General features: G+C 34.3%; 3 protein-coding genes and 1 long non-coding RNA gene across 4 annotated transcripts in view; 2 read left to right on the top strand and 2 right to left on the bottom strand.

Annotated features, from left to right (window-relative positions):
* Positions 1-8702: 8702 nt before the first annotated feature.
* On the bottom strand, positions 8703-16679 carry LOC104909081 (putative transcription factor bHLH041). Its single transcript, XM_019247179.3, has 8 exons — positions 16068-16679; positions 15744-15866; positions 15516-15621; positions 15380-15394; positions 15203-15265; positions 14166-14882; positions 13254-13652; positions 8703-9125 (listed from the first exon to the last, which is right to left on the bottom strand). The coding sequence occupies exons 1-8, from the start codon at positions 16178-16180 to the stop codon at positions 9057-9059; spliced, it is 1605 nt and encodes a 534-aa protein (XP_019102724.1). The 5' UTR covers positions 16181-16679; the 3' UTR covers positions 8703-9056.
* Positions 16680-26280: 9601 nt separating this feature from the next.
* LOC104909034 (hypothetical protein) lies at positions 26281-41207 on the top strand. Its single transcript, XM_019247172.3, has 8 exons — positions 26281-26444; positions 26534-26602; positions 26689-26776; positions 27176-27674; positions 28914-29057; positions 36348-36588; positions 38177-38677; positions 40546-41207. Exons 4-8 carry the CDS (start codon positions 27186-27188, stop codon positions 40983-40985), a joined length of 1815 nt encoding a protein of 604 aa, XP_019102717.1. The 5' UTR covers positions 26281-26444; positions 26534-26602; positions 26689-26776; positions 27176-27185; the 3' UTR covers positions 40986-41207.
* An 11563-nt stretch (positions 41208-52770) lies between these two features.
* On the bottom strand, positions 52771-53916 carry LOC109133624 (uncharacterized). The gene is made up of 3 exons (XR_002038766.3): positions 53740-53916; positions 53608-53653; positions 52771-53016 (listed from the first exon to the last, which is right to left on the bottom strand). It is a non-coding gene; the product is annotated as an uncharacterized LOC109133624 (long non-coding RNA).
* A 5033-nt stretch (positions 53917-58949) lies between these two features.
* The window catches only part of LOC104909033 (hypothetical protein), a 9739-nt gene continuing 8356 nt past the window's right edge, over positions 58950-60332 (top strand). Inside the window, exons 1-2 of the mRNA XM_010698210.3 lie at positions 58950-59151; positions 59953-60071. Of these exons, the coding sequence (XP_010696512.1) occupies positions 58974-59151; positions 59953-60071 (297 nt within the window). The 5' untranslated portion in view covers positions 58950-58973. The remainder of the gene's footprint in view (positions 59152-59952; positions 60072-60332) is intronic.

Genomic DNA, 60332 nt, shown 5'->3' with positions numbered 1-60332 from the left:
CATAAAGATTGAGGGGGTGTATTGGATAATATTATATGTAAAAGGATAATATTATATTGTAAAGGGTAGAATGATACTTTACTAGTCATAGGTCTGTATTGTAAACATTATATCTCTATTATATAATGGAAGGGGGAGCAACGGTGTCCTCTTTTGAAATGCCTATTTTACCCCCCTTTCCTTTCTAAATTACAAAAGGAATGTTAAAACTACAACCTATGAATAAGTTGACTTGAAATCAAAGTGTCAACTTTATTTACAATTTATAAAGTACCGTACTTAGTTCAAAAATCAACTAAAAAATTACAATATTAGAAATCATAAATGAATTCAATAAAATTTCTATTTTGTTCATAGAATTTAACTTTGAAAAGTAAAAAAAACAAACAAAAAGAATGGTGAGAGACTTAAGTGACATAAACTAAACCAATCAAATTTTGCAACTAAAAACAATTATACTTCGTATGTTTAATGTTCAAATTTTAACTCTTATGCCAAAGAAAATCGAGTTTCTGTTTCGAAAAAAATTCAAGCACGCATCGCGTGCAAAAAATTCTAGTATATTGAATGTCAGGTTAACCTACAACAGGTTAACACAATTATTTCCCACACTTGTACAGTTTGATTCAACTTATTTTTTCTTATAAGAATCTTATATGATCTTATATGATTTGATCTTATCTTATAAGATCTATTATTATATGTGTCTAACATTTTATTTTATCTTATCTAATTTTATAAAATCTTATTTTTTCTGAAATAAGTTAAGGTAGTGTTTGGAAACTTGTATTTCATTTCAAATAATGGAATTGAAATTTGGAAGTTAAAGTTTGTATTTCAATTCCTAATCATTATTTTGTAAAGGGAGTTTGATAGAGGAGATAAAAATGGGGGTTTGATGGAGGAGAGAGAAAAAGTATGGGTTTAGTAAAGGAGAGAGAAATGAGTAAAGTTGGGATATAGATACTCATATAGTTGGATATGTATGAGGAGAGAATTTCAAATGATAAGGTAATAGCTTAAATTTCAAATTCTACTAATATAGGCTTTTGATAAGAATTTGGACAAATTCCATAATTTCAAATTCCATGCCATCCAAACAATAGATTTCATCCAAATCCAAAATTTGAAATGAAATCTTGCTATCCAAACATAGCATAAAATAAATTGAACAGAATAGAGTTTTAATGGGTAATCCATTAGAAATAGACATAAATATTTAGTTGAGTATAATTCAACGGAGTTAATTATTTTTTACTTCTCTATCTTTTATGGATAATCTACCCAATGAATATGGATAGATGTATCAATTTCCTCATACTATCTACAGATTAACAGATACATATATTATTATATTAACGATGTGACTTAGTTTAATAGCTGACTAGGCTAAATTGGAAATTAATTGGCTTGTCTTCGAAGTTGGTAAGTTTTATGCCAAAAGTACTATCAATTACGTTGGGCTCTAAAAATGTACCTTGTCTGAGGCCAGGAAGTATTATCATTGTGTAATTTGGGTTCGTGTAGTAGTTTTGTCGTATTTTAGGTGGTAACTTTAAAGGGTTGTACGTCATACATAGGGTTTGAATGAGCTGAATTAGAGATTTATTATCATCTTTTACAATTCAAAGATACATATCTACTATTATTTAATATAGTGACAGTTTTTCTCATACAGTCACTTTTCTTATAATTGTTTATTATAATCAAAGTTACACTTTATAGTTTAAACAAAGAATAGGTGTTTACCTTAATAAGTCACTTGTATATACGTAAAAGTGATCCATTTAGGACAAAAAGTTACTCAGGTCTAAAGGGTAACATTTTATATTAAAAAGATCGGTCCTATATAAGTTTATAAATGTCTATATATTTAAGATCAATAGTTACCCGCGCACGAACTCATATCATACAATGGACCAGTCCTTCAAATTAGTTGATACAATATGGCAAAGTTTATAATATCATTCTTCAAGTCATAAAGACACATTCCATTTTCGTTCCTACCTATAATTAATTGAAATTAACTACAATATAATTTTCACAAAATTCTCCTTCGGATGGGTAGTATTATTGTGTCTTTTTATTTTGTAAAAGGCTAAGTATAAATTAAGGGTTGGTGAGTCCATTAGAGATTTTTATAATGCAGATAAAGTTGATTTAATATTTTATCATCACTATTATGGTAAACAAAAACTTGATAGGTAATATAACTTTTAACACAAGGATATATTAATATATTACTCATTTACTCATCTATAATGTAGGAGTTGAATTTGTTTGTCAATTAAAGAAACATAATTACTTGCACTTACAATAGATAATCGATATAACCTTGTAGATTAGTTGGTTAGTGTATTTGTATCTCAAAGGAGAGGTTGTATGTTTGAGTCTTAACACACACACATTTTTATTGTTTAATTGTGTCAATTGTTTGGGAGGGGGGGAGAACATGTGGCAGCATGACATTTGTTTGCTTTGGGTTTTAGATAAATATATAGATTAACCCAATCAATATTGATGAATTTAGCATAGTAAGTTTATGCGAACATATCTCTACATGAACTGACTCAAATAGCTTTAAACCAACTCAAATGACTAAGGGTATGTTCTCTTCGACATAAAACAAACGAACTGAACTGAAATGAATTAAATTATAACTAATAGTAATGATAACAATTTATCTATTATTAATTAATAAATATTAATAAATAAATAATAGTAATAACAATATTTATATAATATAATATAATACAATATAATATAACATAACATAACATAGCATAACATAATTGATGATAATAATAGTTTTTAATAATATAATATGTTAATATCTACTAATAATTATAATAATAAAAATATTATTTAATTACTAATAAATTCATGATAATAAGTCATTAAATAAAATAATAATAAGTTAATAATAATAAATTATTAGATGAATAAATTAAAATCAGAACTGAACTGATTGCAACTGAACTTAATTAGACTGAACTGAACTGATTGCAATTGAACTGAACTGAAAATAAATTGGGTAAAATAGGCCATAACTATACAAATGAGCTCACATTAAATTGGCCTGGAATTTCAAATAGCACCTCTTAGGAATACTAGTATATTTAAAATTTTTAAAAAAAATCAAAAATGAGGAAGCTTCAATATTTACAAAAATAATTCATGTAAAACCTAAACAAGAAGTGTGCAAAAAGGTTAAAAGGACAGAATGTTGAAGATCCAGGTCACCAATGAGTTGGTGGATAAGAAAATTCTTTGTCGAGGTTGTTCACTTGTTTGGTCTTCATGATACCCAAGTCAGGTTTAAACCTCTTTGAATTGACTCAATTTCTTCATTGGTTTGTGATTACCCCACGGAATACTAGTCCTCTTAATCCAAGTGCCTCTAGTCAATATTTGCAACAGCTCTATCTCATTCAACAGGACCATCTTTCAGGACCATTATACAATTTTTTATAGTATAAAATTTAGGAAAATTTAACAAAAATAAAACTTTAAAAAGTTTAGTTTTGCAAAAAAAAAAACCTTTTAAAGTATTGTTTGTAAAAAAAAAAACCACAAACTTAATTTTTTTTGCAAGATGAAACATATCCCCATTTTCCGACGTTGGCCATCTCAATTATGGCGTTGACCACTTCTATCTTGCAAGAGTGTGTCTATGTTAGGAGATCCACGTCACATGGATTGAATTCTGTAGATTTTTACGAGAAATAGGGCAAAGAAGTTTATATGTGGAGAGCTTAAAAGAGTATACATGTAATTTGTTTGATAAGGAGGTAATTGACAATTATCAAACAATTCTAGACCTAAACTTAATCTAGCCCGTGACCGAATCTAAACTATATCATCTAAACAAAATTGATTTGTATCCAGCTCAAACAAGATATTTAATTTATTTTACCACATTCACTTTGAAGTGAGGGTAAATGTGACTTCTCACATTAATATTCAGCTTTTACTTGTTGGAAATTAGTAAAACATATAGACCAAAATACAAATTAAATTTTGTTCTTTTTAGCAAAGTTACAAAAAGATGTAGGACTAAATACAAATTAGAAAATTACTATTTTAAGTGCTTTTATGTAAATTAAAAGCTAAATGTGACTAAGCCTTTAAAGCGCATCCAACAGATTCAAAGCAAAGATGTGAGTATAGTGATGATAAAAGTTAAATACGAAAGGCTCTCGAACTTTTGTTATGCTTGTGGATTACTAAGACACACTAAGAGAGATTGTTTGAGAATTTCGGAGGAGGAGAGGGATGGAGAGAAGCATCGGGGATCATGGTCGAGAGCCTCACCTCGTCGAGGCCGAATCAAGATGGAGGAAAGACCAAGGCTTTTAAGAGTTGTGTCTGAAACCTCCAATTCTCGTCACAAGCCACTGCTGGCCTCAGCGAGAGCGTGATGATTGTGGCTGCTAAACAACCCCTACCCACCATGTTGAACGAGAAAAGTGCACCTGGGAAGCATGTGTGCAGAATGTTGAATGAGAAAAGTGCACCTGGGAAGCATGTGTGCAGAATGTTGAAGCAGGCAACAACTCTCAAGCTGTTAACATGGTTTTAACACCACGGGATGTGAGTACCCCCCCCTATAATTTTCTTAACTGGTATTACTTCACCTAAAATGGGTCGAAGAATAAAAGTTAATGCCCATAAATAAACTTGTTGATAAGAAAATACCTGTGCGGGTGGAAGGATGTTGTTTGAACAAGAGGACATTAATAACAACACAGGGATGAAAATGAAGCAAGCTGATGACATAAAAATTGATGATGAGATTGATCTAAATGTGTGTCAGAAGAAAACTAAAGCTAATGATTATTATGATGAAAGTACTGAGAATTCTGTCGAGACGAAAGTTGTAAGCACCAACCTCCCCAATATTTTGAATCTACTATGTTGGAACTGTAGGGTATGGGAAAACCCTATTCAGTTTGGAGGCTTCGGAGTTGGAGTGTTATTTTTACCCCTGATTTAGTTTTTGTCTCTGAAACTATGATCAATAGAACTGCGGCAAAGAAGGTGAAGGATCGTATTGGCTATTCAAGTTCTGTTGGAGTAGCAAACATGCAGGGAGGTCAGGCAGTTGTGTTTATATTGGCAGGAGATAGAGTGCAGTTTGATCTTGTATCTTTTTCCAGCCATCATATATGTGGAGATGCTAAAAGGAGGTTTGACATGACGTTTTGTTGGTGTATATGGGTTGGTGCCCTTGGCGTATTCGGGGAATAAGTACCGTACTTGGGACTTCATTCATCAACTTTAATTTGTGAAGGAGTTACTATTCCAGTATTATTGGGGGTGATTTCAATAAGATTTTAGCTCATGAAGAACAAAATGGAGGCTCGAATAGAGAGAGACGAGAAGTGAAGAATTTCAAGGGGAGGATGAATAGGTGGGCTCTGCGTGATATTGGTTATGTGGGGCAATGGTGGATGTGGGAAAGAGGTAAAACAATTGACACTCGAGTTCGAGAATGGCTTGACATGTACATTGCTTCTCCTTCTTGGTCTAACCTTTACCTTTATGCCTCGATGGAGCATTTTCTAAGGTACAATTCGGATCATTCTCCCATATTGGTCAAGGTTCAACAAGGGCCGAATAGAGCAAAGCAGAAAGATATAGCCTTCAAGTTCGAGACGGCATGGTTGTTCGACAAAACTTGTGAACAAGTTGTACGTGAAGCTTGGGGTGAGTGTGCTGGTGATTCTATTGTTAACAAGTGCGAAGAGTTGGAAGGCAATGATCTAAACCGAAAACATGAGGCATATTGGTGGCTTAGGTCCCGAGTACTTGGGGTCAAAGATGGTGATAGGAATACAAGCTACTTCTATCACAAAGTTTCTCAACGCAAGCACTGCAATAGAATTGAGGGTATTTATGATGATGAGGGGGTTTGGCAGGAAGAAGCAGAATGCGGGTTGTGCTTGAGAAGTATTATAATAATCTTTTTTACTTTTATGAACCCATCTCACATCTCATTTGCAGTTTCGGGATGTGCTAGACCATGTAACTTGTTCGATCACTTCGGATTTCAATGGAAGTCTCCTAAAGTTGTACACCAAGGAGGAGATTCATGCTGCTTTACTTCAGATACTCGTGCAAGGCCCTAGGGGCCAGATGGTATGCATGCAATTTTTTATCAAAGATTTGGGCATATGTAGGGGGTGATGTAACTCTTTACATTAGTGATATTTTACATGGTCTAATCTATCCAGATTATGTTAATATAACTAATATTGCCTCATTTCGAAAGTGAAATCCTCGACTTCTATACTATGAGGAAATGCAATAAGGGGCGCAGAGATACTATTGCATTGAAACTTTGCCATGAGTAAGGCATATGACATAGTGGAATGAGGTTTTCTTCCAAAGTTGTTGCTTACTATGGGGTTAGATGGGTCAACCTGGTGATGGCATGTGTTTTGTCTATGTCATACTCTTTTAGTTTGAATGGTAGAGTATATGGAGATGTGACTCCGTCCCGGGGTCTTAGACAAGGGACACACTTACACACTCTCTCTCTTTACCTGTTTATTCTAGTGGCTAATGCTTTCTCTGACATGTTACAGAAAAAAGTGCAGGAGAGTTAGTTACATGGAGATAAGGTAAGTCACAAATGGCTTAGAATTTCTCATCTTCTTTTTGTAGATGAAAGTCTTCTTTTTGCTAGAGCTAACCGAGAATAATGTAGAATTATAGTTGATATTCTCAAACAGTATGAACAAGCATCCGGGCAAAAAATTAGTTATGAAAAGTCGAAGGTGTTTTTTAGCTAGCAAAGGAGTTAGTACCGAAAAGCAATAAGAGTTTATGGAAGTTTTGAACGTGCGCCAAGTTGACAAACACAACAAATACTTGGGTTTACCTACTGTAGTGGTCGGGTAGATACAAAAAGGTAATGATTGAAGCTCTTATGGATAGAATATAGAATAAGTTACAGGGATGAAAAGAGAAACTTTTGTCTAGAGCTGGAAAAGAAATACTTCCCAAATCAATTATACAAGCTATTCCGACATTTTTGATAGGTGTGTATAAGTTGTCGTCTTTGATTATTGACAAGATTAGCTTGGCAACAACAAGCTAGGGTTCTTTTGGGGACAAAGTGGGTCGAGTTGGAAGATCCACTCGAAAAGATGGAATCTACACGCCTAAATTTTTGGATGGAATGTGATTCAAGGTTTTGAGAGTGTTTAATGATATATTACTTAGTAGGCAAGATTGGAGATTAGTTCGGCGTCCTGACTCTGTTATGTGATCTCTCTCATTAGAATGGCGTGAAATTAAATCAGAATTCCATTCCATCATAGTCTTATTAATGAGATCACATACCTTCGTAATACCTTCCACTCGCGGGCTTGTTATAAATCTCCATTATTCTAATGTGCCCGCGAGTGGAAGGTATTACAAAGGTATGTGATCTCATTAACATGACTATGATGGAATGTAATTCTGATTAAATTTCACGCCATTCTAATGTGAAAGATCAACAACATATCCTTTCTATTCCTCTAAGTTTGAGAGCCCTTGATAATTCTCTAACTTGGGCGTTCTCAGAGGATGGTCTTAGATCACAAAAATAACTTATATGCTTGGAAATGGAGGGGATTTAGATGCTTTTCATGTGGCTTGGATGGATATTTTGGATATAGAGGTCTCTCCAAAGGTTAAGCACTTTTGGCTGAAATTATGTTCAAATAGCCTTAATTCAAACTCGTGCCCTTCTTAGGCACCGACACATACTTGACGATGCAACATGCCCATGGTGTGCTGTTGCGGATAAGACGAGCATCCACGGCCTCGTGCGTTGTCCGCGTGTGCTGGAGTTGTGGGAGGAGAACGGGTGCAAGAGTTTGGTGGAGCTTGCTGGGGAGAGTTGGTGTGATTTAGTTTTGGAGTGGAAGAAAGGAGATGTGCAACTAAGGCAAAGAGCAGCCGTTCTCCTGTGAAGCATATGGATGGAGGAAAACAATAAAGTTTTTGAAGACAAGACGATACCAAGTGGGGGTGATTTCGCTCGCATGGCTCACTTAGCTCTTGAACATAATACTTACACACATCAAGTTTATACAATTCAAGCATCCCGACTCCAATGAGTGAGAACGATTGGATCTCTCCACCTGCTAGCATGGTGGTGAAGATCAATTCAGATGCCTATTTGATAACAAAAAGATGGATAGGTATCGGTGTTGTGGTGAGGGATGGAAAGAGAGATGTTCTCTTTGCAGCAACTCGTCGAGTACGAGCTTGGTGGTCTTCAGAAATTGCGAAAAGTAAAGTCCTTCTTCTAGCTATCAAGCTTGCCAAGCGCCATGGTTATGACAATTAACTTCATTTTGGAATCTGATAGTTAAGTGCTTGTTAATTCTCTGTCTTGAGCTGTAGTTTATTATTCAGAATTTGATAGTGTGTTAGAGGATATTTTGTTGTTTAGTTGTCACTTTAATTCCATAGTTTGGTCTCACGTCAAGAGAGGCGGGAGTTTTGTCGCCCACCACCTTGCTAAGTTAGTTTCTTTTAGAGTAGAGCAGGATCGGAAAAATCATTATCTTTTAGAGATTTCCCTCTAAGTACTCTTGGATATTTTTTTTCTCTTGATTAATGATTTATGGTTGTCTCCCCTCAAAAAAAGAGAATGTAAAAGCTAAATGTAATAATTTATCAATTACTAAGAAAAATTACTTACAAAAGATTTTCTAATAATCCTGTTTGTTAGGCATGAAAGCCCTCAAGAGGTACAAAAATGTTGTATACGTAATGAGTTAATTAGTAGCACTATCCCAAAAATTACAATTTCTCTATCATGGTTATCATTATAACAAAGTAATCACAATCACATTTGTATGTACCATTTTAAACTCACTTTACTTTGTGCAAAAATTGTGATGTGATAATTGATTCACCAAAAAATGTACTGGAGTATCAACTAATCAACCCCCTCCCACCCCAACAAAAATGGTATAAATTTGCTGATATCTGATTGTTGATTGTTGTCACTGGCCATGGTCATACCATTCCACGAGTAATTGTCACTGACATTAAGGGGCCAAGTCAGCAAGTAGTCTCCGAAGTGCTTCAGTGAAATTAGATTCGTCCCATTCGGTCCCCTACAACAAGTATGCATAGTGTTAGTTGTAGATATTATATACTACTATATGCTATGAAATAACTATAGTATTATTATTTATCAAATATGAATATGCAAGTAGTAAAACATTGTTGCCAAAAAAAGTGGTGAAACATTACATGCATCATTAATTAGATTGGAAATATTAGTGTATAATTTTCTGAATTTCTGGTCACTATTGGCGGGAAGCAAAAGAACCATATACTTTCTTCGCTCTGTTTTAAATGGAACATTGAGTGAAATTATGTTATTTATTGATCAATTTTAACTCCAATTTATTGCCATTATATAAAGATAAATATAGTCAAATGGGATCTTGTTAGATTCGTCTCAACGCATACTATCAAATTATAACTTTGTTTTATTTTTTACGTGTGCACAACTAAAGATATTAATGATTAAAGAAACGTGTTGGGTTGCATGAAAAAGAAAACGTTTCATTTAAAACAAAACGAAGGAAATATACTATTACTATCGTCCCTATCGTGAAATCAACATCCAAAAAAACCAATGTTGTTGCTATCAATAGAAAACGAAGGATGCATGTTCGTGTCAAAATATGGTTAAAATTCATTTTACATAAATCGGTTTGAATTAGGAATATATAAATAAATATAGTTCATTAATAATTGATAGATATAAATTAAACTCTTAATAAAGGAGTGATAAAAAAATTAATGTACTTCATTCTATTACTTCGTTCATTTGTATTTATTAGTACCTACTTGTATGAAGAGAAATGATATGCCCATATCTGATATGGGGCCAATATCATGGCATTTATGTAATTTTTATGACAAAAATAATGTTAAAAAATTATAATTTTTTGTTTTTTTTTTTTTGAGCTTGTTAGTTGAAATCTTATATCATATCAGCTAGCTATTAAATCATATCTGAACTACATCTAATCATATCAAGATCCGATATGTACAAAGTGTGCACATATCGGATATGGGCAAATACTTTCTCCTTGTATGAAGGGGTGTTTTTTCTAAGAAGCTACAATAACATGTTGTTGATGAAAATGGAAGTGGAACACTATGATGTCAACTTGTAATTTGTAAAGACATTCTTTTACACAAAATTACAGAAAAATGGCATATGCAGTTTTAATAGGAAGGTATAAAGTTGATATATTAAGCATAAACTGAGTACTAATTACGTCTATTATTGATAAGTGATTTTGTCATATATTATCCCCATATAATACTATTTTTTAATATAAATGTTATTATTGCTAACTCTTAGGATTGCATCTACTCCCCCGTTTTTTATATCTTTCCTTTACTATTTGCACAGTCCTTGATGTACAACTTTGACTATGAACATCTCTAACTATACATTAGTCCAAATTATTAAAAGTCGATATTTTAAAAATATACATTGAAATGAATCTAGTAAAATTATAGAAAATCATATTTTTTTCTTATACGGTGATTATTGTGTTTAAAGTTAGAACATTTTGATCATAAAAGTAAGAGAGGGGAGAATAAAGAGAAGGATGGGTGTAATAATGAAACGACAACTAAATGCATACAATGCTGTGATCGATCACTTATTCTTTTTTGAAACATTTTATTCAATAACTCTGAAATCTTCTTCCTAAAAGTGGTGACGAAATCAATGGATTTTAGGAATCCACTCAGTAATTAACTAATTTCAGGCGCATGCATGGGAGTCGCCTCATATCGTAGGCGTGTAGTCACTACGAGCCTGTTCTCCCCAATTTATTTTCAGTTCAGTTCAATTCAATTCAATTCACTTCAGCTCTCGACAATACTTTTACTCTCAAATATCACTATTCATTTCAGTTCAGTTCAGTTCAATTCAGTTCAGCTATTTTATGCCGAAGAGAACAAGTCTTACATGCATAAAATACTGTGATCAGATAACGACTATATATTTTATATGGAATGATATAAACAGTAGTTATATATATTTTTTAATGCTAAGAAGAATTACTCTAGGCTGCTCTCGCATAAGGCTCCCACCCAAAGGCCCATTACAAGTAGGACACTCTCAATCTCTCTCTTCCCTTAAATCCCAAGCAAATGCTTGGGATAGGAATTAAACCCTAGATTTTGCTAGAGAAGATGGGAAAGCTCACCGCTTGAGCCAACCCCAATTCCTAACTGTAGTTATATACTAGTTCACCTACCCTTTTAGACAAAAGATGTAACATTGTCTTTTTCTTTAACCCAAAATTCTGAAAATATTACATTAGCATAAAGGCTGCAAACAGTTACAACAGTCAAAGTTCTCAAAATACAACCAACTAAAAACATTAAAAAGATGAAAGTGTCAAATTAAAGTGGATGTTTTTTTTTTCTTTTTCTTCTTGTAGGGGGGAACTTATTGAACTTGTATTGCGTGCTTAGCATTCTCCAATTTTCATCTCTTATTGCATAAGAGATGTTAATTTGTAGTGTATAAGACTTAGCCAAAGGTTTATAGAAAGGCCGAGTATGATAAGTTTCAACTCAAATTACTATACAACTATTATGCAACGACATGACAATACAACTGACCTCTAACAACCCTCCGAATATTGGAGGAATTTGTGAAAATTTAAATAAATCACGTAATTGTTAAGTATGTGATTGGTTGCGCCTAGGGTTATCGAGCGAGCCGAGCCCGAACAGCGATGGGCTCGGCTCGAGATCGTGATTAGAGTTTGCGGCTCGATCTCGGCTCGTGAGCTCGTTAGGCTAAGGCTCGGCTTGTGAGCTCGTTTAGGCTCAGGCTCGGCTAGTGAGCTCGATTAGGCTCAGGCTCAGCTCGTGAGCTCGATTAGGCTCAGGCTCGATTCGTGAGCTCGTTTAGGCTCGGCTCTCGATTATGGGCTCGAGTTCCTTTGGAAAATTTATTTTTTAATATATATAAATAATTTTTTAATATATAAATAATTTTTTAATATAAAATACTTTAATATAAAATATTTTTGTAATATAAAATATTATTTTTAGTATAAAATAATAATCGAGTTGTTTACGAGCTTTGCCTAGCTCGGCTCGGCTCGTTTAAGTCTCGAGTCGAGCCTGAGCGCGAGCCGAGGTTCAACGAGCCGAGCTTTAATCAAGTCGAGCCCAAGCTGCTCGCAAGCTTGTCAGGCTCATTATTACCCCTAGTTTCTACGTATGATGTATAAAGATCACATAAAATATATTCTGTAGGTAACAATCCAACTCTTTTTTTTAATAAGACCACATATGCAGGACGATTTATGTTGCTAGATTTTATCTAAAAATCAAGTGTTTCTTTTTAATACTATAATAAGCTAATATACTATTATTCCCTTCAAATACTCAGTCCAGGCAACTTGACCTCCCCCGCCTCCCCTAAAGACCAAGTCATTTGGAAAAAGACATGTTCAACCATATAAGTTGCCATACATTAAAAAAAAAAAACTAACTTATTTTAGGCTAAACAAACAACCCACAATCAACTACCACCTGGGGCCAAGATACTGTCATAGAGATTATATCAATAGGATGGAACAAAATATAATAAGGGTGTTCAAACGGTTCACAAAGCTATGTCTATATATGTGGAAGAACTATTTTAGACTTCTGGAAACATTCAAACTACATATACTACAAATGTAAAAGTGTAGTTTGTATTATATTGCCAACTTGATGCTTCAACATACCTCTATTTTGTACTCATTCTTACTCTAATCTTAGATACTAATACAATAATCTAAGGTGTTCATATTGGAGGTGTTTCGCAATTAGAATTTTAATTATTGTTTACTTGACTGTATTAATTATGCAACTATCTTAGATTTACTAGAAATATTCAAATTAGCTATAAAGTGCTCTTTAACCATCTATACAAATATATACTAAGACCTCAAGTACATATACTAAAATCTTAACAACTAGGCTAAGTTGTATTTAGTGTTATTATCATAAAGTATTATATTAATAAATAAAATATTTTCTTACCCGGGACATAGTCCGATCCTAATAACTAGTTATAATAATAAGTTGAATATTCTCCATGCAACAATAATATCACTTCATTGCATGCATGCAGATAATAAAAAAAAATGTAGCTATACTATACTACATGCTAGTATTATTTACAACTACATACACATACGTACCTCAATTCTGAGCCTAAATGCTACGAAATTTGTATGAATATGAACTCCTGCTGTTTCTTGATGCGTTTGAGCTTCCATTGACACAATACTTGCTTCTTTAACTTGTTTTAAAAATTCTAATACTCTAATTACCAAATCTGGAACTGAAGTTTCTCTTCTCAATATTACTTGCAAATCCACCATTCTTTCTCCTGATGTTGATTCAGAGACTGGCGTAACATTAACAGCTAGATTTCGGTTCGTCGCAACATCTAATTGTGTGGTTATTGTAGCCTCTGATGTTCTCTTTTTTAAGAGTTGTGCTTCCAAAAGTTGGCTTCTTTTGCTAAGCTCTGAGAGTTGAGCTTTTAAAGAGCTTAAGTACTCCTTTGTAGTTCTTAATACTGATGCTTTGTCTTTCTGCAATATCAAAATATAAATCATTACTATATGTACAATGTACTACGTAGCATAAGATTGTTAAATTATTGAACACTTTTTATTTAATGCTCCTAAGTGTAACAAGCTAAATTAGAACTTAAGAAGAAGCACAAAGCTAGTTTCACATATGATATTCTCTTTGTCCCATAATCTTTATACGTATTATTTTAAAGAATGTTATAAAATAGAGAGAAAAAGTGGTTGACTATAGGCCGGAATGTTGTAGAAAAAGCACATTTTTTAGTTTCTAGAGTCTATTTCTTAGGCCAAGGATGTCTTGGCCTAGTGATTAAGATTGAGGTGCTGTGAACAATAGGTTATAGGTTCGAATCCTCCTCCCATTCTTTGTACTTTGTACTGCCTTCGTGGCTCATATGGATAAAAAAGAGTCTATTTCTTCGAAAAAGTTCATCGAAAGAAGAATGAAAACAGATATCATGAAAAAACAAAATAGAGCAATAATTTTTTGGAACAGAAAAGATAATTATATACCTTGGTGCCTTGAGGGAGCAAGGATCTTAGAGCTTGGAAGCTTTCATTGATTTTCTCTCTTCTCTTCCTCTCAGATATCATGTGGTGCAACTGAGTGCTAGTAGGGCGGCCTGGCTCTTGCATCCTGCTAAGATTAAGCCCTCTATAAAAGGCAATGGCACGTTTCATCAAAGTTTGCCTCCTAAGATTTTGGTTAGAACATTGTCTTAAACTCGAATGATGATAGCTCTTGAAAGCACTAGCCCTTTGCCTTACTTTGTGACTATCAGGAAAACAACCTTGCTCGCCGCCTCTCGAAGACAAAGAAGGAGAAGACAAGATTGCCAAATAGGCCTTGGTTAGGGCAGCATCCGTGCTTTCTGGTGTAGGAAAAGGAATGTTTTGTAATAAGGGGTGATGGTGAAGATGATTGGAAACACCAATAATCGTAGCAGTAGTAGTAGCAGTAGTAGCAGCAGTAGTTGTCATTGTAGTAAAAGGGATTATTGATTGCATATTTGATGTCACTTGCTGATCAATTATGTTGGAAGGACTTTCCTTAAGAAATTGTTGTTGTTGAAGATGGAAGTTTGAAGAAATCGGATAATTGTACAAGTATGGGAGGTATTCAGGACTGTCCATGGATTGAGAAGATGAAGATGATGGCTTGTTATGTTGATCTTTTGATATTGGAATGTCCGTCATTTGGAATAGGCTTTGCATCTTCAACTTCAAGTTCTTCAATAAAATAAAATCAACATTAATTAGAAACCATGCACATATCACATTCCTCCCAATATTTCAAAAGCTAAGTTTATCGTACAACTGTTATGCAATGGGGAAATGTAAGCGTGTGTTACGTTTGTAACACTGCACGAAATTAATAATTCTATGTAGTACAAATATATATTCCCTCGACCTCAGCCAAGATAACATTTAAGAACTTATAAAATAGATTTTATGTCGTCGAGCAACCAATTACGAATTACCCATTAACCAATCAAACACTTTTGTAATTTTTTATCCAAAAAGTAGCTTTTAATTTGACGGGTACTTACTTGTGGAATATTGGACATGCCAAGTTCAATCTCACCTCTTTCACAACCTAAGAATACTGCAATCTGCATTACATCAAAGTTTCCTCATTAAACCAGTAATTAAATGTATAAGGATAACACAAGTTGAGAATAAGCATATATATATATGGAGTACGTATAAATCTTGAGACAACAAACCTTTATCTTTGCTTCCTGTAAAACATGTACAAAGAAAAAAATAACAATTAGTTACTAATCAATTCTTATATAATAAATTTGCATGCAGCTAATTAGACTAATTATCATAACAAAATGAAGGAAATCTCCTCATTACCAAGTAAAATTGACGTTGTAATTCAATTGATGCTAGCCTATGAAGATCTAACTCCTGCAACTCTAAGTAAGGATTCTTGTTCTTGAATGCAAATCCTGGAACAAGACTGTACATATACACACAAATTACACATACGATATTAATCCCGAACACATATAAAATAGACGGTCTCACAATAACTTATTGTACAACGGAAATAAATGGAAATAGCAATTAGTTGTATCATACTCGTTGCCGATAGTATAAACAGATTGTTTGTACTCGTTAAAGAGCCCTCTAGAAATCGTAACTCCAGATGACGACGAAGAACTCGCCTCTTCTTGGAAATGGCCTTCTTCACAATACAAACAACTGCCACATACAAGAAAATTTACTATTACTCTATTAGCATATATACATGATATGAAGATCAAAGAAACCTAATTTAATAGTAGTACTTTCTCTGTCTGAACTAAATGAAACGTTTCTCTCATAAAAAAGCTCGCATATGAAGTAGAGAAGCGTTTCATTTATTTCAGAACAGATCGAATGAATGAAGTATAATATACGTACTTGAGATGTTGTGAGTAGGTCCAAAGACAAATGTAAGAGGCAGAAAAGGAGTGCATTAGATTAAGGAGGCAGCTAACTCGGTCTCCATTACTGAGTTGGAAGACCGAGTCCATCCGATTTGGTGTTTTTGCATTATGGAGAAAATTTTGTCAGCAGAGTTGTTATAAACTAAGGAATAACACATAGACTCCTCTTACTAGTAGTACATAATTAAAGTGGGTGATTTTTGTAATAATGAACATTCGTATGTACGAAAATTATAAGGCTTGAAAAGTAGTCGTGATTATCTATAACCACATAAATCGAGTCTAGACTATTAAAAAAAACAAATTTCGAGTCGAAATTAAATAAGACAAGGAAATTAATATATAGGAAAATTATGAGTGTCTATAACAAATGATTTGTTTATATATATTTATGTCTGAGAAAAGGTGGCTTGAAAATTATTTGTAGTGATATTAATATATAGGTGGAAATGGAAAAGGAGGGAGTTAGTAGAGAATATTAGGAAGGAAAATTTGAACGTTGTGAATGGTGGGGAAAGATTGTCAAGATGAGATTGAAATAAAGAGGAGAAAACTGGAGGAAAAAAGATTAGCTGGATTTGAGAGAGAAAGAGAGAGAGAGAGAGAGAGAAAGAGAAGGCAGCCAAACGAAGAAGAATATTAAAGGGTGTTCGAAAAGTAAGTGGTCAAAGTCTGCGGTTTGAGAGAAAATATTGAAATGGGTCAAGGTAGGGAGGCATACCAATTACTATCATTTTCTGACGATCTATGCAATTTGGCAAACTCTATTTTTTTATTTTTGGAGTTTTTTTTATTTATTTTCGGTTTTATTTGTTTTTATACTATCGCGTTCTCACTAGTCTGTTTATCTATTTATTAATCCCTTTTGTTACTATATACTCCTAACTCCTGCTTCTGTTTACTTTTGTTCTTTCTGATTTGAATTTATTTTTCTCTAAAAATGATTCCAAAAAGAATAGTATCGAGAATGAAATTAAAGGAGTAATAAAGTAGGAAGAAGAGATGATATGTGTCGCTTTACCCTGAAAAATTATCTCACCTAAGAATTAGTTTGGTTTGATGGAATATGGTGTTTTAAGGAAAATATTAGTTTTTCTTTATTTGGTTTGATGCAAATCTCTTGAGCTAATTAAGAAAGGGAAAAGTGGAGAAAAATTATTTTCTTTCAAATTTGGAGGAAAATGTTTACAAAAAGATGAAAAACTCTTTTCCACCTTGATTTTCCTTTGTAAATCCTTGTCCAACCAAACAACGGAAAATGAAAAAATCTTTTTCTAGAAAACATTTTCCTCCAATATAACCAAGCCCAAATCATTTTCTAGTTGGAGAACAAAATCTTTTACTACCTCTATTTCTCAATAAAAGCATCATAGACAAATAGGAAATATCAAAGAATGTAGAGAGAGAAAGTTGGGACCATAGTAGAGTAGGGTGATTCAAGTTGTGATACAAAAAAAAAAAGTAGTGGTCCTATTTTGCTTTTTAGTGGCAAATTTGTAATTATATTTTTTACCATTTTGAGTTCACAAACTTTTGTATAAGGCAGGCCACACCTTGAACAAATGGTGTGGCCAGCTAATAAAAGGCCCAAGCTAGGCTTTATAATGAAGTCTGCGTCCCCTAAAAAAAGCCCAAGCGTAAAATTCATTTTTTCGGAGGGGTTACTTTTCGTAAAATCATTTACTTTTGAATTTTTTTTTTCTTCTAATTTTTAGGTGTTACTTTTAGTGAAACTAAGGGTTATTTTTTCGAATGCTAAGCGGTTACTTTACTGAAACCAGAGATTACTTTTTGTAATGATAAGGGGTTACTTTTACGGAAAGTATGGGTTACATTTTGTAATTATAAGGGGTACTTCTACGATAAATAGAGGTTACTTTTACTAAAACTATGGGTTACTTTTTCAAATGCTAAGGGTTGCTTTTTTGTAATATTAAGGGTTACTTTTTAGTGAAAGTATGGGTTACTTTTTGCATTATAAGGGTTACTTTATACAAACACCAAACCATTTCTCAATCTCCCTCCCCTTTCTTTGATCAAACCATGGAACCACCACGTCCTCCTCCTCCTCATCACCACCACAGCACCATCGAAACCACCGACTCAAATAACCAACCACCATCATTGGCCTCTCAACTCCTCCATCAAACTATTTCAAATACAGGCCTTCACTTCCATAACCCCACCACCATCATTAGATCGCGAACGAGGTTCATATGGCCTCATCAACTAGCAAAAAGGCGGCACCAAAATTGTCGAATACCTCTCTTCAATCGCCGCCGAAGTTTTCCATCACCTGCAATCTTCAGTCTTTGGGGAAATCACCATTCGCGAACTCAAAGAACATCGTGAATCTTGCCGAAGATCTTCTCCATCAACGACGATTACTCGTGGTGCTCCTCTTCGTGGTTCGCCATTACAGCTTTAATGGCAGAAGAAATCGAGGAGAGAGAAAATGGAAAATGGTGAGAGAGAGAGAGAGAGAGAAGGGAGTAGGATTTTTGTTGGGAAGAGGAGAGAGAAAATGACAAATGTGAGGAGAAGATGAATTAGGGCGGGGAAGGAGGAAGAGGTACGGTAAAACAGTTGGAGATTTGAGGAAGGAAGGAGAAGGAGGATGGGAATTGTTTGGCCGCACGGTTTGTTTGTGTGTGGCCTGTTTTACCAAAAACGGATTGTTTTGAGTTTGGTTGCACTTATTATGACTATTCTATACAAGGAAAGTAATGCACTTATTGAGAAATAAAGCAAGTATTTTTTTTGAAAGAGAAATTTCATTGATTGAAAGTCAAATGATATCTACAATAAGTATTAAAAAGCAAGACACAATCGGACAAGATTAAATCAAATTCGTTTTCGAGAAGAGTACAATGAACCAGATCGAGCAATACATCGTATCCCCCTACCTTGTATTTGATGAATCAAGCAACTATTGATGGGAAGGTCTATCATTCTGACATAATTTGGGGAAGAACATATTATTGATCTAACCATGTTGACTGCATCCGAGTTTCCAATCCTTTTCATGTTGATTGTTTTCAATTTCTTCCAAAACAATTTCTCATACCGTTTTTTTAAAATTTGTGGGAAGATAATAATATCAAACTCCAAAGTTCCATAAAAGGAGAGAAAGGATCCAAAAATTGGGTAGAATACTCTCAAAAAGTGATAGAATGAGATATTGTTAACAACAAAAGCAATAAAAATTAGAAGAAAAAAGAAAAATTGGGGCTTACCACCATCAAAAGGATGATGACAGCCCCAATCTAGAAAAAAAGAATTAGGATTTTTCTAGGAGGAAGAGAAGAGAAGGGGAACGAGGAGGCGGCCTTGCTGATGAAACAAGCATTTAAAACTTGGGAGAAATTATTATTTTAGATAACTTTTGTAGACCAAGTAATAGATAAAGATTTTGAAATAATGTTCAAGATTATATCAACATGTTCAGATTTATTCCATAAAAATGATTCTCTGTAATGTATATTAAGCTAAGGTCAAGCCAAAAACTAGTGTAAATAATATATTATATATGTTGAGCTAATGTGGAGTCAAATTCTAGTGTGAACATTATATGTGTAATGGTTTCATAATCAAGTATGGACTCCAACTCTCCAAGTCCCATCGTGCGTGGTTTATGCCCTTTTCGATAGGAAAAGTAATAGGCTGATTAATTTGTTTCATTACTACGCACACATGTTGACGGGACAGCAGAAGTTAGAAGCAGCTAGCGCAGATATTGTGTAGCATACAGCGAGCTAGCGACTGAAAGGGAGTGAGGACTGAGTACTGAAAAGTAGTAGTAGTAGTATAAATGTATAATTATTTTGTTAAGAGTAATGGAAGGAGCTATGCAATAAGAGACAAGAGTGGATTTAAAGTAAACAACAATGTTACAAATTGAAGATCAAGATCATGCTGTTACGTCAAGTTAGTGCAAAGACCTTTCTAGAGTTAACAAAGCCCTACAAGTTGCCAAATCAAGAGGATAAATATCATTGCATCATGAATCATGATCTCTCTGCAGCCTCAGAATACTACAATACAATCCCTCCTGGCCGGTGTAGGAGGACTAGCTAAAAGAGTGGATTTTGAGATGGTTTGTTATTTCGTTCTAGTGGTGCTAAAGATGGCACTAAGTTGAGCTAATTTGGCTATGGGTTTAGCATGATGCCCAAAAATTGGTTCCCTTGGATCAGTTTGTCATATCTATGTCTATTTGATTTTACATTTTTTTATGTATGACGAGTTACAAAGTTATGAAACAAGGGCCAACCCTTTGCCATTTTTGAGTGATAGTGAGTGGGGACTCTAGATTAGTGGGAGGGAGAAAAACAGATAGAAATGAGATCTTGATGTTAAAAATTAACAGGAAAATAAAAAGGACCTTTTATGATCATGTTTTGCAACAAAAAGCCTTTATATATATTTTTTTTTGGCAAGATAAGACCTTAAAGTAATATTTTTTGGGGAGAAGAAACCTTAGTCACTTTTCCGAAGTTGAGTCGTTGACCTCTATTCTTTGGCAATCTTATTATTTCAACTAGTCTTATTATAGTGAATAATTAGGTATTTTCTCGCAAAAATAATTCTTAGCTAAACCTCTCTATCTCAATCTTCGCTTGTATATATGTGGACTTCAAAGAAAAGCACTGAGTTTCTCAGTGACTTATCGTCGGGTTCAGCTCTCGAATCATCAAGTTCACTCTCCTTAGACCTTCAATTATGATCTCGTCATCATTGGAGCTGGCTTTGACGGGTATAACGCTGCTCTTCATGTCGTCTATAAGGTAATTTTGAATATCGAGTTGATGGCTGAAATTCGATTATGGGTACAATTTTTTTATTTTCATATCTGGGTTGAAGTATTTTTTTTTTCTCAAATTTTTTTTAATATCTGGGCACAAAAATCATTCAAGTTGAAGTATTTTGTCCCAATTTTTTTTTTAATATATGGGCACAAATTTGAAGTTATTTTTCATGAAATTTGAATTTTTTCGCTCATTTTTTATGTAATTCTAATTTGAATATCAACTATATTTGAATGATATTTTAAATAAACTGTAATTTGAGTTTTTTAAAAAAAATAAATAAATTTGTAACACAATACATATTTGTAAGATTTACTATAATTTGAGTTTAAATTTACTCGAACATAGTACATATTCTTAAGATTTACTTACACATATTTTATTTTCAATAACGAAATACGTACCTAGTTAACAGTAAAGTATCCACAAATTTGAGAATGTTCTATTTGAGAATATCGTGAAGCTCTATTCTATGAAGAAACTGATTTTGTTTTGGTTTGGAGTTCGTGTTTGTAATTGAGTTTGTGTTATGGAAAATTTTACTTGAGTTTGAATGTGAGTTGTCTCTGTAATGAGAATGTCGTGTATTTTTTTTTTTTGTTATTGTCTATGGTATTATTGTTTTGTAAGTTCTTGATTATGGATCTTTTTGATTGAATCTTTTTTATTGGCAAGTTTATGTGATTGAGCATTATATGAATTGATTGAGTTTAATAGAGATTTGATTGAATTTTATTTTGGCTAGTTTATGCGTGGAATTGGTTTTGATTAATTGCTTGAGGTTGTAATCGGAAATTTGGAATGTAACATTTATGTCGTGGAGGGGCAATTAAGTAAATTCCTAAGGGACACTATTGATCATCCCTTGGCTTATATAATAGAGATTAGTAAAGTAATAATATTTTTTAAAAAATAATGTAAAGTGATCATTTTTGCTCTTCTCTTTTTCCAATGTGGGACAACTCACATGTGCACAACATACATGGGGTTCTGCACAAGGATGAGAGTTCGGTCCACATACAAGCCCAAAAGAGGTTCCATACTAAAACCAATTGACAATAGTAGGAGTAGCTCCTCTAGCTTATATTGTGGTACTTTCTCTCCTCTTTCTTCAATATGAGACAACTCATATGTGCACAACATATATGAGGTTCAACTTGACCCAGACTGACTGTGAAATTGTGTTTGAGACCAGATTATGTGATTTAGGGGAACTTCCCTACTTGACCCAAGATTGTTTCACTATAACTCTAGAAATAATAATGGAAGGACTAAGGAGGGGATAAAAGACAAGAGAAGAAGCAACAAAATTGTTGGAAATTTAATGATGAAGATGCTGCAAATGTCGGCCAAGCAAGGTAGCACAATATCTTAAAAAGGCCCATAAGTTGCAAAATTAATACTCCCTCCGTCTCATAATACAATGCCTACTTCATTTTTGGTGGGTCAAACTTTAAAATCTTTGGCCGAATATTCTCATTTGTATATATAAAAAAAACATATTCATGTGGGATCTTGTTAGATTCGTCTCAAACTTTTTATATTTTTTATTAATACGGAATTGAAGATATTAAAGGTCAAAGTTACGTCTTGGAGACCGTGTAAAAAAGAAACAAGCATTGTATTATGGGACGGAGGGAGTAGTATATGCCATATGACATCTGCATCATTGCAATTTTCATGAATCCTATTTCCTCAACCTCAGAATACTACAATTACTCCCAAGTCTAATTATTTGTGTGGCACTGTTACTGCTATGGTTGATACTAATTGATGAAGGCAATTAACAACAAAGAATTAAACAACAATCGACACAGAACTAACATGGTCCACTAATAATATGTTAGCTACTTTGAAACGCTAATGATAATAACTAAAGAAGGTATATTTTTTACCCTTCTAATTAACCTAATTGAAATGGACCTAAACCACACCCAAAACAAAAACTGTTTATTTCAACGGGTCGGATAAAGCTTGGTCTACCCAGTAGAGGTGAAAGTTCGGGGTACGGCTTGGATTAGGGCCTAATAATCCAATCCGATCCGACAAAATTTGGATTTCAATTTTTCAATCTGAATCCAAACCACTTAGAGTTTGAATCTGATCCAATCCATTCCAAATTTTCATACTCTAGATTGGATCCGTTTTGAAAATCTTTAATAGCGTAGTAGATTTAGGAAATGAGGAATTAAGTGTCGTTAGGGTTTTAGGGGAAGGGTTGAAGTGCTACGCCTACTGGATTATTGACTAGGCTTTTTCTTAAAAAAATCCAGTTAAGCAATTAAGCCCAATCCAGATCCATAATCAAGGCATATTACTATTCGTTTGTATTGGATGTTTGGATCCAATTACCCACAATCCAATCCGATCCGAAAATCCATTTTGTCAAAAAATCTCAATACAAAATCCAATCCGAGCACAGTTCAAATCCGATCCGAATTACTAATTCGGTTGGGATTGGATTGGATTTTGTATTTTATCCTAATAACTTTCACCCCTACTACCTAGTGGTTAGATTATATTTCCTCAACCTTATATTTTAATGATCTATTAAGAACGGATAATTTATCCAATAAGTAGATGTAGTTATAACGATCGTTGTTGAATTTGACAGGAGAAAGGAATAATCAAGGATAATAGGCCCTTGTTTTTCGATTCATTGTTTGGCATCTTTGTTGCTACTAATATGGCTGAAGGAAGCGAACTGTTCTTTTAGTGTAGGAGAGTTATGGAGCAGATTTTGGTTGATGTATTGTTTCTATCTACCCGTGTTAAACATGGCCCTGGACTGTGCTATCGCGACAAGATATTTTCATACCGGGCCTTATGCCCCTTTTTTCTTGTTAGGCATGGGGAAGGCTTCAAGCCCAAAATTGTCAAGAACCAAGTCTATGGGCCAACCCGCCCTGACCCTCTGTCGGCACTTTACAATTTTTTTTTTTTTTTTTTTTTTTTTTTTTTTTTTGATTGGGAAATTAAGTCAGCCCAAGGGCTAACCCCTACCAAGGCTACTAGCCTTGTAGGAACTACCAGCACATTGGCTGGTAAAGCATGCAAAGCATGCTAAGGAAATACCCCAACGTAATGCTGGGGGTAAGGATCGAACCCCTGACCTCAAGGATCAGAGGGGAGTGCTCTACCACATGAGCTAGCTCCTCATCCTTGCACTTTTCAATATTTTGATTGGTTACAAAGTTTTTTTTAAAAAAACAACTATTATTTGTATTGTGTATATAGTAAATTTTAGAAAACATCGAAACTATTAATACTATATCTTTTTTATTTTCTTTTTTGTAACTCAGTTCCTAGTTGTTTCTTCAATTCTTCCTGAGATAGGAATTCCACTAGTTTAGGTTCCTAGTGGGTTGTCTCTGAGATAGGGATTCCACTAGTACCCATGTACCAGTTAAAAAAATAATAAAAAAATACACTGTAAACTCAAATGTACTCCCTCGAAGTATCCGATATAAAGTTTCTTCCATTTCCATTCTACATTATTCACTTGTTTGATCTACTTAATTTCACATTCTTCCACAAGTATGTTTTTGTATTCAGAAAACAATGATGACCAACTTTTACATTTTTTATCATTCTTGCCTTAGTATTTGAATCTACAATAGATAGGAATAATTTTAGAGAACGGAAGAAGTATTCATAGAAATCATTAGTATGTATTTAAGTTTTGACAAAAAAAAAACATCTATTGCGCACCATTATTTTGTACTTCCTCTGTGTTTTTCTATTGCATAATTTCATTTTTGATAATATCATCAACAAACTTTGTTAAGTTATCTCATATTATTATGCAAGAAAAAACATAGTCGAGCGGTGCCTTGTTAGAATTATCTCAATGCAAGGATTCCAAATATCAAACTTTGTAATTTTTACGTATACACAATTAGAGATATTGATGTTCAAAGAAACATCTCTACAAACGTGAAAAATGAAATAGTGCAATTTTAAAAAACAGAGGAAGCATAAATTAGTAAAACAAAAAAATTAAAATATTAGGATATGTTTGAAAATTCACAAATTCTTAGGTGTAACTGTTACACCAAAATTTATGGTATCACAACTCACAAACCACTGCTTCTCTTGTAAAAAGAATTCAAATGACATGAAATAGATGATGTAATGACCTAATTATTAGTTATTTCTGCCCATATATTAATTCATCTTTCTTAACCTAATTATTAGTTATATAAACTCATATATCAATCCATCTTTCTCGAGAGAGGCTGAGGCTATGTTTTTTCCATTTTCTACTTCAAATTAGGTCGTTTATGAAGATTAGTGCAGTGTCACGACAAATGTTAGATTCACTTCTACAATCAACTCAATCAGATTTAATTTTATTTCAAAGATACGAAAGATCGATAGACTCACTCTAGTTGATATAATTTAGTGGACTGCACAAATAGCTACCTTAATTGAAGCATGTATGTGAGTAAATAATTTTAATGGATAGTGGATGAGTCTGGGTGTCATATTTGTAATGTGTGTAGTGGGTAGGTAGTTCTTACCTATCCATCAATGTGCTCAGCCTTAAGTCTGAAATATTACTTCCCAAGCACAAAAATAAGAGTAAAAATGAATATCAACACCAAAAACAATAAAATCCATTTCCAGGAGACCAATTGATAGGAAGCTTGTTTCTCATCTTTTAGTTTTTTTTTTTTTTAGGGGATATGATCTTTTAGTTTGTTATCCTACAACATTTGGCAAGTTGAATTGATGCATATGTAAAGCAATTGATGAGCAGATATCACTATATAAGTGGGTAATGAATATCTAATTGAGTAATTAGCTGGATGTGAATTTAGATTTGTACTCAAGTGAAACGATGTAGATGTAAATTTTACACACACCATTAATAGTTGGTAGGTGTGGTCGAATCATGTGTGAATATTCAAATTTGAGATTAATATAAAAGTTTGATTTTCGTATCCGACCTGCCTTATTCTATCCCTAATAGTATCAATATCATATCTAAATATGATTAAATGTAGACCTGGGCATGGGCCGGGCCGGGCCTGGGAAAATTGCGGGCCGGGCCGGGCTTGAAAAATCCAAATTTTGTCCACGGGTCCGTGAGCTGGGCTTGGCCCATGTTTTATGTTGTTTTTTTGAATTTTTGACAGTTTTAGGCTAAAACACAAAGGAGAACGTTCGACTCGCAGGCTGGCCCACGCAAGCTCGTGCTGGTGCGAGCCTGAAATAAAATTTCTTGGCCCACGCAGCGGACAACCGGCCGGACCGGGGCCAAATCGTGCGGGCCCGGCGCATGCCCACCTCTAATTAAATGAGTACCTTTTATAATAAAATTATTTTGAGTTTTTCTTTCCATAAATAAACAAAACTAAATATCCACTCAAAAACAAAAATAAAAAAAACTAAATATAGCCTAAGTTTGAAATCTCTCTCATAGCCTTCCCTGTGGATACTGGATCTTCTCAGTTCTCAGTTGTCAGTTCTGAGTTCTCATCTTCTATGTTCGTCAATTCTCAGGCACCATCACCGGCGGATCTTCAATATTTGCCGCAGTTAGTCTCGCTTAAACTGTGCAGTATACTCTCACTTTCACTTTCACTTTCATCTCTTCCAAATTCTCTCTCCTCTCTTCGATTCTCAGGCACCATCTCCGTCGCACAACCTCGCCACTTCTTTGCGCTGAAATTCTGCTACATCCTCACTAAATGAAGTAACTTTTTTTTTGTGTTTATCAATTTTATGCATTCAATTTTTTCAATTTGTTTTAGATATTTATTTTGCTGCTTTTATCAACAGGAGCAAACTAAAATATACCTTCAAGCGTCAAGAACACTATGTCCCTGTATTTTAATTTCAGTTTCACATCGAGGAGTTCGAAATTCTGGTACTTCTTAAATTGTTTCCAGTTCTTAAGTTTTTTTTTTTTTTTTTTTTTTTTGGCAATGCCTGCTGAATTTGGTTTAGTTGTTGTAGTATGTTTGGACTTTTGATAAGCACTTATTTTAGTTGTATAGAAGTAATTTAGTATGATAGGGGACGTGGTATGACTGTCATAAGTTGTCAATTTTGATAAAGTTTGGTTCTAAATTGGGGATTTTGTAGTATGAACAGAAATTTTCTTGATCCGGGATTTTCGGATACTTGAAATTTTGGATTGGATCGGATAATTAGAAATGAACACCTCTAGTCTGTTGAGTAGTATGTAACTGAAGTAGCAAACGCGATTAGAATTTTGTTTTTTGTTTTAGTGTCAAAGTGTGAAAAAGCTTGCTTGACATGTTAGGTAGTGGAAGATGGATAGGAGCCGAATGAACAGAGGTCGTTTCTCTGGTCCTATTCCATCAGAAGAATCAGCATTGGATCTTGAAAGGAGCTGCTGTGGCCACCATAATTTTCCGTCTTTAAGTCCACCGCTTCAGCCCTTTGCTTCGGCAGGGCAGCATTCTGAAAGTAGTGCAGCTTATTTCTCATGGCCTGCCTCCTGTCGAATAAGTGATGCTGCTGAAGAGAGGGAAAATTACTTTGCAAACCTTCAAAAAGGAGTGCTCCCTGAGACTCTTAACCGGTTACCTCAAGGGCAGCAAGCAACAACTTTGCTTGAATTGATGACTATAAGGGCATTTCACAGCAAAATCTTACGTTGTTATAGTCTCGGCACAGCTATTGGTTTTCGCATCAGAAAGGGTTTGTTGACGGATATACCAGCCATCCTTGTTTTCGTTTCAAGGAAGGTGCACAAGAAATGGCTGACACCCATACAATGTTTACCTACTGCGTTGGAGGTAACTTTCATAGTTTTGATTCTATATTCCTTCATCCAGTATTGTATGGGGTGTATCGGTATTAGTTTTAGTTACATCAATTTAACTAGGCAGTATGCTTCATATAGCGGATTTGTTGACCACTGCCATCGTGTCCTTCACCTTGATTGATTGTTTGCTTGCTTTATTTGTTCTTTATGTTTTTGTTGAGAAAATAATTTATCAATAGAGGACAAGCGGACAACTCGTCCTCTTGACAAATACTTGTATGCAGAATAATCTATCACCAATACAGCCTTTTAAAACATGGTACTCAAATATGCTTGTAAACACTTCCTTAAGCCTCCTTTTCTGCAACAATTTGTTATAAATTTTGTGAAGTAAAGCAAGATGTTTGTTACCTTAATAGCAACTTTTGATTTAAAATAGTAAACGTATGTGAGTGTTCAACAAAGGATCATTTGACAGAAGTCTCCAGCACCATCTGTACTCATCAGACCCTAGTATCATGTTCACTAGAGATGCAGGAAATTGGTTGGAGAACAGTGCAAGTGTAATAAACAACGTAAAGAACTTTCCCCTTTTTAAACATCCTCATAAAAGTTAGCTTTGGCATCTATAGCTGCCTTTGATCGATGGACAATGATTGCAGTATCATTGGAAATGAATTTCAACAACTTTGCAGGAGGGAAGCTGGTATGTGTGTTTGATTACCATCAAAGAGGCTGTAGTCCCTTTATGTTAAACATATTTGTTCGGAATTTTAACATGTAAATTCGAGGCCATATTACAGGACTCCACATTCTGAATAGCCAAGACCGAAACCTCTTTCTTTATTGGGCTTTTACATCTTATTTAGGCATGCTAGGTGATCATGAAAACTTTCCATGATGAAGATGTCAAAATATCCCATAGTTTTGTTCCTTCTCTTTACCACATTTACAAGAACAGAGGAAATGTATAGTAAGTTATAATAATCTCCTAAAGAAAATAAGAACGTATGTTTATTGTGCTCTAGAAGGTTACATTGCATTTTACATTTCTTCAGCAGTTGAGAGCATGGTATGACTATGAGACTATATCTTGTCGATCTTCTCAAAAAAACTCCTAGTTCTGTGTTTAGTTCATGTCTGATAGGCTGGTCTGTTTACATTTTTGTTTGCCTAAGAATTTCTGTGGATCATTCATATGCCCATATTATTGGGTTTTTCATGTGATTCTTATGCTCAATTCTTGTTGGCTTTTGAAACTATTTATTAGGGACCAGGAGGTGTATGGTGTGATGTGGATGTTGTAGAATTCTCTTATTTTGGAGCTCCAGAGCCCGCACCCAAAGAACAGCTTTACACTGAGATTGTGGATGACCTGCGTGGGAATGATCCTTGTATTGGTTCAGGTTCTCAGGTACTTGTTCTTTTGAGTTTCATGAAAATTGTTTCTTGTACCTTATTTTGTAGTTATTCATAAAATTTTGGTCTTCTGGATTGAAAAACATAGTATAAATGTTCGCAATTTTACATAAAAATGCACAACTTTTTGTTGTCGTATGCTTCTCTGTCAATCTATTTATCCTTCCTTATTATGTCTTGTATTCTTTATATATGGAATCTTGGTATAACCAAGCTATACTCAACAATAATATTGATTCATGAAAACTGGGTGTCAATTGGTTAAACTATAATTTCTAATACTACAACAAAGTAACGTACGCATCTCCGCCACATTGATCTTATGCATGTGGCAATGTTTCACTACCAACTATTATGTGCCGTACAACAATGCTGGTTTAGTTGCCGTGCGGTAGAATTTACTCTTCAATCTTTGGGGGCCTAGATCACATAGTATCCTCGTGGCACTCTTCCACTTCAACGAACCAACCTGCCTTGATTCTATGAGCCTCATTGCCATCTAATTCCGTATCCTTTTGGATAATAGATTCTAAATATCAGAGAGAACCTTGGACAATCTTCCCATCTAAGGGGCTGTTTGGTTCACAAAACCCTCAGATTTAATAGGCTGTTTGTTTCAAAGTAGGTAAAGGAAACCTAATATATAACCACCCCTCTATCACTAGCACCACCACCACAATTCTCTTTCAAATTAAACAACATTGCTGGTTCGCATTCCCCCTTCCAACGTCTTCCCTTCCCCACTTCCGACGCCGTCACCTTCCTCCTTACTTTTGACGCCGTCACCTTCTTCCTTACTCTCGACGTCGTCGTCCCCTTTCCTCTCTTATTTTGCTTCTTTTCTCTCTCTTCTTCCCCTCTTTTGTCGCTGTTTGGTGATGTTTTTGTAAGTTATGGGTGGTCTTTTCAGCGACTTGGGTGGGGCTTCATGGATGGTGAGTAGGGTTTTGTTGGTGGTTTGGTAAGTTAGGGATAGTGGTGAGTATTTTGTTGGCGGTGGTTTGTAAGTGATGGGTGATGTTGGTGTTGGTGTTGGTGAGGGGTAGTAGTGGTGTCGGTGAAGGTGGCGATGGTGGAGCGGTGCGGGTGAGGGTGGCGGTATTGGACTTGGTGAGGGTGGCAATGGTGTTGATAGTGGCGTACTATAGTGGCGTAGTACGGTGGACAATGGGTGTACATTGGTGTATTGGTGGCTTAGGAAAAAGGGAATCGAAATATCTAGGGGGAGGTGGAGAATCAGATTACGGGAGTTTGGGGGTAGGAGAGGGTAAAGAGAATGATTAAAATGACAATACAAACAACATCAAAGGGAATCAACCAAGATGATTATCTTACCCTTTCCTAAATACCCCATATCAAACGCTCCCTAAGGTAATCACCCTTGCCTCTCTATTTCTGACCCTATTAAACTTACACTCCAAATATTCCTTCTTGATTCTACTCAGCCTAAAGCCTCAAGATTCCAAAGTTTGTCTACATAATTCCAACTTACTGTTCACTCCATAATCAACACAATATCATCTCCAAACATCACGCACCAAGGTATATCGTCTTGAATTAACCTCGTCAATTCGTCCATGACTATAGCAAAAGCGAAACGGGCTGAGTGCGGAACCTTGATGTATTCCAATCGTAATGGGGAACTCTTCAGTCTTACACCAGTTCGCACGCTAGTGCTAACTCCCTCATGCATGTCCTTAATGATATCAATATTTTAGCGAAATTTCTTTCCTACTTAGAGCCCACCAAAGAATATCCGTGGGTGCCTTATCATACACCTTCTCCAAATCAATGTAAACCAAATGTAAATCCTTCTTATTCCAATATTTCTCCATTAGTTGTCTTATAAGATGAATGACCTCCATAGTCGATCTCTCGGGCATAAATCCAAATTGGTTCTCCAAGATCTTCACATTTCTCCTTAATCTTTGCTCAATAACTCGCTCCCAAAGTTTCATAGTATGGCTCATTAATTTGATCCCTCGATAGTTGGCACAATCTTGGACGTCACCCTTGTACTCCCTCCGTTTCCTAAAGATCTTCCCTCTTTCCGTTTAAGTGCGTTTCCAAAAGATCTTCCCTCTTTTACTTTATTCCTTATTTGGAATTTTTTTTTTCCCTTTTTACCTTCTCATGTCCCTATCATATAGTCCACCATTACATTATTAATTCAATTTTACTCCCTTTCTCTCTCCTACTTTAACCCCTTTTTATTTGTTTATTTATCATTTTATCTTAACCCTTTTCTCTCTCCTACTTTACCCACCCCATACCCCACACAAATGGATCCTCCTTGGTATTTGTAGGAACAGTAACAAGGAAGATCTTTAGGAAACGGAGGTAGTACTTGCATAAGGGGATGATAGTACTTTTCTGGTACTCTAATGGCATCCTATTACTTCCCTAGAATCTTGTTGAAAAGAGTTGTTAACCATTCAACCCCTCTCTCCCCAAAGCATCTCGAGACCTCGATAGGTATGCCATCGGGCCCCACTCCCCTCTACAATCCATTTTTTTCAATGCCATTTTGACTTCTCCCTTTTGAATTTTTCGAATAAACTCTTGGTTAACCATATCCAGAGGGATATTTGTATCTCCAATATCGTGCCCTTGATCTCTATTGAATAGGTTATCAAAATAGAACCTCCATTTATCCTTTATTTCTTGATCTCCCACCAGAACTTTTTGGCCGACATCCTTCACACACTTATTCCTTCCAATGCCTCGCTTCCTTCGGTCTCTCATTCGGGCAAGTCTATAGATGTCCTTTTCCCCTTCTTTTTTATCAGATCTTGCGTAAATTTCCTGATTCACCTTTGCTCTAGCCTCTCACGACCTTCTTTGCCTCCCTTTTACCCTCCTTATAAACTTTTTATAGCATTCTCGTTTGCTCTTTATCGCTTGTCACACATCTTCATTCCACCAAGATGTCTCGTTACTTGGCGGCATGCTTCCTTTAGATTGTCCTAGGACCTCTTTCGCCACTTCCTTTATGGTGTGCTCCATTTTTTTCCACACTGAGTCTATCCAAATCCATATCACCGGCCAATACTTTCACTTCCCATATTTTCTACGAATTTTAGTTGGTGCTCCCCTTGAAATTTCCACCACTTGATCTTAGGCTCCACTAGTGGTCTTCTCTTCCTTATATAACTTCTACCTTGAAAATCAAGTACCACAACTTTATGTTCGGTTGACGACTTGATGTACTATTGTCTGGGATCACCTTACAATGTATTGTCACCCGAGATTACCTTACAATCACTGTAGCACTTTCTCAAAGCATTTCTTGCTAAAAAGAAGTCCATCTGACTCACATTACCTCCACTTCTATAGGTCACTAGGTGAATGTTTCTTTTCTCGAACCAAGTGTTCAGCATACCCAAGAAAGTCATATAAAAATTGGCACTAGGTTATCATACTTTACTTGCAAATGCCGTCATTTAACTTAATGTCCAATTAAAAAGACTCGTGCTTCTATCTCCAATGCAGTCATCTACTAGTCCTCCTCTAGTATAAGAGGCAATACATGCTTATGTGGCTTCTGCTCTAGTGTATATTATTAATTTGCTAACTTGGCTTTCCAAGATAGTGTATGCGTGTCTTCCCGTTGCTCTTTAGAGTTAAAGAACAAAGGTGATCGTTTCAGTTGCTAGTCCAGCAAGAGTGTTTGATGAAAGAAACCCTAATGCGCCCATTAGCCATCTTATGTACTAAATTCTATTTAATCTTCGCCACTTTGTATTGGGGAGCCTACTTCACCTAGGTCTGAACTCCTAATGCAGGGTGTATTTCACTTACAGCCATTCTTGTAGGGAATATCTTCTTCACTGATTCTACCAATAGCTATTTCTCTACCATTAAGTCTCTTTAGTAGAAGTGAACTTTGGAAGTTCCCAATCCCATTCCAAATCTGCCAGTTGATCCAACAAGCCCAAAACATGGACTTTGGATCTTTTTTTCACATTTAGATGTGGGTGGGGCCTTCTTGATCCGTTTCAACTATCTCCATCTTTTTCTACACACGGGTTCTCCTTGGTGGCTGACAACAAGGACTGGGCATTTTTGTGCTTGGTTTATGGTTATTAAAAAAATGTAGACAGAAAAATGAGCAGTTGCTAGTTGTATTCTCTCCTTTTTGTTGCAGAGATCTGAATCCAGAACTTGTGTCAGAGCTACTTGGATCATGGTTATATATATACATATCAGTCGGTGTGCGACCTCTATATAGAAGGGTTATTTGAAGGTGCTGATCTACAGTCTAAGCTTCTTCTTGATAATAGGCTCTTGTAGTGTGCGGCTTTCATGGTGATCTTTTAGTGTATTCGGTTGGCGAGAAATTCACTTGTTTTCTATGGAGTCCTTTTGCGTTGGATGAGAGTAGTTTATGTAGCTATCTTATGGGTTAAAGTGGTTAGGGGGTTTCAAGGACTACTCATGATTGGAGATTCAAAAGAATCAGGCTTGTTTTAGATTTTGTTAATGCTACAAGATGGGCTAAACTACAGAATTGGATTGGTAATCTGTATAAGAGCTCTGGCCACATTATGGTAGGAAAAGTTGCTGGAGGTCAAATGCACCTAAAATATCGCTAGAATTTGTGTGCAAACCACGATTCCATTTGTGCGATATTTCTTCTAATATTTTTCTTTCTGATTTTTTATTATACTAATCTGATATTTCGAACTTATCTCCCATGATACCATGACCATACGTATGCTATATATGCATAATGTCATCATATTTTTTATATTCAAACTAATATCTACTCACTTGACATTATGCTCTTGAAAAATAATCCGAGCATAGCCCAGTGGAATAACCAAGTATACTATATATATCTCCCAGTATACAAATTTTTCTTTCCCATTTTCAGAACATATAATCCTAGCTTAAGGTAGCTAGAAGTTTTATTTTCTCATACCAGTCTAGTGAAGAGGTCTCTCTTTTATACCAATTGGGTAAATTGGCCTACAAGAACCTCTTCCCTCCTGTACACTCTACTTTGTGTTTTTTAATACACGTATAATTTCGTTTTTCTTATTAAAACAAATTGCTTCTTATATTACACGAGTGGGAGGGGGGGGGGGGGGAGCAGAGAAATCTACTGGAGATTTAGCTTAGTTGTTTGTTGGAGGTAAAGTGGTAAACAATGTTAGCGATGAGTTTTAGTTTTTGGAACCATGACAAACTTTAAAGTTTAAACAAGTCAAGTTTAGTTTTTCTTAAGAGAAATGGTATTTGGGGAGACTCCAAGAAGAGTACTTTGGAAGCCAATACCTGATATACCCCAATTATGCTCTTCCTTTTTAATTTCAGATTTAAAGCAATCTATTTGGCCTTCCTGTGGACTTCTACTTGTGAAGTTTTTTTTTGTGTATTAGAATGACAGGAAAAAATTATTCAGATTCTTTTTTTATTTTTGGATTTCTTGTCTTCCTTGCACCTTGTATTATAATTTTCTTTCTTATTACGGGGAAAAAGAAAGTCTGCTTTGTATAGTGCCCTTGTCTTTTCAAAGATAGCGAAGAGAGAAGTAAAAGTCTAATTGTGTAACTGTAGTATATATATAGTTATTCAAATGTGCCCCTGAGCAAATGGGAGTGGGATTGACCAAACTTATATGGGCAAGAGGGTCATTTCACAAGTGTCAAGCTAAACCTTATATCTCTTATGTGTATCACTTTTACAAATAACCTCACTTGTGGAAACATGCAATAAGTTACAGTTCGGCATACTCGTGATTATATTTTCTTGATATTTCTTCAATTTCGCTCTATGTCTAGCTAATGCAGTTGTTAACATTTAAGACAGCAGATTTCTGCCAACGATTTTCTTAGAATTGTCGATGTGGTGGACAAAAAATTGATCTGCAAAGGTTTTTATATTCTTGATGAAAGGCGAGGCTCCTCTATACCGACTCGAGGCGCTAATGCGCTGATTGACGATATATTCAATCTGCTTAACACATATGATCTTCAGTCCGATTATCCGATCCATCTTTCTATTCACCTCAATTACGTTTACTAGCATGTCTTTAATAATAATACCAACTTGGTGAATACCACAATTATAACCCCAAGGCCTGACAATTTTCGGTCTTTTTCGGGTTTTTCGTACGCTTCTGGTCGAGGCACAAATCTCTATTATATAAGGGAAGGGGGGAGCAATGACGTCCTCTTTTGAAATGCCTATTTTGCCCCCCGTCCCATTCTAAATTAAAAATTCACTTACAAATCAAAGGGGGCTTCAAACAAAAATACCAAAAATATAATTATAACAATCACTCACAAGTCAACTAAAATTATAAAATTGCACAATTTATGTTATGCAAATCACTAAAATGAGGAAACTTTATAAAAACTTAAAAATTCACTTACAAACTACAACCTATGAAAAAATTGACTTGAAATCAAAGTGTCCACTTTCTTTACAATTTATGAAGTATTGTACTTAATTCAAAAATCAACTAAAAAATTATAATACTTCCTCCATTTTTTATTAGATGTTACACTTTTCAAATAACGGACTCCTAGGTAATTTTTGGGGAGGAGAGAGATAGAGAGAATGGAAAACAAAAGGGCCCCATGTGAACATGCGATAGGAGAGAATTACCCAAAATAAAAGTGTGACATCTAATTTAAAACTTTCTAAAATAGAAAGTGTAACATCTAAAAAAAAAACAGAAGAAGTATTAGAAATCATAAATAAATTCAATAAAATTTCTATTTTGTTCATAGAATTTAACTTTGAAAAGTAAAAAAAAAAACAAAAAGAATGGTGAGAGAGTTAAGTGACAGAAACTAAACCAATCAAATTTTACAACTAAAAACAATTATACTTAGTATGTCTAATGTTCAAATTTTGACTCTTATGCCGAAGAAAATCGAGTTTATGTTTTGAAAAAAATTCAAGCAAGCATCGCGTGCAAAAAATTCTAGTTGTCTATATTTCTTCATTTGATCACTTGTGCAACCTCTTGTAAATGGAGAGGGTAGATATGGATATCACAGGAACTGTAATAATTGTGAAGGCTAAAGAGTATTAAAAGATCTAAAAAGCTTTATGAAAGGGGAGGAAACTAAATTGTGCCAAAAATGTCTTTTGGGGTTGGTGTTTTTGAATATAGTATATAGATATTTGCTATCTGGATTATCGGGTATATTTCAGTTTATCATTTGGTTGCATATTTGTATAGTATTGTTCTTTTCTTACGAAGCTTACTGAAACATTCTTTGCTGATTGGCTAACCTGGATAATGGCTATACAAATTGCTTATGCACAGGTGGCAAGCCAAGAGACTTACGGTACCCTAGGTGCTATTGTGAGAAGCCAAACGGGAAGCAGACAAGTTGGCTTCCTGACGAACCGGCATGTTGCGGTTGACTTAGATTATCCAAGCCAGAAGATGTTTCATCCCCTACCACCCAATCTTGGCCCCGGTGTTTATCTGGGTGCTGTGGAGAGGGCTACATCTTTCATCACGGATGATTTGTGGTATGGCATCTTTGCTGGGATAAATCCAGGTACATGACCATGTATCCTATTGTAACCTATGCAATCATCATCTGGTGGTGCGAACGAGTTAAAGCACTAAATTTAATTGAATCAGTATGATAAGAACTAGTTTGCCTAGGAAGTAGTTTATATAAATTCAAATTATTAATAGATAATGGTCACCATTTGATGGGTAAACAAGCTCTCTCCACAAGCATTTCTGGGACCAATAATCTCCTACACTCACTGAAAGCAGTCTGTGAGTACTACCATCTCCCATATCACGGTAGTTTTAAAGATAATGTCACTGTGTATTTTGGCCAGTTCAGTCACAAAAAAAAAATCCACAAAAAAAGAAGCATTCTTGATAACAGTAATTTACTATCTCCTCAACCATGAACAAAGAAACGTCACTCATGCTTGATGAAATAACTTGGGACATCCATAATAAGAAATGAAACATTATGTTCTGGATGAAAAATTTGTCTGTAACATTATAGGCTTATTCCTTAATGTTATTCTTCCTCATTTGAAAGTTCTCTGAAAAATCATGGGCCTAGGATGAGTCCTACATATATATGTGCGCAGATCTAAAATGTCTACAGATTTTAGAGTTATAATGCTGTATCGAGTTTCATTTATGACAAAATATATAAATCATCAGAGTTTTTAAGGCTAGGTACGATCAGGTGATGCCATATATCAGATTCATGATTGAACATTACCCCAGAGCCCAGAGTCTATCGCAAAATCTCCCATGATCTTCCCAGTAGTTCTGTTAGCGTTCCATGAGGGGAAGTCAGTCTTTCAACTTCCTCTTTCTAGTCCCGCTTTCAACAGCAGATTGGATAACCAAAAACCAACCATTTAACTATCAACCATACTCATAGACTCATAGTATTTAGAACTATCTTATCTGTGAGACGAGATAACTTGCGAGCTACTCGAGATTGACTTGGTCAAAACTCAGTCGAAGGTCGACTCGAGTGAGCTCGAATGAGTCGAGGTGAGCCACTCGATACTCGACTCAAAAACTCATGAAAAGCTCGAAGACCCAATTATCAAGAGCAAAATACGTAAATTCAACATTTTTCTACTTATTGTTTCTTTTAATATGAGACACTTACAAGCTACTCGAAATCTACTCTGTCAATGCTCGGCTTAGTCAATGCTTGGCTCAAGTGAGCTCGACTCAACTCAATCTGGAATCGAAATGCTAACGAGTCGAGCTAGCTCAAACTTGAACTCGACTCGCATTATTGACACCCCTAATCTGCCCTATGAATGTCATCATTCAAATACTTATAAATAAATTGTGCATTTACGCTCTGATATCATGTATTTTGTACGCATCAAAAGTTCGGAATCTATTGAGAAAGTTTCCCAAAAATTTCCACTATTGATTTTTATTTGACTTTCTAAATTCTAACACAATTCCATTTTCTTAATGCTGAGACTTCTTTCTACCTCTGTCTTGTCTGATGTCAATGTTGTAATGCTATCTTCTATGGCTATTGCCTATTTATGTGTATTCAGATATAATACTTTGTTAGATTTGAACTTGCTTATGATACTCTCCTAGTGGAAGTAACTATGACGTTTTTCCAATATACACAGAGACATTTGTGAGAGCAGATGGAGCATTCATTCCCTTTGTTGCTGATTTTGACACGTCAACTATAACTACGGTTGTGAAAGGTGTAGGAGAGATAGGAGATGTCAAGCATATAGATTTGCAATCTCCTATAAGTAGCTTAATTGGGAAACGAGTGATGAAAGTTGGGCGAAGTTCTGGCTTGACAACTGGTGTTGTATTAGCCTATGCTCTGGAATACAATGATGAGAAAGGTATATGCTTCTTGACTGATTTTCTTGTTGTTGGTGAAAACCAGCAAACATTTGACCTTGAAGGAGACAGTGGAAGCCTCATTATGTTAGTAGGAGACAATGGGGAGAAGCCCCGTCCAATCGGCATCATATGGGGTGGAACTGCTAATCGTGGCCGTCTTAAATTAAAAGTTGGCCATGCGCCCGAGAATTGGACTAGTGGGGTTGATCTAGGACGTCTCCTCAATCTGCTTGAGCTCGATCTCATCACAACCAGTCAAGGGCTTAAAGGTATCTCCTTTTCCAAGTAACTGAAAAACTAAGTCAAACAATCAATGATATCTCTAATACACTTTAATTGTTGCTACTAATTTTGCTGTCTGTTTGACAATGGCGGTTCTTTGTTATTTGAAGGATAGCTTGCATTACAAGCTATGGAAATAAGAATAGATCCTAAGAAGACATAACGTGATTCGATCATTCGAAGACCTACTCATCCCAGCCTTTTGTTGCCTACTTTGTCCGCTGAAGTATAGCCAATAAGATCAAATATATTACCATGGAATCAAACTTGCATACTGAGCATATTATGAAGCTGGTGTTATATACTTCAATTAACAACTGACCATTTTCATTGAGAAGCATTAATTTGAGTTACACTATCATATTGGAAGTTTATATGCATGGAAGTCCAGACAATTTTGTGTTGAACCCATAATAGACTTTGGGCGAGAAACATCCTGATTGTTTTGTTTTCAGGTCTTTTTCTTCATTGTCTTATCAAAATTTGAAAAATTCTCTCAATTTCATCTCTTTACTAAAGTATTTGAAGACAAGTGAACTTTTATCAACTTGTCACCCTTAGTTTTTTTTTTTTGATAAATTTGCTACTTTCTTCCAGCTAGCATCTAATCATGCCCCCACCGGTTATTATTTGTTCTTTCCTTTCCTTACCCCACACCGGTGGGCGGTGGTTATTTGTTCTTTTCCCCTTTCTTTTCTTGCCCATTCTGTCATAGTGTCATCATTCATTGCTTGACTAATTACAAGCTCTCTACTTTGGCATCCACATCATAAGTAACTACCTACTTTTAGTAATTAGTTATTCTGCAGTTATTAGTCTTATAAATTGTTCGACGGCTTCAACTTTGCTTCATTTTAGATATATTTCCATGTGCTAGGATTTTGATGATAATTTTGCTTCTAAGATAGCTAATTGTTTCGTGTAACTAAGGCATGATAGCTTGTAGGAGTTTCATGTTTGTAAGCCTCAGCCTTAGAAATTTTTACGCTAGACACTGAGGTCGTGAGAACTGAGAAGTACAAAGCTGGATGTTATCTACTTTTGCAGACAAAGTGTCCGTCTGAGTATCATAAGCTTCCTCTGTTTCTTTCTATATTTTTTACAATTGCACCATTTGGATTTACACTATGCACATATATATATGTTTGTGATATGTAAGGAAAATTGTAGTCATGTAAGATCTTGTTAGATTCGTCTTAATATATACTTGGATTGTTACGATTGAACTTAAATGGTGCAATTATAAACAAACGGAGGAACTATAAAATTTACCAGAAACTACACACTTGTTGTCTAAGTACATATGTAGTAGGATTTAGAAGTACAATACAACCAAGGTTAATTTAATTTTGTTGATAAACTTGAAATAGATATAATGTATGGAAATTATAACATTTTGTTGATACTTGATAAACTTGAAAATGTTATAGTTTTCACACATTATATCTATAAGAAATTTTTAACAACAAAAGTTGATGAAGTGAATATTATGGAAAGATCTTGTGTGGTTAATGATCTCGTTAACTGTTCATATTATTTTAAACTTCTTAATGTGTGTACTATATGATACCACATATGTACGAAACATAGGGGAACTAAGGAACTTGACTTTCAAGAGAGACGCCAAGTGTCATTAGAAAAATGCATGTATCTGGTTTCATGATACTTCTATTTGATTTGATATATGTAGTCTGCTTATATATTATGCACTCCTGCTAACAAGTAAAGCAAGAGAATGGAAGGGGGAAATCTGTCTTATACTATATCCCTATGTCCTACATTGCATATGCTAGAAAAAGAAGTTTATACTCTTGAATCTTGTAAATATATGCAATTAAGTCACCTCTGATTACAGAGGCAGTGCAAGAACAAATGGCTGCATCAGCAACAGCAATGAATTCTGTTGTCGGCGATTCCTCTCCTCCTGGTGGTCTTCCATTGGACAAAAGCAAAGAAGAGTTTCCCTTGGGATTCCGACTCCAGAAGCTTCCTGTACAAAATGGACCTCCTGGTCCAGATATGAATTCACCTGCAATGGATACTGACATGAATTCACCTGCAATGGGCCCGAGTGTCGAGCATCAGTTCATTCCTAGCTTTGTCAGACCGTCCCCGCTATGTGAAATGGAGAAAGAGGAAATGAAGGTGTCTCAAAATCTCTTCGCCTTGAGGAAAGGCTCGGAAGAAGATGTGGGTGTATCATTGCAACTGGGTGACAAGGAGTTGAAGAGAAGGCGATCAGATGCTTCAACTAGCTCTGACGAGCCTAATAAACAGAAGTTAGAGCTTCTTTAGCTGCAGTTGTTGTGAGTTGTTTAGTGTTTGTAATATGAGTTATTTTGCATGCTATATCCAAGATTTAATATGGTGGTATTGGTGGCTCATGCATAAATTATGCGAACACCCATCATAATTGGTATTTTCCTTAAATGTATCCATGTTATATATAGTATGCTTCTCAATGTAGAATTGCCATCTTATGCCCAACTAGCAAAGATCTAGAATGATCTTTTTATATTTGGCAGATGAACTAAATTGTTTATCTTTTCTCAGGGTTTTGGCGATGCCTATGATAACCCTGAATGTACTATGTTAAATCTTATATAAACTCAATGGTGAAACCACACCCAAACTCACTCCCCACTTCATAGGTTTTCCTGTCCAAGTAAATGTTTGAAGGACTTTATACCTTTCCGAAATTGACATGTTGAAATAAGCAGTAATGATATCAAGGATACTTTCAAATTTCAATCTCCTATGTATGAAGGTCACAGACAGGTTGTTATTGGTGGAAGATACAATTCATACATAGCCCGAAATTCCAAGACACACTCCACAAGAAGTTCATCTACAAAAAGGATGTACATGTAGGAGATTGCTAAACAAAATTGAAAAAAAACTTGGTCTAGACTTGATTTGAATCAAACTTGTTCTCATCCAAATTTGACCCAGTAAAACGATCTAAATTTGATCCAAATTGATTTCAGCTCAACTTGATAAAGAGCTCGACGTTAGCCCCATATGATCTACTTGGAATCTGGGGAGGATTTATGTTGTAGGGTTTGGGGTCAAATGACCCCACATGGATTTTAAGAAAAAATATACCGTCAACTAAATTTGGAAAATAAAAATATAAAAAAGTTAATGAAAGTATAAAACGTGGATATGTGAGTTGTAGCACGTTTGTAATCTCTTGGTTGTATTGTACTCTAGTTGGAAAAGGTAAACCAAAAACTCCTAAAGAAAAAGGTAAAATAAAAACAAATAATAAATCCACATTTCTTACTGCAAGTCTGCAACTTTTTAACTCTTTTCTAGCGGAAACAAAAGCAAGTCCTATCTTACTTTAGTTGGAAAAGGTAAAATAAAAAAACAAATAAATAAAATCAATTTTCTTCACTTTATTGTACTCCAAGTCTACAGTTTGCCTTCTTTTTTTTTATCGAAATAAAAAAAATAATTATTCATATGTCACATCACATTGGCCGTCACAACTCACATAACTCATATAGCAAATTATTATCATACAGTTGTTTGTTCTTTTTGACAAAAATTACCGAGCAAGCCGGAGAGTAGGAGTTTCGGAGACAACAATCATCCCAATTTCCAACAATTTCAGCATTCGAAGAGATTCCACAAGGTAAAAGGTAAAAAAGAACATTGTTTATTTTTGAAAAGATATTTTTCTTCTATAGATCTAAATTATTGATGAATATGATATAAAATTATTTTAGAATCTTATAAGATCTATCATTCTATACATTAAATTATTATATTATAGTTTTAATTCAACAATTTTGATACTTAATTGTTGTGGTGAGTATCTAGAGTAATTGAATATTGTCAACAATTGAAATTCTAGGTTATTTATTCATATTTAGATTCTTTTTTATTATATACAATAATTGTTAATCTGTAAATGTCAAAACGTCCCCGGAATACGTTAATAGATTATTTTAAATGAAACAACCGAACTAAAGAAGAAACACATCAAGATGTAGATATGGAAAGTGAACATGAGAATTATGCAAGTAGATAACCGCGCATATGTAAACAATCATCTAAGTATAAGCATGTTGATTTGAGCACCTTACCCGCTGATGGAATAAATTTACTAATTACCAAACAAATGATTAGATTGAAATAAGGAAATACTATGCTTTACAAGAACCTTTTCAGCTTCGAAAACATGATTTTCCTCAAAGAATTATTGGGGGATAGAAACGATATATTAATTCAGATTGGTATGATACTTATGGTGATGTGTTGGAATATAGTATTATGAAAGATACATCATATTGTCGATATTACTTTTGTTTAAGTCTAATGATTCTCAAAAGGGGGGAGGTGATACTTTTGTTACTATTGGGTGGTAATTTTGGAATGAAAAAGAAGGATTGAATATCCATATGGGTGAATGTGGTAGTTTTCATAATCAAGCATACACTATATTTGAAACTTTATAGAACAAAGCAAAAACTATCACGGACATGTTCAATGAATTTAGTGATAAGGAGAAGGAGGACTCTCGCAATCGGTTAGAACGAAGCTACAGTCGGATGCATGAAATGGCCTTTGCGAATGGGTTTAGCTTTAGAGGGCATAATGAGTCCAGAGGTTCAAAGAATCAGGGGTTATTACGTTGAGCTTTTGAAATTTCTTGCAAAAAATAATGAAAATATTGATAAAGTTGTTCTTGAAAAATACTCCAAAAAATTTGCAATTGATCTCCCCTAAGATTTAAAAAGATATTGTTCATGCTTGTTCTCGATTGACAATGAAGGCCATTATGGAATACCTCAGAGATGACCTTTTTGGTAGTTTAGTTGATGAATCACGTGATGTATCAATTAAGGAGCAAATGGCTATTGTTTTGAGATATGTTGATCAGAAGGGTATCGTGATAGAGAGATTTTTAGGTATTATACATATACTCGATACCACAATTTTGACACTGAAGGCAACCATTTATTTTATCTTGCCAGAAAATGGTAGGACTGTATCAAGAATCCATGGGCAACCGAAGGTTATGATGGAGACAGTAATAAGCAATGTAAGGCAAGTTTAATGGATTGTAAAACATTGGTTTTAAAAGAAAATAAATCAGCATTTTCTATCCATTGTTTTGCGCACCACTTGTAGTAGTGGCGTCAAACATTGTGATATTGCTTTATATTTTATTCTAGTATCACGATTTTGAATATTGTTGGAGTATCTTATTGGCGCCATGATGTACTTTGTGCTAAAAGGGCAAATGAAGTCAAAGACAACATATGCAGTGGTGTATTTCAAAGTGAAAGAGGTCTATGTAATACTCCGTATTTTTAGTAAGTTATGAGTTGTAATTTTTTTTAAAAGATCTTATATACTAAAAAGGCTTTTATCAATTATTAAGGTTTTAAATAGGCTTTTATATTAAATTATGGTTTTTCAAATAAATTCTAGCCCAAATTATTTATTGGGCCTAAGTTCACAAATCTAATCCAAGTAATTGGTCAATAAAACTAAAAATATTTTTAAACAAAAATTCAAAAAGGATCTACGTATAAAAGATTTATTAAAAAAAAAATCTTTAAAACCAATTTCGGTGCAACTCACGCCAGTGAGTTGTATCCAAGTTGGTTACTTAATTTGTTTCTTTTATCTTTTGGGTTAATTAGCATCTAGACTATTTATCTTATGGAATATTCCTCTATTCTAACTATATGATCATAAAAAGATAGTGTATCCTAGCTAAAATTAATTATCTTTTCTCAAAAATCTATCTTTTAGTTTCCTAATCTTATTCCGATTCTACGTGCCAACTAGTATAAATAGGGGTCTCTACCCATCATATTCTTCCCACCAAATTTGAGAAATAAATCTCTTTTCTCAAGTTTAAACTCTCTATCTTTTAGCCTACCTTTCTCTTCCTCCCTAGTAATTATTATTATTCAAAGTGTGTATATATGTAGATCTTAAATAAATGTTTGGCATGCGTATTGCGTAGTATCATGTTTCTAGGTTTATTATTTTGGATTGGAATACATGTTTTTATGAATTTTATTATGAACTTTATGAGTTTTATTATGAAATATTATGAGTTACATGAGTAAGTTAAATTAATGACTTATTATGAGCATGTTAGTAGTTTAGTTAAATTTATTTTCGATAGGTAGATATAGTGAACTATATACGATGAACCATGTTCCGTTGGCAATTGTATAACACTTCTGTCATAAATTTTAATACTTTTGTCCTTATCGCTTTATTGCTAAGCCACTGTATGTCTGTATGTTAACCTTCACACTCAATATCTATGTGTCTAAATTGTATGAAAGTTGGAATCTTGCTGCTATAGTTTAAGAATCGTTAGATGTCTTCTTTGTTTTTGCCTAATGAAACTTTCATATTCCTTCTTCCACTAACCACAGTGGTAACATGTTAGTCTTCACGCATAGTCTTGTTTTTATCTTTCTTCAAATTTCATAATTCCATTAAACAAATCATATGCCTACCTAATTATATTAGCATAATTATTATTACTATTCATATTAGTATTATCATGAAAATTATTATTTCATGTATGATCAATAAGATCTTTCAAGATTATTTCATGAACAAGTTATATAATTTATATGTATTTATATGGCTAAAGTTTTATAAAAGAATTACTATTCTTATAAAGGAGGATTAATTCCGAAAGATTTTTCTTAGTTATATGATCTTTTATGATCACAATTATAAAGAGGCCACGACTTGTTATTTATTAGCAAGAACGGTAGCTATTATATTATTTACCCATGTACTTTTTGCATAAGTCATGTGGACAAGATAGTTCCCCTCGTAATAGACTCATTAAAGAATACTAAACTTGGGGGGTGTGCACACTTTAGGAAAGGTACCTAGGCAAGGAAAAGGAGTTTTATTAAAGTTATATACAAGTTATTTCAAGTATCCAAGGAAGGTTTATATGAGTATTTTGAATGTTTGGTAAAGTATTTAAATTTCCGCATATACATGGACTCAGTATTTTTACTGACACGCATTTTGTTTGTTTGTTATATGGTCTTGTCCTTGTGATGACCCTTTTGGTGAGCAGATTTTACAGGTTGATCGATGCATACTTCGTATGGGGGAGCTAGTGAGGAGTAATACATAGCTTAGTTTAGTAGTTATTATTTTTATATTTCCCTTTGTCATAGTAGAAACAATAATTTTTATTTTCAATAAAGAGAAGTTATTATTATTAATTCCGCTGCATTATTAAGTTAGTAGTTAATAGTTTTAGCCTTTAACGTTATCACGTGGCGATAATACTCTCAAGTTTCTCAAGTATTTTATATTAAAATATATTCTTCAAAAAGAGAGAAATTTGGGGGTGTTACAAAGTGGTATCAAGAGCATTTAGGTTTATTAATGAGAGTTTGGGTTGATTTAGGAAGGGCATATAAGTTAGAGTTTCGCATTTTAGTGCATAATTTTTTTTGCATTTTATTTGCATAATTTTTTTTTCTATCCTGCTTAAAAAGTTATATTTCCAAGTATAAATATTTTCCAATTTATATATTTTGAAGAAAGGAATAATTGTATGGGTTTATTTTTCTGAGGAAAGTTCTGGCTAAGGAAAGACTTGGTACTTAAGTTGGCCGCTTGTGCCGCACCTCTCTTTCCTGGGAACTCCCTCGATTAATTTTTCCATACACGAAAAACTTAGTATTCGAAATAAAAACTTATTATATATATGTATATATATATATATATGTATATATATATATATGTATATATATATATATATGTATATATATATATGTATATATATATATATATATGTATATATATTATATATGTATATATATATATATATATATATATATATAATATATTATATATATATATATATATATTTAGAAGTGAGTTCGTATGAGAATGCATACTTATATGAGAAATGAGAATGAATTTTACACGCTATAACTCTTATGAATAAGTAATGTAACTCTAAGGAAAAAGTGATGTAACTCCAAAAACAAAAAATTTGAAAAAAAAAATTCCAAAAAAACAAATTTTTTTTTAATTCAAATTTTTTACAGAGATATAATCTAATGAATAAGTGTTGTATTTCTAAACCAATTGTGTGGTTGAGATTCATTCTCATTTCTCATACAAGGAGCATTCTCATGGGATCTTGCCCCTATATATATATTATATATATATATATATATATATATATATATATATATTTTTTTTCGAAAACACAAATAGTTTGAATTTTTTTTCTTTGTTTCCTTATTTACAATCAGATTATTGTTCTTATGAATAATTGTATGACAATCTGTCTAGCAATGTATGAAAATATTATTAATCTTCACGAGGAGATTTAGTTGTCTTTATGACAATATACTTATGGTACTTACTATTTGTATTTTTTTTACCACAGATTTATTATGGCAAGTCATAGTCCATTTTTCGTACGTATTCTAGTATAAAGAGATGCACAAACTGTGACTGATTATGTGCGTGCTATTCTGAAGTATGTAAACTTTTAATAGAGTAAGGATACCAACAGTTTCGTTATCATGGACCAACAATTGCTCTGCTTCTAGAACACTTACCCTACATTGAACCCTACCATTGGCTATACAATGAGTATTACAATGTGATGAAATTATTAGATGGGATGCCCAACATGAGAGATCGTTACCAAGAAGGAATCTGGCTAGCTACCGTACCTTATTTCATATTTGACCTCCAATATGCGGAATTATGGAAAGAGCAATATGATGAATGCATATCAAACTCCGATCCATCCTTACCATGAACCTACTACTAGTCCTGAACCCTCCATTATTCAAAGCAACCTGTCAAGCACAGAGGGTAGTCGTTCATCATCTCCGAAATATCACCCTATGTCTGATGATGAATGGTTTAGACACCAAGCCAATGATAAAGCAAAAGATCAAGATCCATCTGATTTTATTTCCTAGTAAATTAATTTTTTTTTAGGAAAATGTTAAATTAGCAGTTTTTAGTAGCTTTAATAATTAGGAGCTTTGTAATTAGACTACTACTCCTTATAAATGTTAGCATTCCTTTTCAAGGATTAATAAATAAAATTCTAGTTTGTTCTTTTTATGTTATGTGCAATTTGTCAATCATATTATGAATCATGATTGTTGTATGATTTACAAATTTAGTAGAATAACTTAATAAGTAGTTTGTTTCTTACCTGGGAAGAAATGACCAGTAGACTTGGAAGTAGATCCAAAACTCGAGCAACTCTTAAGGAGTTGACCTCTCTGACCAAGAATTTGGCTAAGGCTATAACTTCTCAGCTGAACCGTCAACAAGAGCCTGACCTAGCTGGCGAGGTGTTTAAGAAAGTAGCCTCTAGGAATCCACCTGTCTATGACGGAAAAGAGGACCCAGCCAGTCTTGAGAATTAGATTAGAGAGTTTGATAAACTGTTTACTGCTGTTAGGTGTGATGATGAGTTAAAAATCAACAATGCTACATACTACCTAAGAGAGGAAGTTGATTTGTGGTGGTCCCAAAGGAAGGAGTCTTTAGCGACTCAAGAGGATTTTGAGTATGGAGGTTAACATACAGTGGCTATGTCTCAAAATCCTTTATGTTAACCTCCATACTCAAAATCCTCTGGAGTCGCTAAAGACTCCTTCCTTTGGGACCATCACAAATCAACTTCCTCTCTTAGGTAGTATGTAGCATTGTTGATTTTTAACTCATCATCACACCTAACAGCAGTAAACAGTTTATCAAACTCTCTAATCTAGTTCTTAAGATTGGCTGGGTCCTCTTTTCCGTCATAGACAGGTGGATTCCTAGAGGCTAATTTCTTAAACACCTCGCCAGCTAGGTCAGGCTCTTGTTGACGGTTCAGCTGAGAAGTCATAGCCTTAGCCAAATTCTTGGTCAGAGAGGTCAACTCCTTAAGAGTTGCTCGAGTTTTGGATCTACTTCCAAGTCTACTGGTCATTTCTTCCCAGGTAAGAAATAAACTACTTATTAAGTTATTCTACTAAATTTGTAAATCATACAACAATCATAATTCATAATATGATTGACAAATTGCACATAACATAAAAAGAACAAACTAGAATTTTATTTATTAATCCTTGAAAAGGAATGCTAACATTTATAAGGAGTAGTAGTCTAATTACAAAACTCCTAATTATTAAAGCTACTAAAAACTGCTAATCTAACATTTTCCTAAAAAAAAAATTAATTTACTAGTAAATAAAATCAGATGGATCTTGATCTTTTGCTTCATCATTGGCTTGGTGTCTAAACCATTCATCATCAGACATAGGGTGATATTCCGGAGATGATGAACGACTACTCTATGTGCTTGGCAGGTTGCTTTGAATATTGGAGGGTTCAGGACTAGTAGTAGGTTCATGGTAAGGATGGCTCGGAGTTTGATATGAATTCATCATATCTTGTGCTTCTTGTTGCTCTTTCCATAATTCCGCATATCGGAGGTCAAATATGAAATAAGGTACGGTAGCTAGCCAGATTCCTTCTTGGTAACGATCTCTCATGTTGGGAATCCCATCTAATAATTTCATCACATTGTAATACTCATTGTATAGCCAATGGTAGGGTTCAATGTAGGATAAGTGTTCTAGAAGCAAAGCAATTGTTGGTCCATGATAACGAAACTGTTGGTATCCTTGCTTTTTTAAAAAGTTTGCATACTTCAGAATAGCACGCACATAATCAGTCACAATTTGTGCATCTCTTTTTACAAGAATACGTATGAAAAATGGACTATGACTTGCCATAATAAATATGTGGTAAAAAAAATACAAATAGCAAGTACCATAAGTATATTGTCATAAAGACAACTAAATCTCCACATGAAAATTGATAATATTTTCATACTTTGCTAGACAGATTGTCATACAATTATTCATAAGAACAATAATTTGATTGTAAATAAGGAAACAAAGAAAAAAAATTCAAACTATTTGTGTTTTCGAAATATATATATATATATATATATATATATATATATATATATATATATATATATATATATATATATATATATATATATATATATATATATATATATATATATATATATAATAAGTTTTTATTTCGAATACTAGGTTTTTCGTTTATAGCAGCAAGATTCCAACTTTCATACAATTTAGACACATAGATATTGAGTGTGAAGGTTAACATACAGACATACAGTGGCTTAGCAATAAAGCGATAAGGACAAAAGTATTAAAATTTATGACAGAAGTGTTCTACAATTGCTAACGGAACATGGTTCATCGTATATAGTTCATTATATTCTACCTATTGAAAATAAATTTAACTAAACTACTAGCATGCTCATAATAAGTCATTAATTTAACTTACTCATCCGCTGGTCTTCTTGTGGCCACTCAAGTTTATCGATTTGGCCAAACCTCAGCTCTAGTTGTTGAAGCCTGGGGTTTAAGAAATGGACTGATTCTAGCCATTCAACAACATATTCATGATCTATATATTGAAGGAGATAATCAAGTAGTTATAAAAGTGCTGCAAGGGCAATACTTGCCCCTGGACTATCCAAACCCTAATTGATGACATTCGACAATTACTTCAGCATTTTAGATATTACACCATCAAGCATATTTTTCGGAAAGCTAATCGAGTAGCAGATCTTCTATCAAAAAAAGGTCACACTAGTTCTGCTGCTTCGGTAGATGTGGATATTTCTACGGAACCTTTGTTAAATAAATTAGTTATTCTTGATTCGTTAGGAGTCTCCCTTGAGAGAAGGGTGTCCTAACTTCCATTATGTACCCACAAAAAAAATGTAACTCATAATATTTCATAATAAAACTCATAAAGTTCATAATAAAATTCATAAAAACATGTATTCCAATCTAAAATAATAAACCTAGAAACCAATGTTGTTAAAATCGAGATTCTAGTTTGAATCGAAAACAACCTTTAGAATCGAATCGTAAAATCGAATAGTAGAATCGTAAGATTCTACAAACAAGTATATTCAAGATATTGCACTCAATCTTCATTGAATATGCTAAAACTATAAGTTAAAAGACCTAAAAATTGGAAAAAATAGTTGTTTACCCACTATATTGGCAATAACTAACAATATATATCTCTTATTTTCTTTGTTAGCATGATATATACTTGCGAGGTTTTCGCTAGTCAACAGAAATGTATAGAATCGTCTAGAATCGCGAATCGAATCGTCTACCATATTTTGAATCGTAAAATCGTAAGATTTTAAGATTTGAATCGCGATTTTACTAACTTTGCTAGAAACATGATACTACGCATGCCAAACATTTATTTAAGATCTACATATACACGCACCTTCAATAATAATAATTACTAGGGAGGAAGAGAAAGGTAGGCTAAAAGAGAGAGAGAGTTTAAACTTGAGAAAAGAGATTTATTTCTCAAATTTGGTGTGAAGAATATGATGGGTAGAGACCCCTATTTATACTAGTTGGCACGTAGAATCGGAATAGGATTAGGAAACTAAAAGATAGAATTTTGAGAAAAGATAATTAATTTTAGCTAGGATACACTATCTTTTTATGATCATATAGCTAGAATAGAGGAATATTCCATAAGATAAATAGTCTAGATGCTAATTAACCCAAAAGATAAAAGAAACAAATTTAGTAACCAACTTGGATACAACTCACTGGCGTGAGTTGCACCGAAATTGGTTTTAAAGAATTTTTTTTTTTTAATAAATATTTTGTAAATCCTTTTTGAATTTTTGTTTTAAAATATTTTTAGTTTTATTAACCAATTACTTGAATTAGATTTGTGAACTTAGGCCCAATAAATAATTTGGGCTAGAATTTATTTGAAAAACCATAATTTAATATAAAAGCCTATTTAAAACCTTAATAATTGATAAAAGCCTTTTTAGTATATAAGATCTTTTAAAAAAAAATTACAACTCATAACTTACTAAAAATACGGAGTATTACAATCTACATCAAGAAACAAGTCTATAAAGTCTGTTGACACACAATGTAGTTCTCATCATAAAACTCTCAATAGTTTACTAGTCATATTCTCTTTAGTAATAAATACCCTTGAGTATATTGACGAGGAAGGCATAGAGTTTGAACATAAAGGTGAGGCACGAATAATGAAGAAGTTAGTTGAATCTTTGATTTTGTTTTTCCTTTACATCTCATGTTCTTGCTATTAAGAATTACAAAATATTTGTCTATGGCATATTGGCATTGTATCGCAAAGACCAGGATATTCTAAATGCTATTGACTAAGTTAACACAACTAGAAAACATTACAATCCATGAGAGATGAAGGTTAGAAATCTCTATTAGATAAAGTTTTTTCATTTTGCGAAACGCATGAAATGTTGTTCCCAATATGAAATAAAGATTTACTTTGGAAAGGAAGTTAAAGCGTAAGGCAACAATGGTCTCAAATCTTCATCGTTATCGTGCTGAAATATTTTATGCTACTATTAACTTTCTTCTCCAGGAGATCAACAATAGGTTTGATAAGGAGATGACTGACATTCTTCTATGTGTGGCTTCTTAGCTTCCTTGAGTCTTATAAACTGATATCAAGCTTTTGATGCACAGTAGTTGCTAAAGTTAGCTCAACTTTATCTAAGCGATTTTTCTATAAGTGATCTTGGACCACTTGAAAATGAACTTGGGAACTACATTGTTGATATGAATTCTAAGAAAGAATCATGTGAGTTAAAAGAGATAGGTGAACTTTCTTCTAAGTTAGTGGAAATGGGAAAACATGTTGTATATCTAATGGTGTCTTTTCTCTTAAAGCTAACTTTAATCCTTTCATTTGTTACAACAAGTGCTGAAAGGGTTTTTTCTTCCATGAATTATGGAGTTAAGTGTCTAGGAGGGTACTTAACTTTGATGAAAGTTTCAGTTAAGGTATTGAACTTTCATTTGTACCAGTTAAGGTACTCAAATTGGACGGCCGTTAGTCTAAGGGACTAAACTTTGCTTTTTGCCGTTAACAGCCCCTAAATTAAAAGTAAAATGTGACATGGCAATAAATACATGGTGACGTGGCACTAAAATAATAATTGACAGTTAATTCAGTACCCTTTAATTCAAAAAAGCCAGCGAAATTCTTCAACGGTAACAAATGAACATATATATTTAAAACTGAACCATATTAACAGATATATTAACATTCAAAAAATCATCTCTCTCAAGAAATCAGGAGCAGCAAAAAATAAGAACTTCCACAACACGAAAAAATTCTGATATTGGTGTTCTTCCATCAGCAGCAAAAAAAAATCAACTTCATCACCTTCCATTAATCAGGTACAAAGCAACTGCATTAATGAAAATTAAACCTAATGTTAATTTTTTGCCCTTTTTTACCAATATGAATTTTAATTCATAGTATTTTGTTCACCTAGGCAGCATAATGTCAAGAAATAGGTATGGTGGTTCCATGCCCCCAATTCCCAAAAGATGTCATTGTGGGTTTGTTGTAACCAAAATCAGAGCCTGGACAAGGGACAACCCTGGTAGAAGGTTTGTAGCATGCCCTGACTACGATGCTGAGACTAATACAAGGGGGTGCAAGTTATTCAAATGGTGTGATGTTGAAGAGCCTATAGAGTGGCAAAAAAATGTGATTTTGGGGTTAATGGAGGAGAAGCAGGAGCTTAGAAGGGAAGGGATGTTGCTGAGGCACAATTTGAAGACAGCAAATGAGAAGGCAAGGAAGATTGAATCAAAATATATCATGCAGAAAATGAAAAAGGGTGGATTTATGTGTGTTAGGGCTTGGATTTGTGTACTCCTTGTTGTTCTTGTTTGTTTATGGTACAATATATAACTATGTAAGGGGTTTATTTAGGACTCTAATTACTATATCAAGCCATGTAGTAGCATATTATTAATTAAATATAAGTTACCTTTCAACTATTTTCTCCTTTGCATCCTTCTAGCCATTGCTAGGTCCTGAATATATATAAACAAACTAATTCAGAATACATGTGCAGATTATAAGTTAAGAAAATGTTAGCTAATTCAATCAAATCACATACCTGTAAGGCTTGGCTAGTTATTGTTTGTGAAGCTTGTGAACCCCCTGGTTGTGACTGGCTAAATGAGTATTCTTGGCTGAATGAATATATGGTCTGCTCACCCTCATAATCTGAATAACATGCTACTCTTCTTTGTGGGATTGTGTGATTGAGGGGTTGAGTAGGTGGCTGCTGTGGTGGCTGTTGTGGTGGCTGCTGTGGTGGCTGCTGTTGCTGTGGTGGCTGCTGTGGTTGGAGAGTAGCAACTCTTTGGTAGCCACTTGTGTAGGTGTATACACCTACACCTCTATGGTGCATGGGTACAGTAGGTACATTCTGTGCACGGCTACTAATTGACTCACTTGCACCCATGTGCACAGACTCTGTAGTACATTCTTGCAACCTCTCTTGTTATGCCCTTGAACACCATATAGGCTGCATGTCATTACTGAGCCTGTTTTTTTCAATTTCCCTGAACTTGTAACTTCTCCAGCTGCCTTCCTTCTCTTCACTTGGCGCCTATTGTGCACTTTCTTGTGTTTTGGTGCATTTACCAAAGTTTCTGAACTAGGCCACTTTTCTGCTCCATTTATAGGCTCCAACAAGTAGTCATATGCCTTCAAATACACTGATTTGGTGAAGAATGGGTTAACATAATGTTCTGGTTGATCAACTTTGTTCCAAATTGCAACCACTGCATGTTTGCATGGAATCCCACTTATTTGCCATGCATTACAGCTGCAAGTTCTAGCTTCCAAATTCACAACATATTTTGTTTGTGTTGCCCCTTCCCTCACCCCATAAGAGAACCCCCCATCCCAGAATGCATTCCATCCCCTAGCACCAATCTTGTGCTTCTCAACTTGCTGTTGTATTCTTGGACACAACACATCTCTTTCTTCCCTATTTCATCCCTCTTCTTGTGTAGCCTCTCCATTATCCCCTCCCTGATGTCTTCCAACATAGTAATTATAGGTTTATGCCTTGAGTTCAATATGTAGGCATTGAAAACCTCACTCATGTTGTTATCCACACTATCACAACAAGATAGAGGAGTGTAGAAGGCTCTACACCATTTCTTGTAGTTCCTATTTAGGAGATCATCAGCAGCTGCATTAGATATTATCCTCATCTTCTCTAAGTTAAGCAAAAATTCATTTTCTGTGGTGCTCTTAGCCATGATCCAGAACTGCTTCCTATACTCTAACCACACCAAACACCCCTCTGAAGTTACAATAAACATGCCTTGCACATACCCTACTCTCAGCTTGGGGAAACACATCTGACACAGCCTTCAATAAACCTTTCTGCTGATCAGACATGAAAGTGTAACCAGCACCTTCATTTGATAATAAATCCTCCCTAAAAATGTCAAAAACCATGTCCAACTAGAAGTTGATTCAACCTCTACTACTGCCCATGCAATTGGGAACATTTGGTTGTTCCATCCCTCCCAACAGCAACTAAAAGTTGTCCACCATAGGGTCCTTTTAAGAAACATCCATCAAGAGATATAAAGGCCTACATCCAGCAAGAACCCCTTTTTCAGTGCCTCAAAACAAATGTACATTCTTTCAAAAATATTTCCATCCATCTTAATTATCACTGTATTAGCTGGGTTACTTTTTTTTATCTCTGCAGCAAGGTATATTGCTCCATATACTCCCCTACAATCAAACTTTGCCCCCTCCTCCTAGCTCTGTATGCTACATTTCTGCTCACCCTAATCCCCCACTCTAGCCAGACTGTCTCTATTATATCTTGTAGCCTCATAAAAAAATTTATTTTGAACTTGCTCTTGTAATTTTTAGCAATCCAAGAAGCTGTCATGTTTTTGTTTTTAGGGGCTCTTCCACAAGTGTGCTTGGGCACCAAGGTTTTCACCATAAATTTCTCTTAAACTTCTCCAATGAAGCCCAAATTCTCCAAGGACATCCTTTTTCCTTGTTCATGCATCTAGCACCTACCCTGTTGGGGTCATTCCTAGTGAATGGTAGTTCTCTCCAAACTCAATTGAGTAGTCAATTAATGCTTTTCTGAAAGTCTTTGCATTACAAACTGTTGTCGTACAAAAAACTTACACTCAACTCCAACATCCCCTCCATCTACCCCTTTGCTGCAAATGGGTTTTTTTTTTTAAGGTGCAGCTTCTAAGTACCCATACTCCTCATCTTCATCTTCACTATGACTGTCAAGATCAGTATCACCTTCAAAGTCACCATCAAACAGATTTTCTCCTAATCCCTTAGTTGCAGATACTCTTTTTAACATCTCTATTTCTTCATCATAAGACTGTTGTTTTTTCTTTTCATCACTGACTTTGGTCCTGGCACTAACTAATTCATCATCATCCTCATCTGTGCCTTCTGTATCATAGTCTATATCTACATGGGGTTGGGGTCTAGTATGGTCAGTATTTTGAGGAGGGACCAATGCCTCATCTCCATCACACAACAATTGCACAAAGGACCCTTCACCACAATGAATTGACCCAACTCCACTCCATCCATTACCCACCCCAAATGGCCTAACTATTGCATGTTCTGTGTACACATGTACAAGCTTGTATTGTAAAAGTAGTGCTAAAAATGGATCAAATAATTGCTTAGCATAGCCCAAGAATCTAATACCAGTACTAAAGTCTTTCCTAGGATCAACAAAATGCAGCTTAATGATGTTATTATAACCCAAGTTGTCTATGATTTGTTTTACATATGAAGCATCAACATTATCAGGTAAGTTTTCAAACACACTTACTTGACCACCTTCGTATCTAATGTCACCATGTACAAACCACTCTCCAACATGGTGCACACTTATGCAAGGTTTTATTTCCATAAAATCTGTCATACAAAAATTTATATACTAAAGTAAGTGCAAGGAATGGAAGAACACCAATGATATTGTAGGATCCATAAAAACCATTCATATATATTTATATAGTAAAGAGTACATAGCATTCATTACTACAAAAATTGGCAAGCTCCAGCCAATTACATAACATAGTTTTTTTTTTTAGCTTGCATTCATATAAACAACAAAACAAATCTGTCATAGCAGTGACAACCACCCTAAATAAAGCCAGTGGCTGTCACATTCTTCCCTCCTACAGATATGACAGAGGCAAAACAAACTTAACCCAACCCAAAAAAAAAAACACCAACTCCTTCATCTTCAATCCTCTTTGAACAACCATGGAAACCCATCAAAGTATTGAGTCATGTCCTTGTTGATCCAAGCATGGAGGTCCCTCCCATTGTTGTAGATAATATCATCTATTATCCACTTCTCAATGTGCCTACGATCATTAAGCCAGAAATAATGACTACTGCCATAAGTTTTGAGTCTCCACCAAAGCCTCCATTTCTTACAAGTAGCTCAAGCTTGTACTGATCCTCCCACCTTACCCTAGAGAAAATGTGGGTCACTAGGATATCTTGATTCGAACACAAAGGGTGTGCATGGGTAAAAGCTTCCATACCTAGTCATTAACAGAAACATAAAAAATTAATTAAATTTCACTTAACCCTAATCTGTATAAATTATACTTTAAGTTTAACAACTAAACTTCATAAACAATTAACACTCACACAATCTGTAAAACCCAAATCCCAATTACAAAAAAAAATTATTTTACTAAACATCAAACCCTAAGCGTCATCAACATGCAACAAACAAATCCAACAAAAAACAACTTAAACTAGTTTCAAAAATCGCCTTTTTAAACAAGAAAACAACCAAAAATATCCTTTTTACCCCAGTTACAAACAACAACCAAAAAGTTAACCAAAAAGTACTAAAAAGGAAAACAAAAGAAATAAATGAAGTTCTGTAAAAAAAGAAAGGAATAAATGAAGTTTTGTAAATAAAAAAGGAGTAAATGAAGAAGAATATACCTTCTTCTGAAGTCTCTGTAATTCTTGGGAATTTTGGAGGTTTTGGTGTTGGCCACATACTATGATTATAAATGGCGTAAATGAAGAGGACAAGGAGTTGCAGTGATTTAAATAAGGACAGTGAAAGAAGGAAAGTAAATATGAACAGTGAAAGAAGGAAAGTAAATAAAGACAAAGAATACAGAGAGGTGAGATAAATACCCGCGAAATAAACCGCCTCATTAAAAGTAATCATTAGGTGGCGTTTCGTGTTGCACACGCGCCTAGGAAAATGTACCAAACGGCGCATTTGACAGAAATTGACCCTAAACTAACGCCCGTCCATTTTCAGTACCTTAACTGGTACAAATGAAAGTTCAGTACCTTAACTGATACTTTCTTCAAAGTTGAGTACCCTTCTAGACACTTAACTCTGAATTATATTAAGAACGAATTGCGAAATCGAATGGGTGATCAATGGATGAATGACTGTTTTATAACGTCATAGAAAATGAGATGTTTGATAGTGTCACAAATAAATATGTATATTGTGCAGTATTTTTAGAAAATGAAACCTCATCAAGGACATTTGTCATAATACAAAACAAGTTAATATCTAAATTTTTCTTAGGTTGTTTTAAACTTTATTAATTATTTTACTTATTATATATATTTGTTTTTTCTTTTTATAACTTTGACTTTTGACTTGAACCCACCTGATATCAACTTTAAATCTCCCAGTGCTTGGAACCTGATTTGACAAGATAAACCATATATGTTGATCTGAGATGCCTTGATCTAAAAAAGCCTTCTAACCCCCGAAAAAATGTCCAAAATTCAGTATTATAAGTTATAATACTCCCCCCGTTCCATAATATAGTGCTTACATTCATTTTTTGGTGTTCCAAAATGTTGTGTCTATTTTCTTTTTTGTCAATTTATTTGTACTAAATTATTCTTAATTTCTACACAAACTTTCCAAAATACCCCTACTTTTCTCTCAAAACATGTGACCCCATTTATTGCTTTACACCATTCCAAGGAACATTTATTGTTTTTTAATTTTTTTAAAAGGAAAAAGAAAATAAATAACTAGTTTCAATACAAAATATCAAAAAAGTACTTTATTAAATATATTTTTTTGGAAATCCTACCACTCATTCCATTTTCCTTGATTCTCGTGAAAAATAAGAAGTAAGCATTATATTATGGGACGGAGGGAGTAATTACAAACGAAAAACTCCTCGAACTAATAAAATATATATTCGAACCCGAACCTAATCCGCACATGTATGTCCCGAGGGAAATAAGTTACATAATAAGTGTGTAAAGTAGGATTTAATGTTATTTTTAGTAATATTTAGGAAAAAGAAAAGGAGAATGGTGAGAATATTGGGTTACTCAGAGACAGCACTAGTGAGCATTACCAACGGCAATCATCCTATTCTCCGAAAAAGAGCATATCATAATCCTCCAAATAAATTCCCAGTTCATCAACTCTCATTTCCTGCTTTAATCAATCGCAACTTCAAAACTTTAGCAATGTCGCAAAACCTAGGTTTGTTTTTCTTTTACTATTCTCTTCTATCTTCTCTTCAATTTCTATAAACTATTTGTTTGTTATGTTTGTTTGTTTTGTTTTGTTTTGGGTACATATTCTTCTCACTTCTTTTCTTTAAATACTCTTTGCTTATGATCAATCTTAAGCAATTAGATTTTCGTACTAATGTATGAATAGTTGCATTAATTAAGCTCCAGTGAACTGAAATTTCGCACTGATATCGTGCAAAAACTAGTTAAATCATAGTATTATTTTCGGAAAATGGGTGGAAATTTGTTTTTTTTTTTTCTTTATAAAAAATGAAACTTGATCTTTTATATTGGGTGATTGCTGTTATTCATGCCTGAATTTATTTTGTTAAATTAAATTTGTTCGAACATAAACAAATTTAAAATCTTTCAAGATTAGAATGGTGGTTTTGACATGATTATTATATTGTTAAAACATACTTCCTCTGTTTCTTTTTAGTTGCAACAGTTTGACTTTCACGCTTGCCAATGCATACTTTCAACCATCAATAAGTTTAATTACCGATAAATAAAAATTATAAAAAGTATATATTCGGAAAATATACATTCAGACGATCTAACAAGATCCCACATGAATATTTTTCCTTAACTATAAATCACCAAACATAAACTAAGTAGAGTTGGTGAATAGTGTAAAAGTCAAACCGTTGCAAGTAAAAAGAAACGGAGGAAGTAGTGTTTATGCTGTTAGTGTAGCAGAAAAGAATCAGATATGTGATTTTCCCTTTACATTGGCTGATTTAACTCGGAGGCTATTACATTCGTACAGATAACCAGCCACAGAAAATAAGTGTACTCAATGATCACCATGAGAAGCTAGTTGGGTTGCTACATGATACAGGATCCAAAGATATTGTAGTAGTCTGCCATGGGTTCACGGGTCGAAAGGTTAGTAAGATATTATGTATAAGGTACTTCGTATGATGTTTGGAAGTCGAAGATAATAGGATATGTTAATTATGAAAAAAAGGGGAATTCATATGGTGCTTTGTGTTTAGGACTTTTCCATATGATTGACAAGGTAGTGTTAAAGTTTACATGGGGTATTTTTAGTATTCATTATATCCATGTGGTATCCTTTAATTAACTTTTTCACTAAGCTTAGCCTAGTTTTGCAAATTAAACATAACTAACACTCTATAGTGTATC

This window comes from Beta vulgaris, chromosome 8, assembly GCF_026745355.1.
Source record: "Beta vulgaris subsp. vulgaris cultivar EL10 chromosome 8, EL10.2, whole genome shotgun sequence".
NCBI lineage: Eukaryota > Viridiplantae > Streptophyta > Magnoliopsida > Caryophyllales > Amaranthaceae > Beta > Beta vulgaris.
Note: the sequence above shows the minus strand (reverse complement) of the source record. Positions and strands in the feature narration are given on the sequence as shown.

Bases quoted from the DNA above. Each gene is read 5' to 3' on its own strand.
- LOC104909034 (XM_019247172.3), top strand. From the start codon at position 27,186: ATGGATAGGAGCCGAATGAACAGAGGTCGTTTCTCTGGTCCTATTCCA. The intron at 27,675-28,913 runs GTAACTTTCATA...ACTATTTATTAG, and splicing joins GTTTACCTACTGCGTTGGAG to GGACCAGGAGGTGTATGGTG. The intron at 29,058-36,347 runs GTACTTGTTCTT...GCTTATGCACAG, and splicing joins GTATTGGTTCAGGTTCTCAG to GTGGCAAGCCAAGAGACTTA.
- LOC104909081 (XM_019247179.3), bottom strand. From the start codon at position 16,180: ATGGACTCGGTCTTCCAACTCAGTAATGGAGACCGAGTTAGCTGCCTC. The intron at 15,867-16,067 runs GTACGTATATTA...TGTATGTGGCAG, and splicing joins ACCTACTCACAACATCTCAA to TTGTTTGTATTGTGAAGAAG. The intron at 14,883-15,202 runs GTAAGTACCCGT...ATTTTATTGAAG, and splicing joins GCATGTCCAATATTCCACAA to AACTTGAAGTTGAAGATGCA.